At 50.1% G+C, this 71,327-nt stretch overlaps 2 long non-coding RNA genes and 1 pseudogene across 2 annotated transcripts; 1 reads left to right on the plus strand and 2 right to left on the minus strand.

Annotated features, from left to right (window-relative positions):
* Nucleotides 1–12,185: 12,185 nt before the first annotated feature.
* Nucleotides 12,186–18,990, minus strand: LOC132535398 (uncharacterized). Its single transcript, XR_009547175.1, has 3 exons — nucleotides 18,890–18,990; nucleotides 15,497–15,722; nucleotides 12,186–12,298 (listed from the first exon to the last, which is right to left on the minus strand). It is a non-coding gene; the product is annotated as an uncharacterized LOC132535398 (long non-coding RNA).
* A 61-nt stretch (nucleotides 18,991–19,051) lies between these two features.
* On the minus strand, nucleotides 19,052–25,786 carry LOC132535399 (uncharacterized). Its single transcript, XR_009547176.1, has 3 exons — nucleotides 25,685–25,786; nucleotides 22,287–22,516; nucleotides 19,052–19,115 (listed from the first exon to the last, which is right to left on the minus strand). It is a non-coding gene; the product is annotated as an uncharacterized LOC132535399 (long non-coding RNA).
* Nucleotides 25,787–64,213: 38,427 nt separating this feature from the next.
* Nucleotides 64,214–64,332, plus strand: LOC132535467 (5S ribosomal RNA; annotated as a pseudogene).
* Nucleotides 64,333–71,327: the final 6,995 nt, after the last annotated feature.

Here is a 71,327-nt window from a genome sequence, read left to right on the forward strand (position 1 = left end):
TCTGTCTGTCTCCTAGTCCACAGAAAGAGCCACTAGCCCAGCCAGATCTTGTGCTCAGACTGGGGTGTTTCTGCCAGTCATATGCCTGCCCATCCCACAAGGGATTGGGCGGCCTGACACCCAAATGTTACATTGTAGATGGATTGTTTGCAGTCCTTGCTCCCCAGGACATTGGACAGTCTCAACTCCCCTAGAGCAAGAAAAAAAAAGACTCTTGACAACCTTTGAGCAAATGGAGTGGCGGGGAGGGGAGAGTGTGGCATGTGTGGGCTGCTCATGCCCACGTATGTGTGGGGGGCCGTGGCAGAGGCTGTAAGGGGGCAAGGGGGCAGAGGGAGACTGTTTGAGAGGCAGGCTACAGGCAGGGGAGCCCCTGAGTGTTTGCAGGGCTGTGTGTGGGTGTGGTGGCAGGGGGTTAGGGCAGGTCCCCCTGCTGGATGGTGACATGGGGGCTGGGCTGGCCCAGGGCCCCCAGGGCAGAAGGGCAGCAGCAGGGTGGCAGGAAAGTAGCACAGGGAGGCACAGAGTAGATGTTAGTTGGGGAGCTGGGGGACAGGGGGCAAGGCGAAAGAGGGCATCCTTGAGGAGGTGTCTGGACTAGAGAGTGGGGGGACCTGGAGGCATGGAAGGTCCCAGGAATAAGGAACTGACAGGACCAGATACCCGCACCCACCCACTGGATAGAAGCTGCAGTAGCCAGAGCAGCAGCCCTGGCTTGCCTAGGCCAAGGGCCCTGAGTGAGTCCCTTTGTGGATGAGGAAGAGGAGGAACAGGTGGAAGAGCACAAGGAGGAGGAGGAGGAGGAGGACGAGGACGAGGAGGAGGAGGAGGAGGAGGAGGAGGAGATGAGGGCAGTTGTCAGTTGGCAATGGGATTAACAGAGGCCTCCACAATGAAGGCATGTGTCCATGCAGGCACCCACCAAATCTCACGGGCAGTACAGGGTACCCAGGGACCTGGTGTGGGTATCTCTGGGGCAGAGACGGTCATTCAATCAGCAAGACTGTGTGTCAGTGCACATGGTGGGACAGGGGCCTGGCGGTCCTTGGCCCCCAGCCCTGGGCTGTCAGATGCCAGTCCCGTGCCCAGACACACCCCACTCTGCCCATAGCCCCTTGGCCCGGCCCACCTGCACCAGCTTTGGCCTGGGGCTCTGGCTCCCGTGGCTGGCCACCACCACTCAGGTCAAGTTCAGGGTGGGGGTCATGGCTGCTGGTCAACTGGATGGGCGGTGTCCCCGTCGCCTAGCAACCGCAGGAACCCTCTGTGATGTCCTAGCCCCCGGCATTGTGTGCTGGCCACACTGGCACTGGGCAGCCCCACTGCCCTGCCACTAGGTCAGCCAGCAGCGCCCATATGCCAGAGCCTGGCACAGAGGGACGGAAGGATGGGAAGACAGTGCTGACCGACTTGGGACCTCAGGGCTGGCAGCCAAGAGAAGAAAGGAGGAGGTGCGCCCGGGATCCAGGGAGTCCAGCCCAGAGCTGCCTGCATGTCTGCCTGCCTTCCTGGATGTCTGTATGCTGCCTTTGTCCAGGTAGGTTTCTCAGGTCCCCACCACTTCTGTCCTCTCCTGTCCTCTCCTGTCCTCTCCTGTCCTGTCCTCTCCTCTCCTCTCCTCTCCTCTCCTCTCTTCTCTATCGTCTCCCCTCTCCTCTCCTCAGCACCTTGCTTCTCTCCTCTTGTCTGTCCTCTCTTCAGGATGCCCTGCTCACCAGCTCCAGCACTTGTGATGGTTCTCCAGTGACAGCTGCTTGCAACCCCTTCCACAGTCTGCCTTCCCCTGAAATGACCCTGCTCACAGGGTCACAGGCTCACCCCACCCTCACCTACACCCCCCAAGAAATTCCTTGGTTCAGCCCCTCTGCCTATTCCGCCGAACTGGCCCCTTTGCAACCTACCTGTGCAGTGTTGATTGTCTTCATCATTGAAGGAGAGATCTCCTTTTGTACTTAGATTGGTTGACTGGTGGATGGATGGATGGATGGATGCATGGATGATGGATGGATGGATGGATGGATGGATGGACAGGTCAATGGATTGGTTTTGTAGAGGCAGAGCACCATCTAGGGGTAGTTGAGACCGCTGGCGTAAGAGATCTAGTCTGCTGTCAAATGTAAAACATTAATTCATCAATAACAAAATTGAATAAGTACATAAATAATTAAATAAATAAATATAAAAACTGGGTTAAAACATACATGGTGTCTTTGCCTTTCTGACTATGGTATGCTGTGAATATCTTAACAAGGAAAGCATTGTCCTGAGTAGCCCCTTGAAATAGTGGAATGTTTCATTTTCCTTTCTTTTTCTTTTTCTTTTTTTTATTTTCTATTTTCTTTATTATTTATGGGAATAAATAGTCAGGAGTGCAGAGGGAAGGGAGGGATAGAGAGTTTGAGACACAAAGAGACACCTGGAGCACTTCTGCACCACTTGTAAAGATTTCCCCCTGCAGGTGGGGACCAGGGTCTTGAACCCCAGTCCTCCTGCACTGTCACCTCAGTGCTTAACTGGGTGTGGCACCTCCTGGTACCCTTGATGGGACACTTTTTCTAGCAATGAAAAGAAATCCTCGTGGCAAGGTAATAAATAAATGAAGAAATAAATAAAAGTGCATTCACATGAACTCAGTGGAAAGACACAGGGACATATATATGTCTGTTACCGGTATTACTAATTCATTTATTGATTGATTGCCTCAAGGGCTGATTGCCACAGCTCAGGGCCTGCGCCACAAATAATCCACAGCTCCTGCACTCCATATGTTCCCCTTTCGCTGCCCTTGATGCTTGGTCACTGTGGTCGTTATTTTGTTGTTGTTGTTGTTGTTACTGACCTTGCATCGGACAGAGAGAAAAGGAGAGAGGAGGGGAAATACAGAGTGGGGGAGAAAGATAGAGTCCCTAAAGACCTGCTTCACCCCCTGTAAAGCGACTTCCCTAAAGGTGGCAGTCTGGGGGCCAGACCCCAGATCTGTCCCCTCTTTTCGCGAGCGCCACAAGCCCTTAACCCTCTGACATACCGCCAAACATCCCTGGATTGACTTTTTAAAGCAATATGACCTGCCGAGTTTTGAATCCTCATTATCCTGAGGATCAGTCCTGGAGACAGTGTCATGACAGGACACGGGGAGATCTCGGGTATCAGAGAGCACCTGGAACAGCAGCTGGGAACTCTAGTGTCAGGGCAGGAGCAACTTCACATCCACCCTCCATGGAGTCCACCTGCCTGCATTTTGGTCCTTTTCTCTCCGAAAAAGATTTTCCCCGTTTTTCACTGACAAACAGGCAGCAGACAGGTTACCCAGGCAAGGAAGAGGAAAAAAAAATAAACAAAAGCCTTTTTTTTTTTTTTTTACCCTAGTGAATGACCATCTTCTGGAAAGTACAGGTTTTGAACCTGAAAACTCTCTCTGTCTGTCTCCTAGTCCACAGAAAGAGCCACTAGCCCAGCCAGATCTTGTGCTCAGACTGGGGTGTTTCTGCCAGTCATATGCCTGCCCATCCCACAAGGGATTGGGCGGCCTGACACCCAAATGTTACATTGTAGATGGATTGTTTGCAGTCCTTGCTCCCCAGGACATTGGACAGTCTCAACTCCCCTAGAGCAAGAAAAAAAAAGACTCTTGACAACCTTTGAGCAAATGGAGTGGCGGGGAGGGGAGAGTGTGGCATGTGTGGGCTGCTCATGCCCACGTATGTGTGGGGGGCCGTGGCAGAGGCTGTAAGGGGGCAAGGGGGCAGAGGGAGACTGTTTGAGAGGCAGGCTACAGGCAGGGGAGCCCCTGAGTGTTTGCAGGGCTGTGTGTGGGTGTGGTGGCAGGGGGTTAGGGCAGGTCCCCCTGCTGGATGGTGACATGGGGGCTGGGCTGGCCCAGGGCCCCCAGGGCAGAAGGGCAGCAGCAGGGTGGCAGGAAAGTAGCACAGGGAGGCACAGAGTAGATGTTAGTTGGGGAGCTGGGGGACAGGGGGCAAGGCGAAAGAGGGCATCCTTGAGGAGGTGTCTGGACTAGAGAGTGGGGGGACCTGGAGGCATGGAAGGTCCCAGGAATAAGGAACTGACAGGACCAGATACCCGCACCCACCCACTGGATAGAAGCTGCAGTAGCCAGAGCAGCAGCCCTGGCTTGCCTAGGCCAAGGGCCCTGAGTGAGTCCCTTTGTGGATGAGGAAGAGGAGGAACAGGTGGAAGAGCACAAGGAGGAGGAGGAGGAGGAGGACGAGGACGAGGAGGAGGAGGAGGAGGAGGAGGAGGAGGAGATGAGGGCAGTTGTCAGTCGCCAATGGGATAAACAGAGGCCTACACAATGGAGGCATGTGTCCATGCAGGCACCCACCAAATCTCACGGGCAGTACAGGGCACCCAGGGACCTGGTGTGGGTATCTCTGGGGCAGGGACGGTCATTCAATCAGCAAGACTGTGTGTCAGTGCACATGGTGGGACAGGGGCCTGGCGGTCCTTGGCCCCCAGCCCTGGGCTGTCAGATGCCAGCCCCGTGCCCAGACACACCCCACTCTGCCCATAGCCCCTTGGCCCGGCCCACCTGCACCAGCTTTGGCCTGGGGCTCTGGCTCCCGTGGCTGGCCACCACCACTCAGGTCAAGTTCAGGGTGGGGGTCATGGCTGCTGGTCAACTGGATGGGCGGTGTCCCTGTCGCCTAGCAACCGCAGGAACCCTCTGTGATGTCCTAGCCCCCGGCATTGTGTGCTGGCCACACTGGCACTGGGCAGCCCCACTGCCCTGCCACTAGGTCAGCCAGCAGCGCCCAGATGCCAGGGCCTGGCACAGAGTGACGGAAGGATGGGAAGACAGTGCTGACCGACTTGGGACCTCAGGGCTGGCAGCCAAGAGAAGAAAGGAGGAGGTGCGCCCGGGATCCAGGGAGTCCAGCCCAGAGCTGCCTGCATGTCTGCCTGCCTTCCTGGATGTCTGTATGCTGCCTTTGTCCAGGTAGGTTTCTCAGGTCCCCACCACTTCTGTCCTCTCCTGTCCTCTCCTGTCCTTTCCTCTACTCTCCTCTCCTCTCTTCTCTATCGTCTCCCCTCTCCTCTCCTCTCCTCTCCTCAGCACCTTGCTTCTCTCCTCTTGTCTGTCCTCTCTTCAGGATGCCCTGCTCACCAGCTCCAGCACTTGTGATGGTTCTCCAGTGACAGCTGCTTGCAACCCCTTCCACAGTCTCCCTTCCCCTGAAATGACCCTGCTCACAGGGTCACAGGCTCACCCCACCCTCGCCTACACCCCCCAAGAAATTCCTTGGTTCAGCCCCTCTGCCTATTCCGCCGAACTGGCCCCTTTGCAACCTACCTGTGCAGTGTTGATTGTCTTCATCATTCAAGGAGAGATCTCCTTTTGTACTTAGATTGGTTGACTGGTGGATGGATGGATGGATGGATGATGGATGGATGGATGGATGGATGGATGGATGGATGGATGGATGGATGGACAGGTCAGTGGATTGGTTTTGTAGAGGCAGAGCACCATCTAGGGGTAGTTGAGACCACTGGCGTCAGAGATCTAGTCTGCTGTCAAATGTAAAACATTAATTCATCAATAACAAAATTGAATAAGTACATAAATAAATAAATAAATATAAAAACTGGGTTAAAACATACATGGTGTCTTTGCCTTTCTGCCTATGGTATGCTGTGAATATCTTAACAAGGAAAGCATTTTCCTGAGTAGCCCCTTGAAATAGTGGAATTTTTCATTTTCCTTTCTTTTTCTTTTTCTTTTTTTTATTTTCTATTTTCTTAATTATTTATTGGAATAAATAGTCAGGAGTGCAGAGGGAAGGGAGGGATAGAGAGTTTGAGACACAGAGAGGCACCTGGAGCACTTCTGCACCACTTGTAAAGATTTCCCCCGGCAGGTGGGGACCAGGGTCTTGAACCCCAGTCCTCCTGCACTGTCACCTGAGTGCTTAACTGGGTGTGGCACCTCCTGGTACCCTTGATGGGACACTTTTTCTAGCAATGAAAAGAAATCCTCGTGGCAAGGTAATAAATAAATGAAGAAATAAATAAAAGTGCATTCACATGAACTCAGTGGAAAGACACAGGGACATATATATGTCTGTTACCGGTATTACTAATTCATTTATTGATTGATTGCCTCAAGGGCTGATTGCCACAGCTCAGGGCCTGCGCCAGGAATAATCCACAGCTCCTGCACTCCATATGTTCCCCTTTCGCTGCCATTGTTGCCTGGTCACTGTGGTGGTTATTGTTGTTGTTGTTGTTGTTGATGTTACTGACCTTGCATCGGACAGAGAGAAAAGGAGAGAGGAGGGGAAATACAGAGTGGGGGAGAAAGATAGAGCCCCTAAAGACCTGCTTCACCCCCTGTAAAGCGACTCCGCTAAAGGTGGCAGTCTGGGGGCCAGACCCCAGATCCTTCCACCTGTCCCCGCTTTTCGCAAGCGCCACAAGCCCTTAACCCTCTGACATACTGCCAAACATCCCTGGATTGACTTTTTAAAGCAATATGACCTGCCGAGTTTTGAATCCTCATTATCCTGAGGATCAGTCCTGGAGACAGTGTCATGACAGGACACGGGGAGATCTCGGGTATCAGAGAGCACCTGGAACAGCAGCTGGGAACTCTAGTGTCAGGGCAGGAGCAACTTCACATCCACCCTCCATGGAGTCCACCTGCCTGCATTTTGGTCCTTTTCTCTCCGAAAAAGATTTTCCCCTTTTTTCACTGACAAACAGGCAGCAGACAGGTTACCCAGGCAAGGAAGAGGAAAAAAAATAAATAAAAAGCCTTTTTTTTTTTTTTTTTACCCTAGTGAATGACCATCTTCTGGAAAGTACATGTTTTGAACCTGAAAACTCTCTCTGTCTGTCTCCTAGTCCACAGAAAGAGCCACTAGCCCAGCCAGATCTTGTGCTCAGACTGGGGTGTTTCTGCCAGTCATATGCCTGCCCATCCCACTAGGGATTGGGCGGCCTGACACCCAAATGTTATATTGTAGATGGATTGTTTGCAGTCCTTGCTCCCCAGGACATTGGGCAGTCTCAACTCCCCTACAGCAAGAAAAAAAAAAGACTCTTGACAACCTTAGAGCAAATGGAGTGGCGGGGAGGGGAGAGTGTGGCATGTGTGGGCTGCTCATGCCCACGTATGTGTGGGGGGCCGTGGCAGAGGCTGTAAGGGGTCAAGGGGGCAGAGGGAGACTGTTTGAGAGGCAGGCTACAGGCAGGGGAGCCCCTGAGTGTTTGCAGGGCTGTGTGTGGGTGTGGTGGCAGGGGGTTAGGGCAGGTCCCCCTGCTGGATGGTGACATGGGGGCTGGGCTGGCCCAGGGCCCCCAGGGCAGAAGGGCAGCAGCAGGGTGGCAGGAAAGTAGCACAGGGAGGCACAGAGTAGATGTTAGTTGGGGAGCTGGGGGACAGGGGGCAAGGCGAAAGAGGGCATCCTTGAGGAGGTGTCTGGACTAGAGAGTGGGGGGACCTGGAGGCATGGAAGGTCCCAGGAATCAGGAACTGACAGGACCAGATACCTGCACCCACCCACTGGATAGAAGCTGCAGTAGCCAGAGCAGCAGCCCTGGCTTGCCTAGGCCAAGGGCCCTGAGTGAGTCCCTTTGTGGATGAGGAAGAGGAGGAACAGGTGGAAGAGCACAAGGAGGAGGAGGAGGAGGAGGAGGAGGAGGAGGAGGAGGAGGAGGAGGAGATGAGGGCAGTTGTCAGTCGGCAATGGGATTAACAGAGGCCTACACAATGGAGGCATGTGTCCATGCAGGCACCCACCAAATCTCACGGGCAGTACAGGGCACCCAGGGACCTGGTGTGGGTATCTCTGGGGCAGGGACGGTCATTCAATCAGCAAGACTGTGTGTCAGTGCACATGGTGGGACAGGGGCCTGGCGGTCCTTGGCCCCCAGCCCTGGGCTGTCAGATGCCAGCCCCGTGCCCAGACACACCCCACTCTGCCCATAGCCCCTTGGCCCGGCCCACCTGCACCAGCTTTGGCCTGGGGCTCTGGCTCCCGTGGCTGGCCACCACCACTCAGGTCAAGTTCAGGGTGGGGGTCATGGCTGCTGGTCAACTGGATGGGCGGTGTCCCCGTCGCCTAGCAACCGCAGGAACCCTCTGTGATGTCCTAGCCCCCGGCATTGTGTGCTGGCCACACTGGCACTGGGCAGCCCCACTGCCCTGCCACTAGGTCAGCCAGCAGCGCCCAGATGCCAGGGCCTGGCACAGAGGGACGGAAGGATGGGAAGACAGTGCTGACCGACTTGGGACCTCAGGACTGGCAGCCAAGAGAAGAAAGGAGGAGGTGCGCCCGGGATCCAGGGAGTCCAGCCCAGAGCTGCCTGCATGTCTGCCTGCCTTCCTGGATGTCTGTATGCTGCCTTTGTCCAGGTAGGTTTCTCAGGTCCCCACCACTTCTGTCCTCTCCTGTCCTCTCCTGTCCTTTCCTCTCCTCCCCTCTCCTCTCCTCTCCTCAGCACCTTGCTTCTCTCCTCTTGTCTGTCCTCTCTTCAGGATGCCCTGCTCACCAGCTCCAGCACTTGTGATGGTTCTCCAGTGACAGCTGCTTGCAACCCCTTCCACAGTCTCCCTTCCCCTGAAATGACCCTGCTCACAGGGTCACAGGCTCACCCCACCCTCACCTACACCCCCCAAGAAATTCCTTGGTTCAGCCCCTCTGCCTATTCCGCCGAACTGGCCCCTTTGCAACCTACCTGTGCAGTGTTGATTGTCTTCATCATTCAAGGAGAGATCTCCTTTTGTACTTAGATTGGTTGACTGGTGGATGGATGGATGGATGGATGGATGGATGGATGGATGGATGGATGATGGATGGATGGATGGATGGATGGATGGATGGACAGGTCAGTGGATTGGTTTTGTAGAGGCAGAGCACCATCTAGGGGTAGTTGAGACCACTGGCGTCAGAGATCTAGTCTGCTGTCAAATGTAAAACATTAATTCATCAATAACAAAATTGAATAAGTACATAAATAATTAAATAAATAAATATAAAAACTGGGTTAAAACATACATGGTGTCTTTGCCTTTCTGCCTATGGTATGCTGTGAATATCTTAACAAGGAAAGCATTGTCCTGAGTAGCCCCTTGAAATAGTGGAATTTTTCATTTTCCTTTCTTTTTCTTTTTCTTTTTTTTATTTTCTATTTTCTTAACTATTTATTGGAATAAATAGTCAGGAGTGGAGAGGGAAGGGAGGGATAGAGAGTTTGAGACACAGAGAGACACCTGGAGCACTTCTGCACCACTTGTAAAGATTTCCCCCGGCAGGTGGGGACCAGGGTCTTGAACCCCAGTCCTCCTGCACTGTCACCGGAGTGCTTAACTGGGTGTGGCACCTCCTGGTACCCTTGATGGGACACTTTTTCTAGCAATGAAAAGAAATCCTCGTGGCAAGCTAATAAATAAATGAAGAAATAAATAAAAGTGCATTCACATGAACTCAGTGGAAAGACACAGGGACATATATATGTCTGTTACCGGTATTACTAATTCATTTATTGATTGATTGCCTCAAGGGCTGATTGCCACAGCTCAGGGCCTGCGCCACGAATAATCCACAGCTCCTGCACTCCATATGTTCCCCTTTCGCTGCCCTTGTTGCCTGGTCACTGTGGTGGTTATTGTTGTTGTTGTTGTTACTGACCTTGCATCGGACAGAGAGAAAAGGAGAGAGGAGGGGAAATACAGAGTGGGGGAGAAAGATAGAGCCCCTAAAGACCTGCTTCACCCCCTGTAAAGCGACTCCGCTAAAGGTGGCAGTCTGGGGGCCAGACCCCAGATCCTTCCACCTGTCCCCGCTTTTCGCAAGCGCCACAAGCCCTTAACCCTCTGACATACCGCCAAACATCCCTGGATTGACTTTTTAAAGCAATATGACCTGCCGAGTTTTGAATCCTCATTATCCTGAGGATCAGTCCTGGAGACAGTGTCATGACAGGACACGGGGAGATCTCGGGTATCAGAGAGCACCTGGAACAGCAGCTGGGAACTCTAGTGTCAGGGCAGGAGCAACTTCACATCCACCCTCCATGGAGTCCACCTGCCTGCATTTTGGTCCTTTTCTCTCCGAAAAAGATTTTCCCCTTTTTTCACTGACAAACAGGCAGCAGACAGGTTACCCAGGCAAGGAAGAGGAAAAAAAATAAATAAAAAGCCTTTTTTTTTTTTTTTTACCCTAGTGAATGACCATCTTCTGGAAAGTACATGTTTTGAACCTGAAAACTCTCTCTGTCTGTCTCCTAGTCCACAGAAAGAGCCACTAGCCCAGCCAGATCTTGTGCTCAGACTGGGGTGTTTCTGCCAGTCATATGCCTGCCCATCCCACTAGGGATTGGGCGGCCTGACACCCAAATGTTACATTGTAGATGGATTGTTTGCAGTCCTTGCTCCCCAGGACATTGGGCAGTCTCAACTCCCCTACAGCAAGAAAAAAAAAAGACTCTTGACAACCTTAGAGCAAATGGAGTGGCGGGGAGGGGAGAGTGTGGCATGTGTGGGCTGCTCATGCCCACGTATGTGTGGGGGGCCGTGGCAGAGGCTGTAAGGGGGCAAGGGGGCAGAGGGAGACTGTTTGAGAGGCAGGCTACAGGCAGGGGAGCCCCTGAGTGTTTGCAGGGCTGTGTGTGGGTGTGGTGGCAGGGGGTTAGGGCAGGTCCCCCTGCTGGATGGTGACATGGGGGCTGGGCTGGCCCAGGGCCCCCAGGGCAGAAGGGCAGCAGCAGGGTGGCAGGAAAGTAGCACAGGGAGGCACAGAGTAGATGTTAGTTGGGGAGCTGGGGGACAGGGGGCAAGGCGAAAGAGGGCATCCTTGAGGAGGTGTCTGGACTAGAGAGTGGGGGGACCTGGAGGCATGGAAGGTCCCAGGAATCAGGAACTGACAGGACCAGATACCTGCACCCACCCACTGGATAGAAGCTGCAGTAGCCAGAGCAGCAGCCCTGGCTTGCCTAGGCCAAGGGCCCTGAGTGAGTCCCTTTGTGGATGAGGAAGAGGAGGAACAGGTGGAAGAGCACAAGGAGGAGGAGGAGGAGGAGGAGGAGGAGGAGGAGGAGGAGGAGATGAGGGCAGTTGTCAGTCGGCAATGGGATTAACAGAGGCCTACACAATGGAGGCATGTGTCCATGCAGGCACCCACCAAATCTCACGGGCAGTACAGGGCACCCAGGGACCTGGTGTGGGTATCTCTGGGGCAGGGACGGTCATTCAATCAGCAAGACTGTGTGTCAGTGCACATGGTGGGACAGGGGCCTGGCGGTCCTTGGCCCCCTGCCCTGAGCTGTCAGATGCCAGCCCCGTGCCCAGACACACCCCACTCTGCCCATAGCCCCTTGGCCCGGCCCACCTGCACCAGCTTTGGCCTGGGGCTCTGGCTCCCGTGGCTGGCCACCACCCCTCAGGTCAAGTTCAGGTTGGGGGTCATGGCTGCTGGTCAACTGGATGGGCGGTGTCCCCGTCGCCTAGCAACCGCAGGAACCCTCTGTGATGTCCTAGCCCCCGGCATTGTGTGCTGGCCACACTGGCACTGGGCAGCCCCACTGCCCTGCCACTAGGTCAGCCAGCAGCGCCCAGATGCCAGGGCCTGGCACAGAGGGACGGAAGGATGGGAAGACAGTGCTGACCGACTTGGGACCTCAGGACTGGCAGCCAAGAGAAGAAAGGAGGAGGTGCGCCCGGGATCCAGGGAGTCCAGCCCAGAGCTGCCTGCATGTCTGCCTGCCTTCCTGGATGTCTGTATGCTGCCTTTGTCCAGGTAGGTTTCTCAGGTCCCCACCACTTCTGTCCTCTCCTGTCCTCTCCTGTCCTTTCCTCTCCTCCCCTCTCCTCTCCTCTCCTCAGCACCTTGCTTCTCTCCTCTTGTCTGTCCTCTCTTCAGGATGCCCTGCTCACCAGCTCCAGCACTTGTGATGGTTCTCCAGTGACAGCTGCTTGCAACCCCTTCCACAGTCTCCCTTCCCCTGAAATGACCCTGCTCACAGGGTCACAGGCTCACCCCACCCTCACCTACACCCCCCAAGAAATTCCTTGGTTCAGCCCCTCTGCCTATTCCGCCGAACTGGCCCCTTTGCAACCTACCTGTGCAGTGTTGATTGTCTTCATCATTCAAGGAGAGATCTCCTTTTGTACTTAGATTGGTTGACTGGTGGATGGATGGATGGATGGATGGATGGATGGATGGATGGATGATGGATGGATGGATGGATGGATGGATGGATGGACAGGTCAGTGGATTGGTTTTGTAGAGGCAGAGCACCATCTAGGGGTAGTTGAGACCACTGGCGTCAGAGATCTAGTCTGCTGTCAAATGTAAAACATTAATTCATCAATAACAAAATTGAATAAGTACATAAATAATTAAATAAATAAATATAAAAACTGGGTTAAAACATACATGGTGTCTTTGCCTTTCTGCCTATGGTATGCTGTGAATATCTTAACAAGGAAAGCATTGTCCTGAGTAGCCCCTTGAAATAGTGGAATTTTTCATTTTCCTTTCTTTTTCTTTTTCTTTTTTTTATTTTCTATTTTCTTAACTATTTATTGGAATAAATAGTCAGGAGTGGAGAGGGAAGGGAGGGATAGAGAGTTTGAGACACAGAGAGACACCTGCAGCACTTCTGCACCACTTGTAAAGATTTCCCCCGGCAGGTGGGGACCAGGGTCTTGAACCCCAGTCCTCCTGCACTGTCACCGGAGTGCTTAACTGGGTGTGGCACCTCCTGGTACCCTTGATGGGACACTTTTTCTAGCAATGAAAAGAAATCCTCGTGGCAAGGTAATAAATAAATGAAGAAATAAATAAAAGTGCATTCACATGAACTCAGTGGAAAGACACAGGGACATATATATGTCTGTTACCGGTATTACTAATTCATTTATTGATTGATTGCCTCAAGGGCTGATTGCCACAGCTCAGGGCCTGCGCCACGAATAATCCACAGCTCCTGCACTCCATATGTTCCCCTTTCGCTGCCCTTGTTGCCTGGTCACTGTGGTGGTTATTGTTGTTGTTGTTGTTACTGACCTTGCATCGGACAGAGAGAAAAGGAGAGAGGAGGGGAAATACAGAGTGGGGGAGAAAGATAGAGCCCCTAAAGACCTGCTTCACCCCCTGTAAAGCGACTCCGCTAAAGGTGGCAGTCTGGGGGCCAGACCCCAGATCCTTCCACCTGTCCCCGCTTTTCGCAAGCGCCACAAGCCCTTAACCCTCTGACATACCGCCAAACATCCCTGGATTGACTTTTTAAAGCAATATGACCTGCCGAGTTTTGAATCCTCATTATCCTGAGGATCAGTCCTGGAGACAGTGTCATGACAGGACACGGGGAGATCTCGGGTATCAGAGAGCACCTGGAACAGCAGCTGGGAACTCTAGTGTCAGGGCAGGAGCAACTTCACATCCACCCTCCATGGAGTCCACCTGCCTGCATTTTGGTCCTTTTCTCTCCGAAAAAGATTTTCCCCTTTTTTCACTGACAAACAGGCAGCAGACAGGTTACCCAGGCAAGGAAGAGGAAAAAAAATAAATAAAAAGCCTTTTTTTTTTTTTTTTACCCTAGTGAATGACCATCTTCTGGAAAGTACATGTTTTGAACCTGAAAACTCTCTCTGTCTGTCTCCTAGTCCACAGAAAGAGCCACTAGCCCAGCCAGATCTTGTGCTCAGACTGGGGTGTTTCTGCCAGTCATATGCCTGCCCATCCCACTAGGGATTGGGCGGCCTGACACCCAAATGTTACATTGTAGATGGATTGTTTGCAGTCCTTGCTCCCCAGGACATTGGGCAGTCTCAACTCCCCTACAGCAAGAAAAAAAAAAGACTCTTGACAACCTTAGAGCAAATGGAGTGGCGGGGAGGGGAGAGTGTGGCATGTGTGGGCTGCTCATGCCCACGTATGTGTGGGGGGCCGTGGCAGAGGCTGTAAGGGGGCAAGGGGGCAGAGGGAGACTGTTTGAGAGGCAGGCTACAGGCAGGGGAGCCCCTGAGTGTTTGCAGGGCTGTGTGTGGGTGTGGTGGCAGGGGGTTAGGGCAGGTCCCCCTGCTGGATGGTGACATGGGGGCTGGGCTGGCCCAGGGCCCCCAGGGCAGAAGGGCAGCAGCAGGGTGGCAGGAAAGTAGCACAGGGAGGCACAGAGTAGATGTTAGTTGGGGAGCTGGGGGACAGGGGGCAAGGCGAAAGAGGGCATCCTTGAGGAGGTGTCTGGACTAGAGAGTGGGGGGACCTGGAGGCATGGAAGGTCCCAGGAATCAGGAACTGACAGGACCAGATACCTGCACCCACCCACTGGATAGAAGCTGCAGTAGCCAGAGCAGCAGCCCTGGCTTGCCTAGGCCAAGGGCCCTGAGTGAGTCCCTTTGTGGATGAGGAAGAGGAGGAACAGGTGGAAGAGCACAAGGAGGAGGAGGAGGAGGAGGACGAGGAGGAGGAGGAGGAGAAGGAGGAGGAGGAGGAGGAGGAGGAGGAGGAGGAGGAGGAGGAGATGAGGGCAGTTGTCAGTCGGCAATGGGATTAACAGAGGCCTACACAATGGAGGCATGTGTCCATGCAGGCACCCACCAAATCTCACGGGCAGTACAGGGCACCCAGGGACCTGGTGTGGGTATCTCTGGGGCAGGGACGGTCATTCAATCAGCAAGACTGTGTGTCAGTGCACATGGTGGGACAGGGGCCTGGCGGTCCTTGGCCCCCAGCCCTGGGCTGTCAGATGCCAGCCCCGTGCCCAGACACACCCCACTCTGCCCATAGCCCCTTGGCCCGGCCCACCTGCACCAGCTTTGGCCTGGGGCTCTGGCTCCCGTGGCTGGCCACCACCACTCAGGTCAAGTTCAGGGTGGGGGTCATGGCTGCTGGTCAACTGGATGTGCGGTGTCCCCGTCGCCTAGCAACCGCAGGAACCCTCTGTGATGTCCTAGCCCCCGGCATTGTGTGCTGGCCACACTGGCACTGGGCAGCCCCACTGCCCTGCCACTAGGTCAGCCAGCAGCGCCCAGATGCCAGGGCCTGGCACAGAGGGACGGAAGGATGGGAAGACAGTGCTGACCGACTTGGGACCTCAGGACTGGCAGCCAAGAGAAGAAAGGAGGAGGTGCGCCCGGGATCCAGGGAGTCCAGCCCAGAGCTGCCTGCATGTCTGCCTGCCTTCCTGGATGTCTGTATGCTGCCTTTGTCCAGGTAGGTTTCTCAGGTCCCCACCACTTCTGTCCTCTCCTGTCCTCTCCTGTCCTTTCCTCTCCTCCCCTCTCCTCTCCTCACCTCAGCACCTTGCTTCTCTCCTCTTGTCTGTCCTCTCTTCAGGATGCCCTGCTCACCAGCTCCAGCACTTGTGATGGTTCTCCAGTGACAGCTGCTTGCAACCCCTTCCACAGTCTCCCTTCCCCTGAAATGACCCTGCTCACAGGGTCACAGGCTCACCCCACCCTCACCTACACCCCCCAAGAAATTCCTTGGTTCAGCCCCTCTGCCTATTCCGCCGAACTGGCCCCTTTGCAACCTACCTGTGCAGTGTTGATTGTCTTCATCATTCAAGGAGAGATCTCCTTTTGTACTTAGATTGGTTGACTGGTGGATGGATGGATGGATGGATGGATGGATGGATGGATGGATGGATGGATGATGGATGGATGGATGGATGGATGGATGGACAGGTCAGTGGATTGGTTTTGTAGAGGCAGAGCACCATCTAGGGGTAGTTGAGACCACTGGCGTCAGAGATCTAGTCTGCTGTCAAATGTAAAACATTAATTCATCAATAACAAAATTGAATAAGTACATAAATAAATAAATAAATATAAAAACTGGGTTAAAACATACATGGTGTCTTTGCCTTTCTGCCTATGGTATGCTGTGAATATCTTAACAAGGAAAGCATTGTCCTGAGTAGCCCCTTGAAATAGTGGAATTTTTCATTTTCCTTTCTTTTTCTTTTTCTTTTTTTTGTTTTCTATTTTCTTAACTATTTATTGGAATAAATAGTCAGGAGTGGAGAGGGAAGGGAGGGATAGAGAGTTTGAGACACAGAGAGACACCTGGAGCACTTCTGCACCACTTGTAAAGATTTCCCCCGGCAGGTGGGGACCAGGGTCTTGAACCCCAGTCCTCCTGCACTGTCACCGGAGTGCTTAACTGGGTGTGGCACCTCCTGGTACCCTTGATGGGACACTTTTTCTAGCAATGAAAAGAAATCCTCGTGGCAAGGTAATAAATAAATGAAGAAATAAATAAAAGTGCATTCACATGAACTCAGTGGAAAGACACAGGGACATATATATGTCTGTTACCGGTATTACTAATTCATTTATTGATTGATTGCCTCAAGGGCTGATTGCCACAGCTCAGGGCCTGCGCCACGAATAATCCACAGCTCCTGCACTCCATATGTTCCCCTTTCGCTGCCCTTGTTGCCTGGTCACTGTGGTGGTTATTGTTGTTGTTGTTGTTACTGACCTTGCATCGGACAGAGAGAAAAGGAGAGAGGAGGGGAAATACAGAGTGGGGGAGAAAGATAGAGCCCCTAAAGACCTGCTTCACCCCCTGTAAAGCGACTCCGCTAAAGGTGGCAGTCTGGGGGCCAGACCCCAGATCCTTCCACCTGTCCCCGCTTTTCGCAAGCGCCACAAGCCCTTAACCCTCTGACATACCGCCAAACATCCCTGGATTGACTTTTTAAAGCAATATGACCTGCCGAGTTTTGAATCCTCATTATCCTGAGGATCAGTCCTGGAGACAGTGTCATGACAGGACACGGGGAGATCTCGGGTATCAGAGAGCACCTGGAACAGCAGCTGGGAACTCTAGTGTCAGGGCAGGAGCAACTTCACATCCACCCTCCATGGAGTCCACCTGCCTGCATTTTGGTCCTTTTCTCTCCGAAAAAGATTTTCCCCTTTTTTCACTGACAAACAGGCAGCAGACAGGTTACCCAGGCAAGGAAGAGGAAAAAAAATAAATAAAAAGCCTTTTTTTTTTTTTTTACCCTAGTGAATGACCATCTTCTGGAAAGTACAGGTTTTGAACCTGAAAACTCTCTCTGTCTGTCTCCTAGTCCACAGAAAGAGCCACTAGCCCAGCCAGATCTTGTGCTCAGACTGGGGTGTTTCTGCCAGTCATATGCCTGCCCATCCCACTAGGGATTGGGTGGCCTGACACCCAAATGTTACATTGTAGATGGATTGTTTGCAGTCCTTGCTCCCCAGGACATTGGGCAGTCTCAACTCCCCTACAGCAAGAAAAAAAAAAGACTCTTGACAACCTTAGAGCAAATGGAGTGGCGGGGAGGGGAGAGTGTGGCATGTGTGGGCTGCTCATGCCCACGTATGTGTGGGGGGCCGTGGCAGAGGCTGTCAGGGTGCAAGGGGGCAGAGGGAGACTGTTTGAGAGGCAGGCTACAGGCAGGGGAGCCCCTGAGTGTTTGCAGGGCTGTGTGTGGGTGTGGTGGCAGGGGGTTAGGGCAGGTCCCCCTGCTGGATGGTGACATGGGGGCTGGGCTGGCCCAGGGCCCCCAGGGCAGAAGGGCAGCAGCAGGGTGGCAGGAAAGTAGCACAGGGAGGCACAGAGTAGATGTTAGTTGGGGAGCTGGGGGACAGGGGGCAAGGCGAAAGAGGGCATCCTTGAGGAGGTGTCTGGACTAGAGAGTGGGGGGACCTGGAGGCATGGAAGGTCCCAGGAATCAGGAACTGACAGGACCAGATACCTGCACCCACCCACTGGATAGAAGCTGCAGTAGCCAGAGCAGCAGCCCTGGCTTGCCTAGGCCAAGGGCCCTGAGTGAGTCCCTTTGTGGATGAGGAAGAGGAGGAACAGGTGGAAGAGCACAAGGAGGAGGAGGAGGAGGAGGAGGAGGAGGAGGAGGAGGAGGAGGAGGAGATGAGGGCAGTTGTCAGTCGGCAATGGGATTAACAGAGGCCTACACAATGGAGGCATGTGTCCATGCAGGCACCCACCAAATCTCACGGGCAGTACAGGGCACCCAGGGACCTGGTGTGGGTATCTCTGGGGCAGGGACGGTCATTCAATCAGCAAGACTGTGTGTCAGTGCACATGGTGGGACAGGGGCCTGGCGGTCCTTGGCCCCCAGCCCTGGGCTGTCAGATGCCAGCCCCGTGCCCAGACACACCCCACTCTGCCCATAGCCCCTTGGCCCGGCCCACCTGCACCAGCTTTGGCCTGGGGCTCTGGCTCCCGTGGCTGGCCACCACCACTCAGGTCAAGTTCAGGGTGGGGGTCATGGCTGCTGGTCAACTGGATGTGCGGTGTCCCCGTCGCCTAGCAACCGCAGGAACCCTCTGTGATGTCCTAGCCCCCGGCATTGTGTGCTGGCCACACTGGCACTGGGCAGCCCCACTGCCCTGCCACTAGGTCAGCCAGCAGCGCCCAGATGCCAGGGCCTGGCACAGAGGGACGGAAGGATGGGAAGACAGTGCTTACCGACTTGGGACCTCAGGACTGGCAGCCAAGAGAAGAAAGGAGGAGGTGCGCCCGGGATCCAGGGAGTCCAGCCCAGAGCTGCCTGCATGTCTGCCTGCCTTCCTGGATGTCTGTATGCTGCCTTTGTCCAGGTAGGTTTCTCAGGTCCCCACCACTTCTGTCCTCTCCTGTCCTCTCCTGTCCTCTCCTGTCCTTTCCTCTCCTCCCCTCTCCTCTCCTCTCCTCAGCACCTTGCTTCTCTCCTCTTGTCTGTCCTCTCTTCAGGATGCCCTGCTCACCAGCTCCAGCACTTGTGATGGTTCTCCAGTGACAGCTGCTTGCAACCCCTTCCACAGTCTCCCTTCCCCTGAAATGACCCTGCTCACAGGGTCACAGGCTCACCCCACCCTCACCTACACCCCCCAAGAAATTCCTTGGTTCAGCCCCTCTGCCTATTCCGCCGAACTGGCCCCTTTGCAACCTACCTGTGCAGTGTTGATTGTCTTCATCATTCAAGGAGAGATCTCCTTTTGTACTTAGATTGGTTGACTGGTGGATGGATGGATGGATGGATGGATGGATGGATGGATGGATGGATGATGGATGGATGGATGGATGGATGGATGGATGGACAGGTCAGTATATTGGTTTTGTAGAGGCAGAGCACCATCTAGGGGTAGTTGAGACCACTGGCGTCAGAGATCTAGTCTGCTGTCAAATGTAAAACATTAATTCATCAATAACAAAATTGAATAAGTACATAAATAAATAAATAAATATAAAAACTGGGTTAAAACATACATGGTGTCTTTGCCTTTCTGCCTATGGTATGCTGTGAATATCTTAACAAGGAAAGCATTGTCCTGAGTAGCCCCTTGAAATAGTGGAATTTTTCATTTTCCTTTCTTTTTCTTTTTCTTTTTTTTGTTTTCTATTTTCTTAACTATTTATTGGAATAAATAGTCAGGAGTGGAGAGGGAAGGGAGGGATAGAGAGTTTGAGACACAGAGAGACACCTGGAGCACTTCTGCACCACTTGTAAAGATTTCCCCCGGCAGGTGGGGACCAGGGTCTTGAACCCCAGTCCTCCTGCACTGTCACCGGAGTGCTTAACTGGGTGTGGCACCTCCTGGTACCCTTGATGGGACACTTTTTCTAGCAATGAAAAGAAATCCTCGTGGCAAGGTAATAAATAAATGAAGAAATAAATAAAAGTGCATTCACATGAACTCAGTGGAAAGACACAGGGACATATATATGTCTGTTACCGGTATTACTAATTCATTTATTGATTGATTGCCTCAAGGGCTGATTGCCACAGCTCAGGGCCTGCGCCAGGAATAATCCACAGCTCCTGCACTCCATATGTTCCCCTTTCGCTGCCCTTGTTGCCTGGTCACTGTGGTGGTTATTGTTGTTGTTGTTGTTACTGACCTTGCATCGGACAGAGAGAAAAGGAGAGAGGAGGGGAAATACAGAGTGGGGGAGAAAGATAGAGCCCCTAAAGACCTGCTTCACCCCCTGTAAAGCGACTCCGCTAAAGGTGGCAGTCTGGGGGCCAGACCCCAGATCCTTCCACCTGTCCCCGCTTTTCGCAAGCGCCACAAGCCCTTAACCCTCTGACATACCGCCAAACATCCCTGGATTGACTTTTTAAAGCAATATGACCTGCCGAGTTTTGAATCCTCATTATCCTGAGGATCAGTCCTGGAGACAGTGTCATGACAGGACACGGGGAGATCTCGGGTATCAGAGAGCACCTGGAACAGCAGCTGGGAACTCTAGTGTCAGGGCAGGAGCAACTTCACATCCACCCTCCATGGAGTCCACCTGCCTGCATTTTGGTCCTTTTCTCTCCGAAAAAGATTTTCCCCTTTTTTCACTGACAAACAGGCAGCAGACAGGTTACCCAGGCAAGGAAGAGGAAAAAAAATAAATAAAAAGCCTTTTTTTTTTTTTTTTACCCTAGTGAATGACCATCTTCTGGAAAGTACATGTTTTGAACCTGAAAACTCTCTCTGTCTGTCTCCTAGTCCACAGAAAGAGCCACTAGCCCAGCCAGATCTTGTGCTCAGACTGGGGTGTTTCTGCCAGTCATATGCCTGCCCATCCCACTAGGGATTGGGCGGCCTGACACCCAAATGTTACATTGTAGATGGATTGTTTGCAGTCCTTGCTCCCCAGGACATTGGGCAGTCTCAACTCCCCTACAGCAAGAAAAAAAAAAGACTCTTGACAACCTTAGAGCAAATGGAGTGGCGGGGAGGGGAGAGTGTGGCATGTGTGGGCTGCTCATGCCCACGTATGTGTGGGGGGCCGTGGCAGAGGCTGTAAGGGGGCAAGGGGGCAGAGGGAGACTGTTTGAGAGGCAGGCTACAGGCAGGGGAGCCCCTGAGTGTTTGCAGGGCTGTGTGTGGGTGTGGTGGCAGGGGGTTAGGGCAGGTCCCCCTGCTGGATGGTGACATGGGGGCTGGGCTGGCCCAGGGCCCCCAGGGCAGAAGGGCAGCAGCAGGGTGGCAGGAAAGTAGCACAGGGAGGCACAGAGTAGATGTTAGTTGGGGAGCTGGGGGACAGGGGGCAAGGCGAAAGAGGGCATCCTTGAGGAGGTGTCTGGACTAGAGAGTGGGGGGACCTGGAGGCATGGAAGGTCCCAGGAATCAGGAACTGACAGGACCAGATACCTGCACCCACCCACTGGATAGAAGCTGCAGTAGCCAGAGCAGCAGCCCTGGCTTGCCTAGGCCAAGGGCCCTGAGTGAGTCCCTTTGTGGATGAGGAAGAGGAGGAACAGGTGGAAGAGCACAAGGAGGAGGAGGAGGAGGAGGAGGAGGAGGAGGAGGAGGAGGAGGAGGAGGAGATGAGGGCAGTTGTCAGTCGGCAATGGGATTAACAGAGGCCTACACAATGGAGGCATGTGTCCATGCAGGCACCCACCAAATCTCACGGGCAGTACAGGGCACCCAGGGACCTGGTGTGGGTATCTCTGGGGCAGGGACGGTCATTCAATCAGCAAGACTGTGTGTCAGTGCACATGGTGGGACAGGGGCCTGGCGGTCCTTGGCCCCCAGCCCTGGGCTGTCAGATGCCAGCCCCGTGCCCAGACACACCCCACTCTGCCCATAGCCCCTTGGCCCGGCCCACCTGCACCAGCTTTGGCCTGGGGCTCTGGCTCCCGTGGCTGGCCACCACCACTCAGGTCAAGTTCAGGGTGGGGGTCATGGCTGCTGGTCAACTGGATGGGCGGTGTCCCCGTCGCCTAGCAACCGCAGGAACCCTCTGTGATGTCCTAGCCCCCGGCATTGTGTGCTGGCCACACTGGCACTGGGCAGCCCCACTGCCCTGCCACTAGGTCAGCCAGCAGCGCCCAGATGCCAGGGCCTGGCACAGAGGGACGGAAGGATGGGAAGACAGTGCTGACCGACTTGGGACCTCAGGACTGGCAGCCAAGAGAAGAAAGGAGGAGGTGCGCCCGGGATCCAGGGAGTCCAGCCCAGAGCTGCCTGCATGTCTGCCTGCCTTCCTGGATGTCTGTATGCTGCCTTTGTCCAGGTAGGTTTCTCAGGTCCCCACCACTTCTGTCCTCTCCTGTCCTCTCCTGTCCTCTCCTGTCCTTTCCTCTCCTCCCCTCTCCTCTCCTCTCCTCAGCACCTTGCTTCTCTCCTCTTGTCTGTCCTCTCTTCAGGATGCCCTGCTCACCAGCTCCAGCACTTGTGATGGTTCTCCAGTGACAGCTGCTTGCAACCCCTTCCACAGTCTCCCTTCCCCTGAAATGACCCTGCTCACAGGGTCACAGGCTCACCCCACCCTCACCTACACCCCCCAAGAAATTCCTTGGTTCAGCCCCTCTGCCTATTCCGCCGAACTGGCCCCTTTGCAACCTACCTGTGCAGTGTTGATTGTCTTCATCATTCAAGGAGAGATCTCCTTTTGTACTTAGATTGGTTGACTGGTGGATGGATGGATGGATGGATGGATGGATGGATGGATGGATGGATGGATGATGGATGGATGGATGGATGGATGGATGGATGGACAGGTCAGTGGATTGGTTTTGTAGAGGCAGAGCACCATCTAGGGGTAGTTGAGACCACTGGCGTCAGAGATCTAGTCTGCTGTCAAATGTAAAACATTAATTCATCAATAACAAAATTGAATAAGTACATAAATAATTAAATAAATAAATATAAAAACTGGGTTAAAACATACATGGTGTCTTTGCCTTTCTGCCTATGGTATGCTGTGAATATCTTAACAAGGAAAGCATTGTCCTGAGTAGCCCCTTGAAATAGTGGAATTTTTCATTTTCCTTTCTTTTTCTTTTTCTTTTTTTTATTTTCTATTTTCTTAACTATTTATTGGAATAAATAGTCAGGAGTGGAGAGGGAAGGGAGGGATAGAGAGTTTGAGACACAGAGAGACACCTGGAGCACTTCTGCACCACTTGTAAAGATTTCCCCCGGCAGGTGGGGACCAGGGTCTTGAACCCCAGTCCTCCTGCACTGTCACCGGAGTGCTTAACTGGGTGTGGCACCTCCTGGTACCCTTGATGGGACACTTTTTCTAGTAATGAAAAGAAATCCTCGTGGCAAGCTAATAAATAAATGAAGAAATAAATAAAAGTGCATTCACATGAACTCAGTGGAAAGACACAGGGACATATATATGTCTGTTACCGGTATTACTAATTCATTTATTGATTGATTGCCTCAAGGGCTGATTGCCACAGCTCAGGGCCTGCGCCAGGAATAATCCACAGCTCCTGCACTCCATATGTTCCCCTTTCGCTGCCCTTGTTGCCTGGTCACTGTGGTGGTTATTGTTGTTGTTGTTGTTACTGACCTTGCATCGGACAGAGAGAAAAGGAGAGAGGAGGGGAAATACAGAGTGGGGGAGAAAGATAGAGCCCCTAAAGACCTGCTTCACCCCCTGTAAAGCGACTCCGCTAAAGGTGGCAGTCTGGGGGCCAGACCCCAGATCCTTCCACCTGTCCCCGCTTTTCGCAAGCGCCACAAGCCCTTAACCCTCTGACATACCGCCAAACATCCCTGGATTGACTTTTTAAAGCAATATGACCTGCCGAGTTTTGAATCCTCATTATCCTGAGGATCAGTCCTGGAGACAGTGTCATGACAGGACACGGGGAGATCTCGGGTATCAGAGAGCACCTGGAACAGCAGCTGGGAACTCTAGTGTCAGGGCAGGAGCAACTTCACATCCACCCTCCATGGAGTCCACCTGCCTGCATTTTGGTCCTTTTCTCTCCGAAAAAGATTTTCCCCTTTTTTCACTGACAAACAGGCAGCAGACAGGTTACCCAGGCAAGGAAGAGGAAAAAAAATAAATAAAAAGCCTTTTTTTTTTTTTTTTACCCTAGTGAATGACCATCTTCTGGAAAGTACAGGTTTTGAACCTGAAAACTCTCTCTGTCTGTCTCCTAGTCCACAGAAAGAGCCACTAGCCCAGCCAGATCTTGTGCTCAGACTGGGGTGTTTCTGCCAGTCATATGCCTGCCCATCCCACTAGGGATTGGGCGGCCTGACACCCAAATGTTACATTGTAGATGGATTGTTTGCAGTCCTTGCTCCCCAGGACATTGGGCAGTCTCAACTCCCCTACAGCAAGAAAAAAAAAAGACTCTTGACAACCTTAGAGCAAATGGAGTGGCGGGGAGGGGAGAGTGTGGCATGTGTGGGCTGCTCATGCCCACGTATGTGTGGGGGGCCGTGGCAGAGGCTGTAAGGGGGCAAGGGGGCAGAGGGAGACTGTTTGAGAGGCAGGCTACAGGCAGGGGAGCCCCTGAGTGTTTGCAGGGCTGTGTGTGGGTGTGGTGGCAGGGGGTTAGGGCAGGTCCCCCTGCTGGATGGTGACATGGGGGCTGGGCTGGCCCAGGGCCCCCAGGGCAGAAGGGCAGCAGCAGGGTGGCAGGAAAGTAGCACAGGGAGGCACAGAGTAGATGTTAGTTGGGGAGCTGGGGGACAGGGGGCAAGGCGAAAGAGGGCATCCTTGAGGAGGTGTCTGGACTAGAGAGTGGGGGGACCTGGAGGCATGGAAGGTCCCAGGAATCAGGAACTGACAGGACCAGATACCTGCACCCACCCACTGGATAGAAGCTGCAGTAGCCAGAGCAGCAGCCCTGGCTTGCCTAGGCCAAGGGCCCTGAGTGAGTCCCTTTGTGGATGAGGAAGAGGAGGAACAGGTGGAAGAGCACAAGGAGGAGGAGGAGGAGGAGGACGAGGAGGAGGAGGAGGAGGAGGAGGAGGAGGAGATGAGGGCAGTTGTCAGTCGGCAATGGGATTAACAGAGGCCTACACAATGGAGGCATGTGTCCATGCAGGCACCCACCAAATCTCACGGGCAGTACAGGGCACCCAGGGACCTGGTGTGGGTATCTCTGGGGCAGGGACGGTCATTCAATCAGCAAGACTGTGTGTCAGTGCACATGGTGGGACAGGGGCCTGGCGGTCCTTGGCCCCCAGCCCTGGGCTGTCAGATGCCAGCCCCGTGCCCAGACACACCCCACTCTGCCCATAGCCCCTTGGCCCGGCCCACCTGCACCAGCTTTGGCCTGGGGCTCTGGCTCCCGTGGCTGGCCACCACCACTCAGGTCAAGTTCAGGGTGGGGGTCATGGCTGCTGGTCAACTGGATGGGCGGTGTCCCCGTCGCCTAGCAACCGCAGGAACCCTCTGTGATGTCCTAGCCCCCGGCATTGTGTGCTGGCCACACTGGCACTGGGCAGCCCCACTGCCCTGCCACTAGGTCAGCCAGCAGCGCCCAGATGCCAGGGCCTGGCACAGAGGGACGGAAGGATGGGAAGACAGTGCTGACCGACTTGGGACCTCAGGACTGGCAGCCAAGAGAAGAAAGGAGGAGGTGCGCCCGGGATCCAGGGAGTCCAGCCCAGAGCTGCCTGCATGTCTGCCTGCCTTCCTGGATGTCTGTATGCTGCCTTTGTCCAGGTAGGTTTCTCAGGTCCCCACCACTTCTGTCCTCTCCTGTCCTCTCCTGTCCTTTCCTCTCCTCCCCTCTCCTCTCCTCTCCTCAGCACCTTGCTTCTCTCCTCTTGTCTGTCCTCTCTTCAGGATGCCCTGCTCACCAGCTCCAGCACTTGTGATGGTTCTCCAGTGACAGCTGCTTGCAACCCCTTCCACAGTCTCCCTTCCCCTGAAATGACCCTGCTCACAGGGTCACAGGCTCACCCCACCCTCACCTACACCCCCCAAGAAATTCCTTGGTTCAGCCCCTCTGCCTATTCCGCCGAACTGGCCCCTTTGCAACCTACCTGTGCAGTGTTGATTGTCTTCATCATTCAAGGAGAGATCTCCTTTTGTACTTAGATTGGTTGACTGGTGGATGGATGGATGGATGGATGGATGGATGGATGGATGGATGGATGATGGATGGATGGATGGATGGATGGATGGATGGATGGACAGGTCAGTGGATTGGTTTTGTAGAGGCAGAGCACCATCTAGGGGTAGTTGAGACCACTGGCGTCAGAGATCTAGTCTGCTGTCAAATGTAAAACATTAATTCATCAATAACAAAATTGAATAAGTACATAAATAATTAAATAAATAAATATAAAAACTGGGTTAAAACATACATGGTGTCTTTGCCTTTCTGCCTATGGTATGCTGTGAATATCTTAACAAGGAAAGCATTGTCCTGAGTAGCCCCTTGAAATAGTGGAATTTTTCATTTTCCTTTCTTTTTCTTTTTCTTTTTTTTATTTTCTATTTTCTTAACTATTTATTGGAATAAATAGTCAGGAGTGGAGAGGGAAGGGAGGGATAGAGAGTTTGAGACACAGAGAGACACCTGGAGCACTTCTGCACCACTTGTAAAGATTTCCCCCGGCAGGTGGGGACCAGGGTCTTGAGCCCCAGTCCTCCTGCACTGTCACCTCAGTGCTTAACTGGGTGTGGCACCTCCTGGTACCCTTGATGGGACACTTTTTCTAGCAATGAAAAGAAATCCTCGTGGCAAGGTAATAAATAAATGAAGAAATAAATAAAAGTGCATTCACATGAACTCAGTGGAAAGACACAGGGACATATATATGTCTGTTACCGGTATTACTAATTCATTTATTGATTGATTGCCTCAAGGGCTGATTGCCACAGCTCAGGGCCTGCGCCAGGAATAATCCACAGCTCCTGCACTCCATATGTTCCCCTTTCGCTGCCCTTGTTGCCTGGTCACTGTGGTGGTTATTGTTGTTGTTGTTGTTACTGACCTTGCATCGGACAGAGAGAAAAGGAGAGAGGAGGGGAAATACAGAGTGGGGGAGAAAGATAGAGCCCCTAAAGACCTGCTTCACCCCCTGTAAAGCGACTCCGCTAAAGGTGGCAGTCTGGGGGCCAGACCCCAGATCCTTCCACCTGTCCCCGCTTTTCGCAAGCGCCACAAGCCCTTAACCCTCTGACATACCGCCAAACATCCCTGGATTGACTTTTTAAAGCAATATGACCTGCCGAGTTTTGAATCCTCATTATCCTGAGGATCAGTCCTGGAGACAGTGTCATGACAGGACACGGGGAGATCTCGGGTATCAGAGAGCACCTGGAACAGCAGCTGGGAACTCTAGTGTCAGGGCAGGAGCAACTTCACATCCACCCTCCATGGAGTCCACCTGCCTGCATTTTGGTCCTTTTCTCTCCGAAAAAGATTTTCCCCTTTTTTCACTGACAAACAGGCAGCAGACAGGTTACCCAGGCAAGGAAGAGGAAAAAAAATAAATAAAAAGCCTTTTTTTTTTTTTTTTACCCTAGTGAATGACCATCTTCTGGAAAGTACAGGTTTTGAACCTGAAAACTCTCTCTGTCTGTCTCCTAGTCCACAGAAAGAGCCACTAGCCCAGCCAGATCTTGTGCTCAGACTGGGGTGTTTCTGCCAGTCATATGCCTGCCCATCCCACTAGGGATTGGGCGGCCTGACACCCAAATGTTACATTGTAGATGGATTGTTTGCAGTCCTTGCTCCCCAGGACATTGGGCAGTCTCAACTCCCCTACAGCAAGAAAAAAAAAAGACTCTTGACAACCTTAGAGCAAATGGAGTGGCGGGGAGGGGAGAGTGTGGCATGTGTGGGCTGCTCATGCCCACGTATGTGTGGGGGGCCGTGGCAGAGGCTGTAAGGGGGCAAGGGGGCAGAGGGAGACTGTTTGAGAGGCAGGCTACAGGCAGGGGAGCCCCTGAGTGTTTGCAGGGCTGTGTGTGGGTGTGGTGGCAGGGGGTTAGGGCAGGTCCCCCTGCTGGATGGTGACATGGGGGCTGGGCTGGCCCAGGGCCCCCAGGGCAGAAGGGCAGCAGCAGGGTGGCAGGAAAGTAGCACAGGGAGGCACAGAGTAGATGTTAGTTGGGGAGCTGGGGGACAGGGGGCAAGGCGAAAGAGGGCATCCTTGAGGAGGTGTCTGGACTAGAGAGTGGGGGGACCTGGAGGCATGGAAGGTCCCAGGAATCAGGAACTGACAGGACCAGATACCTGCACCCACCCACTGGATAGAAGCTGCAGTAGCCAGAGCAGCAGCCCTGGCTTGCCTAGGCCAAGGGCCCTGAGTGAGTCCCTTTGTGGATGAGGAAGAGGAGGAACAGGTGGAAGAGCACAAGGAGGAGGAGGAGGAGGAGGAGGAGGAGGAGGAGGAGGAGGAGGAGGAGGAGGAGATGAGGGCAGTTGTCAGTCGGCAATGGGATTAACAGAGGCCTACACAATGGAGGCATGTGTCCATGCAGGCACCCACCAAATCTCACGGGCAGTACAGGGCACCCAGGGACCTGGTGTGGGTATCTCTGGGGCAGGGACGGTCATTCAATCAGCAAGACTGTGTGTCAGTGCACATGGTGGGACAGGGGCCTGGCGGTCCTTGGCCCCCAGCCCTGGGCTGTCAGATGCCAGCCCCGTGCCCAGACACACCCCACTCTGCCCATAGCCCCTTGGCCCGGCCCACCTGCACCAGCTTTGGCCTGGGGCTCTGGCTCCCGTGGCTGGCCACCACCACTCAGGTCAAGTTCAGGGTGGGGGTCATGGCTGCTGGTCAACTGGATGGGCGGTGTCCCCGTCGCCTAGCAACCGCAGGAACCCTCTGTGATGTCCTAGCCCCCGGCATTGTGTGCTGGCCACACTGGCACTGGGCAGCCCCACTGCCCTGCCACTAGGTCAGCCAGCAGCGCCCAGATGCCAGGGCCTGGCACAGAGGGACGGAAGGATGGGAAGACAGTGCTGACCGACTTGGGACCTCAGGACTGGCAGCCAAGAGAAGAAAGGAGGAGGTGCGCCCGGGATCCAGGGAGTCCAGCCCAGAGCTGCCTGCATGTCTGCCTGCCTTCCTGGATGTCTGTATGCTGCCTTTGTCCAGGTAGGTTTCTCAGGTCCCCACCACTTCTGTCCTCTCCTGTCCTCTCCTGTCCTTTCCTCTCCTCCCCTCTCCTCTCCTCTCCTCAGCACCTTGCTTCTCTCCTCTTGTCTGTCCTCTCTTCAGGATGCCCTGCTCACCAGCTCCAGCACTTGTGATGGTTCTCCAGTGACAGCTGCTTGCAACCCCTTCCACAGTCTCCCTTCCCCTGAAATGACCCTGCTCACAGGGTCACAGGCTCACCCCACCCTCACCTACACCCCCCAAGAAATTCCTTGGTTCAGCCCCTCTGCCTATTCCGCCGAACTGGCCCCTTTGCAACCTACCTGTGCAGTGTTGATTGTCTTCATCATTCAAGGAGAGATCTCCTTTTGTACTTAGATTGGTTGACTGGTGGATGGATGGATGGATGGATGGATGGATGGATGGATGGATGGATGGATGATGGATGGATGGATGGATGGATGGATGGATGGATGGATGGACAGGTCAGTGGATTGGTTTTGTAGAGGCAGAGCACCATCTAGGGGTAGTTGAGACCACTGGCGTCAGAGATCTAGTCTGCTGTCAAATGTAAAACATTAATTCATCAATAACAAAATTGAATAAGTACATAAATAATTAAATAAATAAATATAAAAACTGGGTTAAAACATACATGGTGTCTTTGCCTTTCTGCCTATGGTATGCTGTGAATATCTTAACAAGGAAAGCATTGTCCTGAGTAGCCCCTTGAAATAGTGGAATTTTTCATTTTCCTTTCTTTTTCTTTTTCTTTTTTTTATTTTCTATTTTCTTAACTATTTATTGGAATAAATAGTCAGGAGTGGAGAGGGAAGGGAGGGATAGAGAGTTTGAGACACAGAGAGACACCTGGAGCACTTCTGCACCACTTGTAAAGATTTCCCCCGGCAGGTGGGGACCAGGGTCTTGAACCCCAGTCCTCCTGCACTGTCACCGGAGTGCTTAACTGGGTGTGGCACCTCCTGGTACCCTTGATGGGACACTTTTTCTAGCAATGAAAAGAAATCCTCGTGGCAAGGTAATAAATAAATGAAGAAATAAATAAAAGTGCATTCACATGAACTCAGTGGAAAGACACAGGGACATATATATGTCTGTTACCGGTATTACTAATTCATTTATTGATTGATTGCCTCAAGGGCTGATTGCCACAGCTCAGGGCCTGCGCCACGAATAATCCACAGCTCCTGCACTCCATATTTTCCCCTTTCGCTGCCCTTGTTGCCTGGTCACTGTGGTGGTTATTGTTGTTGTTGTTGTTACTGACCTTGCATCGGACAGAGAGAAAAGGAGAGAGGAGGGGAAATACAGAGTGGGGGAGAAAGATAGAGCCCCTAAAGACCTGCTTCACCCCCTGTAAAGCGACTCCGCTAAAGGTGGCAGTCTGGGGGCCAGACCCCAGATCCTTCCACCTGTCCCCGCTTTTCGCAAGCGCCACAAGCCCTTAACCCTCTGACATACCGCCAAACATCCCTGGATTGACTTTTTAAAGCAATATGACCTGCCGAGTTTTGAATCCTCATTATCCTGAGGATCAGTCCTGGAGACAGTGTCATGACAGGACACGGGGAGATCTCGGGTATCAGAGAGCACCTGGAACAGCAGCTGGGAACTCTAGTGTCAGGGCAGGAGCAACTTCACATCCACCCTCCATGGAGTCCACCTGCCTGCATTTTGGTCCTTTTCTCTCCGAAAAAGATTTTCCCCGTTTTTCACTGACAAACAGGCAGCAGACAGGTTACCCAGGCAGGGAAGGGGAAAAAAAAAATAAAAATGAATGACTATCATCTGGGAAGTACAGGTTTTGAACCTGAAAACTCTCTCTGTCTGTCTCCTAGTCCACAGAAAGAGCCACTAGCCCAGCCAGATCTTGTGCTCAGACTGGGGTGTTTCTCCCAGTCATATGCCTGCCCATCCCACTAGGGATTGGGTGGCCTGACACCCAAATGTTACATTGTAGATGGATTGTTTGCAGTCCTTGCTCCCCAGGACATTGGACAGTCTCAACTCCCCTACAGCAAGAAAAAAAAAAAAAAGACTCTTGACAACCTTAGAGCAAATGGAGTGGCCGGGAGGGGAGAGTGTGGCATGTGTGGGCTCCTCATGCCCACGTGTGTGGGGGCGCCGTGGCAGAGGCTGTAAGGGGGCAAGGGGGCAGAGGGAGACTGTTTGAGAGGCAGGCTACAGGCAGGGGAGCCCCTGAGTGTTTTCAGGGCTGTGTGTGGGTGTGGTGGCAGGGGGTTAGGTCAGGTCCCCCTTCTGGATGGTGAGATGGCAGCTGGGCTGGCCCAGGGCCCCCAGGGCAGAAGGGCAGCAGCAGCGTGGCAGGAAAGTAGCACAGGGAGGCACAGAGTAGATGTTAGTTGGGGAGCTGGGGGACAGGGGGCAAGGGGAAATAGGGCATCCTTGAGGTGTTGTCTGGACTAGAGAGTGGGGCGACCTGGAGGCAGGGAAGGTCCCAGAAACCAGGGACTGACATGACCAGATACCTGCACCCACCAACTGGATAGAAGCTTCAATAGCCAGAGCAGCAGCCCTGGCTTGCCTAGGCCAAGGGCCCTGAGTGAGTACCTTTGAGGATGAGGAAGAGGAGGAACAGGTGGAAGAGCACAAGGAGGAGGAGGAGTAGGAGGAGGAGGAGGAGGAGGAGGAGAGGGCAGTTGTCAGTCGGCAATGGGATTAATAGAGGCCTCCACTATGGAGGCATGTGTCCAGGCAGTCACCCACCAAACCTCAGGGGCAGCACAGGGCACCCAGGGACCTGGTGTGGGTATCTCTGGGGCAGAGACTATCATTCAGTCAGGAAGACTGTGTCAGTGCACATGGTGGGACAGAAGCCTGGCAGCACTTGGCCCCCATCCCTGGGCTGTCAGATGCCAGCCCCGTGCCCAGACACACACCACTCTGCCCATAGCCCATTGGCCCGGCCCACCTACACCTGCTTTGGCCTGGGGCTCTGGATCTGGTGGCTGGCCACCACCCCTAAAGTCTAGTTCAGGGTGGGGGTCATGGCTGCTGGTCAACTGGATGGGCGGGGTCCCCATCGCCTAGCAACCGCAGGAGCCCTCTGTGATGTCCTAGTCCCCAGCATTGTGTGCTGGCCACACTGGCACTGGGCAGCCCCACTGCCCTGCCACTCACTAGGTCAGCCAGCAGCGCCCAGATGCCAGGGCCTGGCACAGAGGGACGGAAGGATGGGAAGACAGTGCTTACCGACGTGGGACCTCAGGGCTGGCAGCCTATAGAAGAAAGGAGGAGGTGCGCCCGGGATCCAGGGAGCCCAGGCCAGAGCTGCCTGCATGCATGCCTGCCTTCCTGGATGTCTGTATGCTGCCTTTGTCCAGGTAGGTTTCTCAGGTCCCCACCACTTCTGTCCTCTCCTTACCTCTCCACTCCTCTCCTCTCCTCTCCTCTCCTCTCCTCTCCTCTCCTCTCCTCTCCTCTCCTCTCCTCTGCTCTCCTCTCCTCTCCTCTCCATCCTCTCCCCTCTCCTCTCCTCAGCACCTTGCTTCTCTCCTCTTGTCTGTCCTCCCTTCCGGGTTCCCTGCTCACCAGCTCCAGCAATTGTGATGGTTCTCCAGTGACAGCTGCTCGCAACTCCTTCCACAGTCTCCCTTCCCCTGAAATGACCCTGCTCACAGGGTCACAGGCTCACCGCACCCACACCCACATCCCACAACACATTCCTTGGTTCAGCCCCTCTGCCTATTCCGCCGAACTGGCCCCTTTGCAACCTACCTGTGCAGTGTTGATTGTCTTCACCATTCAAGGAGAGATCTGCTTTTGTACTTAGATTGGTTGACTGGTGAATGGATGGATGGATGGATGGATGGATGGATGGATGGATGGATGGATGGACAGGTCTATGGATTGGTTTTGTAGAGGCAGAGCACCATCTAGGAGTAGTTGAGACCGCTGGCTTCAGAGCTCTAGTCTGCTGTCAAATGTAAAACATTAATTCATCAATAACAAAATTGAATAAGTACATAAATAAATAAATATAAAAACTGGCTTAAAACATACATGGCGTCTTTGCCTTTCTGCATATGGTATGCTGTGAATATCTTAATAAGGAAAGTATTGTCCTGAGTAGCCCCTTGAAATAGTGAAATATTTCATTTTCCTTTCTTTTTCTTTTTTTTTTACTTTCTATTTTCTTGATTATTTATTGGAATAAATAGTCAGGAGTGGAGAGGGAAGGGAGGGATAGAGAGTTTGAGACACAGAGAGACACCTGCAGCACTTCTGCACCACTTGTAAAGATTTCCCCCGGCAGGTGGGAACCAGGGTCTTGAGCCCCAGTCCTCCTGCACTGTCACCTGAGTGCTTAACTGGGTGTGGCACCACCTGGTACCCTTGATGGGACACTTTTTCTAGCAATGAAAAGAAATCCTCGTGGCAAGGTAATAAATAAATGAAGAAATAAATAAAAGTGCATTCACATGAACTCAGTGGAAAGACACAGGGACATATATATGTCTGTTACTGGTATTACTAATTCATTTATTGATTGATTGCCTCAAGGGCTGATTGCCACAGCTCAGTGCCTGCGCCACGAATAATCCACAGCTCCTGCACTCCATATGTTCCCCTTTCGCTGCCCTTGTTGCTTGGTCACTGTGGTGGTTATTTTTGTTGTCGTTGTTGTTACTGACCTTGCATCGGACAGAGAGGAAAGGAGAGAGTAGGGGAAATACAGAATGGGGCAGAAAGATAGAGCCCCTAGAGACCTGCTTCACCCCCTGTAAAGTGAATCCCCTGTAGGTTGCATGTGGTGGCCAGACCCCAGATCCTTCCACCTGTCCCCTCTTTTCGCCAGCGCCACAAGCCCTTAACCCTCTGACCTACCGCCAAACATCCCTGGATTTCCTTTTTAAAGCAATATGACCTGCCTAGTTTTGAATCCTCATTATCCTGAGGATCAGTCCTGGAGACAGTGTCATTACAGGACACACGGAGATCTCTGGTATCAGAGAGCACCTGGAACAGCAGCTGGGGCTCTAGTGTCAGGGCAGCAGTACCTTCCCATCCACCCTCCATGGAGTCCGCCTTCCTGCATTTTGGTCCTTTTCCCTCCAAAAACGTTTTTCCCCTTTTTTCACTGAGAAACAGGCAGCAGACAGGTTACCCAGGCAGACAAGGGGGAAAAAAAATAAAAAGCCTTTTTACTTATTTTTTTTTTAATCATAGTGAATGACCATCTTTTGGGAAGTACAGGTTTTGAACCTGAAACTCTGTCTGTCTGTCTCCTAGTCCACAGAAAGTGTCACTAGCCCAGCCAGATCTTGTGCTCACACTGGGGTGTTTTTGCAAGTCATAGGCCTGCAAAACGCACTAGGTTTTGGGTGGCCTGAGACCCAAATGTTACATTGTAGATGGATTGTTTGCTGTTCTTGCTCTCCAGGACATTGGACAGTCTCAACTCCCCTACCGCAAGAAAAAAAGACTCTTGACAACCTTTTAGCAAATGGAGTGGCACGAAGGGGAGAGTGTTGCATGTGTGGGCTGCTCATGCCCAGGTGTCTGTGGGGGGCCGTGGCAGAGGCTGTAAGGGGGCAAGGGGGCAGAGGGAGACTGTTTGAGAAGCAGGCTGCAGGCAGGGGAGCCCCTGAGTGTTTGCAGGGCTGTGTGTGGGTGTGGTAGCAGGGGGTTTATGCAGGTCCCCCTGTTGTATGGTTACTATATGGGGAGATGATGCCATGGCTGGAAAAGGAACAGAAATCTGGATCAGGGAAGAGAGTACCTCCCTAAATTGCGAAATGTGTATAAATATTGTTGACTGTGGACCCCATTGATTTGATTTGGTCTGGGGCCTATATTCAGCTTAGGTGCCAATGTGACCTCTGCATCCCTGTAGATATGAGCTCACATTCTGTTGTCATTCCGTGGTTCCCCAGTATTGACCCATCTTCCTCAGGTGTAGCATAGATTATGTTGTCCATCCTTCATTTTGAGGTTGGAGCATTCTGTATCATTGTTGATACAATTTGAGGGCAAGATCCTATGGGTGCCCCAAAAGGGGTCTATTTTGTTGTTTCTAATAGAAATGACTGATTATCATTGGAGAGAGGGATTTATTCAAGTTCTAAGCCCATCAGGTCTGTTTGGGAATCTCAGGATTCCCCGATTAGGGCCCCAGCTGGTGGAATGGCCTGATAGTGACTTTAATTGTCATTGTTAAAGTATGCCAGTCTCTTGCCCCTATTCAGCTTTTGCAGTCCTTGCTTTGCTAAGGTTAACTTTGGAGTGAATGAGAGAACTGTAATAGGAAGTAAGTGAGGAGGGTATCTATGTCTAGGTGGGTGCTATTTCATTAGGAACTTGATGCTGACTGACTCCAGACTATTGTGTATTTTTGCTTTCAGCTATATATTTTCCCTAATTTATGGATGCATGTGAATATATGCTCTATGTTAAGGGACCCAACCTATATCTAGGTTTTGGGACTTTGTTAGGAAGTGAACCTCTACTAATTTTTGCCTGAGCCTGATAGCTAACATGCAGGTGGACCAAAAGTATTATCTGGAGTGATGGTGTCAGAGTAGGAAATACTAGAAAGCTGGAACAGGGAAGACAGTAACTTCCAAATATGGGGAAAGTATATAAGTATAATTTTACAGTGTCTTTTTCTTTAGGTCTTTTTATTTGCTTGCTGTTTTAGGTCATTGTATACTATTGTGAGCTTTTGCTTTAAGGTGTATATTTTCCCTTAACTTATGGATACATGTGGTTTTCGCTGGGCTGGCTTCATGGGCGGGTAAGAGATGACCAGGGACTCATGGTTGAGCTGTAGGCAGTATCTCTTTATTCATGCAGGACGCAGCACAATCTAAGCCGAGCTAAGCTAAACTTAAAACTACAAACAATCTTGTCCTTATAAATATACTAGCCCAGTAGGGTGGGAACAGGATGTGACGCAGAGAGGGTGGAGAGAAAAGTGACTGGTGAAAATCAGGGTATGACAAGGAGAGGGGGCGGAGCAGGTGAGAATTCTACCACTAATCACCAATGCCCTGGAGGGAGTGTGGTGCTTTATGTAAATGTAAAAGTGATTTAAATAGACTGCTTTGAATGGGATCAAACCAATCCCTATATAGGCATACCAGTGCTTGGTTAAGCAGAAGCCAGGGGGAGCTGGCATACTACCCAACATCTCCCCCTTTCTTTTTAACTAGTGGCCATAGTATCAGGATAGGGGGGTGAACAGAAACCTGTATTGTAGAGGCTTTTTCAAAAGAACTGGCATAAGACATGGAAAACAAAATAGGCGAGCAGCAATAACCAGTGTGATGCCAAGGGGAGCTTTTCTTGCCTCAAAGGGTAAGGCCTAGCAGGTGAAAGGCATTTCTTGCCTCTGGGAACGCTTCATGCCTCTGGGGGCATCTCTTGCCTCAAAGGGCATTTCCTGCCTCTGTGGGCATAACCTAATAAGGAGGGGGAGTTTTCTGAATCAGGAGACAGAGCCTGCAGGAGAGGGGACATGGTCTATAAAGTCTCAAGGCAATTGGCTGAAGTTAGTCTTTGAGAAACACAGCAGCGTGTACCAGTATGTCCGATGGAAGTGTCAGTCCAAAGTAGATGACCACGGAAGAAAATGCCAAGGGATGAAATGCTGCACGTCTGTCTAAATGGGGAATGTCGGCCACCGGAATTCAGCTCTTCTGTAGAAAGTGAGCTTTGGAGTCTGTGAATCTGTTTCTTCAGGTCGTGCCAGGTCACATAATTGGTTTCCGGGGGTGTGTTGTAGTCATTCCATCTTGTGGGCGATGTCAGAGAACAGGGGTCCAAATGGATTTCCAGGAATTCCATTTGAGTAGATGCTTTTTCATGTGAAGAATTGACAGCTGAAATTCACTTACTTGTCAAACAAAACTTGTAGCAGAATAGAAGTTTACTATAACTGATAACTCCATTATAATTGGAAGTCCTTTCTAGTATGATTTTAAGGTTGTTTAAACAGTTTAAACTCAATAAAATGTGGAAAGGTAAACAGAAGAACCACAGTAGAAGCCTCAGGTATGAGAATAATTAACATAATCATTGCACTATCTGCCCCACCCATAACTCATACCATTTCAGGATTAAACTTTTCAGATTTATGACAAGATGTAAAAAAGAAATCAAAGGAGGGAAAAAAACAATTTTTTGGATTGTTTCTGGATGTCTCTAGAAATCATGGCTGCTTCCAGCATTTTTTTTAAGTCAATGTCATACAAAAATTCAGTCATTTAAATCACTCTCTTACGAAACAGATCGCACCATGTAGCATCAACAGTCCCCGGAGGGCGTCCTAGTCCAAAAAGCTCCTCGAAAATCCATTTAGGGTGCTTCTGACTGTTCCTGCTGGATTGCTTCAGGCACCCATTTTTAAAAGTGCCTTCCCATCAAAGAAAGAATCCAATCAGGAGAGTAGAACTAACCACGTGTCTCCATTCTTGGGGACTGCCAGGGTACTGGAGAATACTCCTCAAATTAAAGTAGTCTTTCTCCATGGGAAACATTCAAGAATAAGTCCAGAAAATCCCAGGGAAAATCCCCATGCATATCCCAAGGTCTACGATCACGGTCATAAAGAACCAAACTGTGGCCCGGAGCAAAATGTAGTCCTTTTCCTCAGGAAACATGGGAGAGGTAATCCAGAAAGTCCAAGGAGAAATCTCCATGCATCTCCCAAGCTCTATGATTAGGGTCACAAAAAACCAAAGTTCCCGGTCAGGGAAACAAAGTGTGGCCCAGAGCAAAATGTTCCAGAGACAGAGTAACTGTCTCATGATGTAACAGTAGAGGCTTTGGCAAACCTCTTCGTAAGCAGAAGAGAAGACCATAGTGCATAGGTAGGCAAAGTCTTCACTTATCTGGGAGTTGCGCAGGTCCGGTCCCATGTTGTAGGCACCATATGTTGTTTTCGCCGGGCTGGCTTCACGGGTGGGTAACAGACGACCAGGGACTCATGGTTGAGCTGTACGCAGTATCTCTTTATTCATGCAGAATGCAGTGCAATCTATACCAAGCTAAGCTAAAACTAACACAACTACCAACTAACTAAAACAAACAATGTTGTCCTTACATACTTTCCAAGTAGAGTGTAAACAAGATGTGATGTAGAGAGGGTGGAGAGAAAAGTGACTGGTGAAAATCAGGATGTGGCAAGGAGAGGGGACAGAGCAGGATAGAATTCTATCACTGAACCACTAATGCCCTGGAGGGAGTGTGGTGCTTTATGTAAATGTAAAAGTGATTTATGTAAATAGACCGCTTTGAATGGGATCAAACCAATCCCTATACAGGCACACCGGTGCTTGGTTAAGCAGAAGCCAGGGGGAGATGGCATATTACCCAACATCTCCCACTTTCTTTTTAACTATTTGCCATAGTATCAGGAGTGTGGGGCACTTTGTGAGGCAGGGAGACTGATAAGAGGCACACCTTTTGGGGTTTTAATGTCCCTCCTTGCTCAACCTCTCCGTAGAGAGAAAGACTAACAGGATTGACACACCCCTCAAGCTCAAGCCCTTCCAAGCTCAACCACATCCTCACAATTCCCCAACAGGTACATGTGCACATGTGTTCTGTGTGACTTTATTAGGAGGTGCACTCATATGTGTGTGGATTCACCGTTTTTTGGTGGGGGCTACTTTTTCAGATAGTTAGATAGGCAGCCAGAAAAAGGCACCTAGACTTGGAGCTTTCTCTGATACCATGGAACATTCCATGTGGTACAGAGGCTCAATCCTGGGTCATATGATTGGCAAGGCACATGTCCCACCCAGTGATATCTTTCTCCAGCCAATCTTACAACATTTTTCAAAGTTCTCTTCTTGTATTTACAGAAGGGTTCAGTATCACTTCCCTCTTGGTAGGGCTTTCCATTCTGGGAGATCAAAAGAGAAAATTGGCTTTCACCTCTGAAGTTTCCTATTTTATTTTGATTTGCTTTATATATCCAGAAGATATGCTTTGGACTGTTTCCATACAGTGGCTATTTGAAACAGCTGATTAGGTTCTATTTTCTCTGTACTCCATATACTAGAGCTGCATCATCTCACACCAAGCATTTATTAATCCTTCCTGTGATTAGTAACCATTCCCTTGGTGGCCTCCTCCTACCACTTTAGGATAGAAATAGAATTCAAACATTTTACAACTATAGATTTCATTTTCTAGAAGGTAGATTATATCACCAAGTTAAAATCTTCTCCATTTATAGCAAAGTGTGTTTAATCATTTTATTTACCTATAAGGCACCTAGAAAACCAAATAAGTAGGCCCCTGAGGGTTTTCTTCCTATGAATACAACTTTTTAAAAATGTGTTATTAATAGTATGTTACAAGATTCTACAATTAGTGTGTAGTTCTTCACCATGCCTACCACCAAAGTTTTATATGCCCACACTCTCACCTCCCAAAGAGATCCACTACAGTTTTCACAAATCTTAGAAATGGTTTCCTTGATTCATCTTCTTATCCTTCTTCACCTTCTCCCCCTTCTCCATATTATTTTCCAAGTTCATGTGCATCTAACCTCTAAATCCCACATTAGTGAAACCATCAGTAATTGTCTTTTGTCTTTTACATATTTTGTGATGTGTAGTTAATCATCTCCAGTTCCGTTCATTTTGTCCCAAAGGACACAATATTATATTTTTTTGATTGTAGAGTAGTAATGAATACAACTTATTGTCTGAAGCCCAGTCAGGAGGAGATATGCTGAGGGGCTGTGCATCTCAGGGTAACCTTTCACATTTTACTATGCTGAGTATTTCTTTACCTACCCTCTTTCACTCAGACACACAATCACATATTTTGTTCCTCTTTTTTTTTAAAAAAAATGTATTTCATCTATTACACATAAGAGAGGAGGATAAAGAGATTGTCACAGGAGACAAAGGGAGAGACCAGTGAAAACACCAGTTCAGTTCATGTGGCATCAGGGATTAAACCTGCAACTTGTTTATGCAAGCCAAAAATGCTACCAGCTGAGTTATTTTCTTCTTGGCCCAGGCATCTTCTTTTCTTTCTCTTACTCCTTTTTTTCTATATTTATTTATTGGATAGAGACAGAAATTGAGAGGGGATAAGGGAGATAGAGAGAAAGACAGACACCTGCAGCCCTACTTTAATACTCATGAAGCTTTTTCCCTGCAGGTAGGGACTGGGTATTGCAAGAACACGTGGACCCGTTTAAACTAATAAGGGATTTATTTAGAAAGTCACAATAATCATGAAGAAATGGTTCTAGTTAAGAGAACAGGCAAAGTCTAAAGTCTGCAATCAGACCACCAAAGACCACCATGTGTGAGGACTAATCCAAAATCCAAACCAAAAGAAGCGTGCTGTGGTGAAGGTGACCTGGCCAAGGGAGTGTGCTACTCTGAACCCCTCCTTTTATGCATTCCCCTCTATTTATCCTCCTCAGATTTATGTCATCACTTGTATGCTAATAGTCCCAAACTCCTGTTGGGGTTACAACAATTCCCCACTTCTGATTATAGACATGGACAAGATGTACAGTCTGTATAAGCATATGAGAAATAAGCAAATCTTCAGTGACTCTAGAGTTACCCCTGAAAGCTCTGCCTTCACCCAACAGACTGTGGACACAATACCTGAGGGTCAGATAAGGCCCTGTGAGCCCGAAGACCTATGTTCTAGTATCTGTTTAAGTCCACCACTCAAGAAAGCTCAGGACATAGACTTACAGAGGTGTCCCCAACATAGACTTACAGAGGCTCCTGGGTGGCAATCCTGGCATATCCAGGGTGTTGGGCTGCTGCAACCCATGCTTCCACTTGTTATGTTCTTGTGAGGAGTTTGCGGAAGAATTGTCAAACTATTTTTAAAAAGCAGAAAGAGTAGTAGACCTGTCCCGAACAACACTTGGGGATTGAGTCCAGTAAACCAGTTTTTGGAGTTTAACCAATATGCCAGATCACCTAAACTGCTGAGTGTCATGTCCCTGGCTTCAGACTTGAGTCTGTCCAGTTGTGATTTTAGCTGTTTATTTAGATCATTTATATCTCATCCAAGATGTTGCTTGAAGGCCCCATAAAAGAGCCTCTGAACATCTTCCCAAGACTGTGAGTAATTGAAAGGTTCTTCGGTAATTTACATAGACTGATATTCTGTGTCACATATTAATTTATTGTGAATTCACAATGCATTCTGGTGTCCTCAAAGACAGGAAACTGCAGCCTCAGGGGCATCAAGAGTCTCCAGAATTTCCTGATCAATTGTCATTTGAGCTAAAATCTTGGAGGTCATGTTGTGAAAGTATTTGTTCATCTGATGTGCTGTTTGAACAGAATGAGACAATGCTACAATAGCAGTTGAAGCCATAGCAGCATTTGTTGTAATGACAATTATAGATGCTATCAATAATCCTAAAAATCCCTTACTCCTATGAATGTGTTCGAAACCTGTGACAACAGTCAGAAATCCAGAGGGCATGGAGGGATAGAGAGGTTGAGAGAGAGAGACACCTGCAGCGCTACTGCACTACTTGTAAAGCTTTCGCCAAGCAGGTGGGGACCAGGGTCTTGAAGCCAGGTCCTCAGCACTGTAACCTGAGTGCTTAAACAGGTGCAGCACCAGTTGAGTCCCTCTGAGGATGAGGAAGAGGAAGAGGAGGAGGAGGAGGGGAGCTGTCACCAGGCAATGGGGTCCACAGGGGCCTCCACTATGGAGGCCTGAGTCCAGGCGGCCTCCCACCAAAAGCGGAGCAGCTAAGGGCGCCCAGGGACCTGGGGGGTGTCTCTGGGGAGGAGGCTGTCAGTCAGTCAGTCAGTCTGTCCGTCAGTGAACATGGTTGGACAGGGGCCTGGAGGCCCTTGGCCCCCAACCCTGGACTGTCAGACACCAGACCTGCCCCCGGACATGCCCCCACTCTGCCAATAGACCCTGGCCCCTGCCCACCTGCACTGGCTTTGGCCTGGGGCTCTGGCTCTGGTGGCTGTCCACCACCCCTCAGGTCAGGTTCAGGGTGGGGGTCATGACCGTGGCCACCACCACCACAGCCTCCCTAGGGGTCAACTAGAAGGGTGGGGTCCCTATGGCCTAGCAACTGGTGGAGCCCTCTGTGATGTTCCTCCCCTCAGGATTCTGTGCTGGCCACACTGGCACTGGGCAGCCCAACTACCCTGCCACTAGGTCAGGCTGCAGCGCCCAAACCCAAGGGCCCTGGCACAGAGGGACGGAAGGATGGGAGGAAAGCACTGACTGAATACGGACCTCAGGGCTGGCAGCCAAGAGAGGAAAGGAGGGCCTGTGCCCGGGAGCCAGGGAGTCCAGCCCAGAGCTGCCTGCATGCCTGCCTGCCTTCATGGACGCCTGTATGGTGCCTCTGTCCAGGTGGGTTTCTCAGTTCCTCTCCTCTCCTCTCCTCTCCTCTCCTCTCCTCTCCTCTCCTCTCCTCTCCTCTCCTCTCCTCTCCTCTCCTCTCTTCTCCTCTTTGCTTCTCTCCTCTTGTCTATAATCTCTTCCAGGTGCCCTGATCACCAGCTCCAGCTCTTGTGACAGTTCTCCAGTGACAGCCACCCGCATCCCCTTCCCCCCCTGTGCTTAAGTGACCCAGTTCACAGGCTCACAGACTCACAGGCTCACCCCACCCACACCCACACCCCCACCACATTCCCTGGATCAGATCCTCTGCCCTATTCAGCCGAACTGGCCACTTTTCAACCTACCTGTGCAGAGCTGATAGTCTAAATCATTGAAGGAGAGATCTCCTTTTGTACTTAGCTTGGTTGACTGGCGGATGGATGGATGGATGCATGGGTCAATGGATTTGTTTTGTAGAGGCAGAGAGCCATCTAGGGGTACTTGAGACCGCTGGTGTCAGAGCCCTAGTCTGCTGTCGAATATAAAACATTAATTCCTCAATAAATAAATAAATAAATAAATATTAAAAACTGGGTTAAAAAACACGGTGCCTTTACCCTTTCTGGATATTGTATGCTGTGAGGATCTTAAGAGGGAAAGCATTGTCCTGAGCAGCCCATAGAAATGTTGGGTTATTTCATTTTCTTTTTTTTTCTTTACTTTCTATTATCTTGTTTTATTTATTGTAATAAATAGTCAGGAACTAAGAGGGATAGGAGGGATAGAGTGTTAGAGAAACAGAGAGACACCTGCAGCACTTCTGCACCACTTGTAAAGATTTCCCCCTGCAGGTGGGGACCAGGGTCTTGAACCCAGTTCCTTGTGCACTGTAACATGAGTGCTTAACCAGGTGCAGCACCACCTGGTACCCTTAATGTGACATTTTTTTTAGCAATGAAAAGGAATTCTCTTGGCTAAGTAAAACACTTTCCCACCTACACCTCAAGGACATCTTTGATAAATCAAATCCAATTGCAAGGAAGACTAAAGCAGAAACAAACCAATGGGACTACATCAAATTGAAAAGCTTCTGCACATCCAAAGAAACTATTAAACAAAGATACCCCTCACAGAATAGGAGAAGATCTTCACATGCCATACATCAGACAAGAAACTAATCACCAAAATATATAAAGAGCTCAGCAAACTTAGCACCAAAAAAAGCAAATGACCCCATCCAAAAATGGGAAGAGAATATGAACAAAACATTCACTACAGAGGAGATCCAAAAGGCGAACAAACATATGAAAAACTGCTCTAGGTCACTGATTGTCAGAGAAATGCAAATTAAGACAACACTAAGATACCACCTCACTCCTGTAAGAATGCCATACATCAAAAAGGACAGCAGCAACAAATGCTGGAGAGGCTGTGGGGACAGAGGAACCCTTTTGCATTGCTGGTGGGAATGTAAATTGGTCCAGCCTCTGTGGAAACTCTCACAAGGCTAGACATGGACCTTCCATATGATCCAGTAATTCCACTCCTAGGCTTATACCCCAAGGACTCCATAACACCCAACCAAGAAGAGGTGTGTACTCCTATGTTCATAGCAGCACAATTCATAATAGCTAAAACTTGGAAGCAACCCAGGTGCCCAACAACAAATGAATGGCTGAGAAAGCTGTGGTATATATACACAATGGAATACTATGCAGCTATCAAGAACAATGAACCCACCTTCTCTGAACCATCTTGGACAGAGCTAGAAGGAATTATGTTAAGTGAGCTAAGTCAGAAAGATAAAGATGAGTATGGGATGATCCCACTCATCAACAGAAGTTGAGTAAGAAAATCTGAAAGTGAGGGAGTCAGGTGGTAGCACAGTGGGTTAAGCACAGGTGGTGCAAAGCACAAGGACCAACATAAGGATCCCGGTTTAAGCCCCTGACTCCCCACCTGTAGTGGAGTCACTTCACAGGCAGTGAAGCAGGTCTGCAGGTGTCTGTCTTTCTCTCCCCCTCTCTGTCTTCCCCTACTCTCTTCATTTATCTGTGTCCTATCCAATGACAACGACATCAATAATAACTACAACAGTAAAACAACAAGGGCAACAAAAGGGAATTAACAAATAAATAAAATAAAATAAAAATCTTTAAAAATAAAAGAAGATCTGAAAGGGAAACTAAAAGCAGGACCTGACTAAATTGTAAGTAGGGCACCAAAGTAAAAACCCTGTGGTGAGGGGTAGACATGCAGCTTCCTGGGCCAGTCGGAGGTGGGAGTGGGTGGGAGGGATGGGTCACAGTCTTTGGGTGGTGGGAATGGTGTTTATGTACACTCCTAGTAAAGTATAGTCATATAAATCACTAGTTAATTAGTATGAGAGGGGGAAACTTAATTGTATGTCTTGAAGTTTTTAAAAGACAGACTGAGTCTTTTGAATATATAGGCTGTGTATTTGATATGCAGACTCTCTCAAAAGCCTAGACCAAGTAGATCAGAAGCAACCAATAGCACAGCTATATACAAGATACTGGGTACTGTACAGCAAACCATAACAAAAGGACTTTTCCAAGTTAACCCAATTACCAAATAATGTGATGATAACATTAACTATCAGTTGTCTTTTGGTTCCCTAAGACAGCAGGAACCTCACATCTCCACTATAGAGCCTCTACTTACCCCAGTCCTGGAACCCTTGGATAGGGCCCACTTTCCCGTATGCCTCTCCCAATCCATATCAAATAATATTGCATCTGCCGATCGCAACCTAACCAACACAACGATTGCCACCTCAACATGCTTCACCTCAGACTGTGTCCAGAGACTTCACGTGTGTAATGACAACCGTTCAGCTTTATTACTTGGGTGAGACCTTTCCTTTCATAGTATTCTCTAATTCCATCCCAGGTGGTTCACTTTCTAATAAAGTCCCAAAACCTAGATATACACCAGTTTCTGTGAGAGAGAGCTTATGTTCACACGTATCCATAACTACTGCAAAATATATACCTTAGAGCATAAGTACACTAGAGTTTGCTGTGAATACCCCCCTAACACTTCCTCTCCACTATTCCAAGCCTTGGGTCCATGATTGCTTAACAATTTGTTTGGCTTTGTATGTTAACTCTCTTTTCAGTCACAAGGTTCCAGATGCCATCAGGATGCCAGCCAGGCTTCCCTGGACTGAAGACCCCACCAATATGTCCTGGAGCTCCGCATCCCCAGAGACCCATCCTACTAGGGAAAGAGAGAGGCAGACTGGGAGTATGGACCAACCAGTCAACGCCCATGTTCAGCGGGGAAGCAATTACAGAAGCCAGACCTTCCACCTTCTGCAACCCACAATGACCCTGGGTCCGTGCTCCCAGAGGGATAGAGAATGGGAAAGCTATCAGGGGAGGGGGTGGGATATGGAGATTGGGTGTAGGGAATTGTGTGGAGTTGTACCCCTCCTACCTTATAGTTTTGTTAATTTATCCTTTCTTAAATTAAATCAATAAATGAATAAATAAAAGTGCATTTACATTTATTCAGTGGAAACACACAGGGACATATACAGGTATATTACCTGTTTTATTTATTCACTTATTTATTTATTGCCTCAAGGGGTTATTGCCACAGCTCAGTGCCTGCACTCTGAATTCATTGCTCCAAAACCATTTTTTCCCATTTTGCTGCCCTTCTTGCTTGAATATTGTGGTTATTATTATTGTTATTATTATAGTTGCTTTTGTTGTGAATGTTACTGTCCTTGTGGAGGACAGAGAAGAATGGAGACAGCAGGGGAAAGAGAGAAGGGGGAGAGAAAGATAGGCCCCTGAAAGTCTGCTTCATTAGTTGCTGTGCAACTCAGGCATCCAAGTTCGACATCCTTGAGGAAACACTCACGAAAGACATGTCTCTGATATCTGATTACTGTAAAAAATGGCGACTAATCCCTAGCACTGCAAAAACGGTATCATCTGTTTTCCATCTACACCATGCCTCGGCCTCACGTGAGCTTAATGTGCGGCTTGGCGATACGAGAATCCGGCATGAAGCCCAGCCAGTCTATCTTGGCGTTACTCTCGATCGCACCCTGTCATTTCACGAACATCTCATAAAAACTGCAGCAAAGGTGGGCGCGAGGAATAACATCATTGCAAGACTGGCCAGCTCCTCATGGGGCGCGAGCGCTTCCACACTACGATCATCCTCTCTGGCATTATGCTATTCCACTGCAGAATACTGTGCCCCAGGATGGTTCCGTAGCCCCCATGTCCACTTGGTTGATTCCAAATTATATTCCTCCATGAGGATCATTTCTGGAACCATCCGTTCCACCCCGGTTCCATGGCTGCCAGTTCTTAGCCACATCACCCCGCCAGATATTCGTCGGGATGCGGCATCATCTAAGTTCATTTCCCACATCTACGCTTGCCCGGACCTGCCCATATACGCGGATATCTTCGCCCACCCTGTCCAACGCTTGACGTCTCGTCACCCAATCTGGTCCCATACGCCTACACTGAACTTTTCTGTTCCAGACTCTTGGAAACAGAGCTGGCAGTCAGCTGAGGTCAAGAACAAACACCTCATCACATACCCCTGTAAGCGTCAACCCGGCTTTGACCTAGCATGTTATCATTGGGTCCTCCTCAATCTCTATCGAACAGGCCATGGCCGGTGCGGCGCTATGTTCCATCGCTGGGGAGCCAGAGACGACCCGGACTGCCCCTGTGGCTCCAGACAGACTATGACCCACATAGTCAATGACTGCCACCTCTCCAGATTCAAAGGAGGTCTCGAAACTAGACATCAGGCTCAACCTGATGCTGTTGACTGGCTACGGAAGAAGGGCAAACGCTAGAAGAAGAAGAATTAAATAAATGCAGTGCATTTACATTTTACTCAGTAGAAACACACAGGCATGTATACATGTGTATTACCTGTATTGATTATTTATGTAGTCTCATTTGTTTATTTAATTATATATATATATATCCATGTATTGCCTCCAGGGTTATTGTCAGGCCTAAGTGCCTGCACCACAAATCCACTGCTCCTGCAGACCACCTTTTCCCTATTGCTGCCCAGATTGCCTGAACTTTGTTGTGGTTATTATTATTATTGTTGTTGTTGTTGTTACTGTTGTTGCATAGGAAAGAGAGAAATGGAGACAGGAATGGAAAGATAGAGGGGGTATAAAAAGGTAGACCCCAGCAGATCTACTTCAATAGATAAATAAAATTGCATTTACAATTAGTAAGTGCATTTACATTTACTAAGTGGAAACACCGACACACCTATACATGTATATTACCTGTATTTTTTCTCTATCAATTTATGTATTTCTTTCTTTTCTTCTTTCCTCTCCTCTCCTCTCCATTCCCCTCCTCTCCCCTCTCTCCCTTTCTCTCCTCTCCTCTCCTCTTTGCTTCTCTCCTCTTGTCTATCCTCTGTTGGGTGCCCTGCTCACCAGCTACAGGACTTGTGACAATTATCTATTTTTGTTCTTAGCTTGGTTGACTGGTGGATGGATGGATGGATGGATTCACGGGTCAATGAATTGGTTTTGTAGAGGCAGAGAGCCATCTAGGTGTACTTGAGACCGCTGGCATCAGAGCCCTAGTATGCTGTCGAATACAAAACATTAATTCCTCAATAAATAAATAAATATGTAAATAAATATAAAAACTAGGTTAAAAAAAACACGATATCTTTGCCCTATCTGGATATAGTATGCTGTGAGGATCTTAACAGGGAAAGCACTGTCCTCAGCAACCCTTGAAATGTTAGGATTTTCATTTCCCTTTCTCTTTCTTTTCTTTATTTATTTAGGGTAAAGGGGGGTAGAGAAAGATAGACCCCTGCAGATCTGCTTCACTAGATAAATAAATGTGCATTTACATGTACTAAGTGGAAACACCAACACACATATACATATATATAACCTGTATTTTTTTCTCTATCAGTTTATGTATTTCTTTCTTTCTTTATGTATTGCCTCCAGGATTATAGCCAGTGCTTGGTGCCTACACCAGGAATCTACTGCTCCTGCAGACCATGTGTTCCCTTTTCCTGCCCTTGTTGCATGATCATTGTTGTGGTTATTATTATTATTGTTTTTGTTGTTACTGTCCTTGCATAGGACAAAGAGAAAAGGAGAGAGGAGGGGAAATACAGAGTGGGGGAGAAAGATAGAGCCCCTAAAGATCTGCTTCACCCCCTGTAAAGTGACTCCCCTGCATGTGGGGGTCTGGGGGACAGACCTCTGATTCTTCCACCTGTCCCCTAATTTCGGGCCACAAGAGTTTAACCCTCTGACATACTGCCCAGCATCCCTGGATTTCCTTTTTACAGCCATATGACCTGCCTGCTTTTGAATCCTCATTATCCTGAGAATCAGTCCTGGAAATAGTGTCATGAGACAACACACAGGGATCTCTGGTATCAGAGAGCACCTGGAACAGCAGCTGGGGCTCTAGAGCCAGGGCAGGAGCACCTTCCCATCCACCCTCCACAGAGTCCACCTGCCTGAATTTTGGTCCTGTTCCCTCCAAAAAAGTTTTTTTCCCATTTTTCACTGAGAAACAGGCATCAGACAGGATAGCCAGGCAGGGGGGAAAAGAAAAATAAACAAATAAATAAATAAATATGTAAATTAATAAATAAATATTTAAAACTGGGTTAAAAAAACACACGGTGACCTTTGCCCTTTCTGGATATTGTATGCTGTGAGGATCTGAACATGGAAAGCACTGTCCTCAGCAGCCCCTTGAAATGTTGGGATATTTCATTTTCCTTTCTTTTTCTTCTCTTTCCTTTTTTTTTACTTTCTATTATTTTGATTTACTTATTGAAATAAATAATCAGGAATTGAGAGGAAAGGGAGGGATAGAGACTTCTGCACCACTTGTAAAGATTTCCCCTGCAAATGGGGACCAGGGAATTGAACCCAGGTCCTCGTGCACTGTAACATAAGTGCTTAACCAGGTGCAGCACCACCTGGTACCCTTAATGTGACATTTTTTTAGTAATGAAAATAAATTCTTGGCTAGGTAAGAAATTAATAAATGAATGTGAATGAGTAAATAAAAGAGCATTTACATTTACTCAGTGGAAACACACAGGGACATATACATGTATAGTACCTGTATTATTTATTCATTCATTTATTTATTTATTGCCTCAAGGGGTTATTGCCACAGCTCCTTGCCTGCACCACGAATCCACTGCTCCTGCAGACCATTTTTCCCCTTTTGCTGCCCTTGTTGCTTGATTACTGTGGTTAATATTATTGTTATTATTGTTTTTTTTGTTGTGATTGTTACTGTCCTCCCTGAGGACAGAGAAAAATGGAGAGAGGACGGGAAAGAAAGATGGAGGAGAGAAAAACAGGCCCCTGAAGATCTGCTTCACTAAATAAATAAAGTGCATTTACATTTTACTCAGTAGAAACACGCAGGCACGTAGTGTACATGTATATTACCTGTATTTTTTCTTCATGTAGTCTTTATTTGTTTATTTAATTCTTTCTTTTTTTATCCATTTATTGCCTCCAGGGTTATTGTCAGGGCTAGGTGCCTGTACCATGAATCCCTGCTCCTGCAAACCACTTTTTCCCCTTTTGCTACCTTGTTGCCTGAACATTGTTGTGGTTATTATTATTACTGTTGTTGTTTTTATTGTTGTTGCATAGGACAGAGAGAAAGAGAGAGAGGAGTGGAAAGACAGAGGTGGCAGAGAAAGGTAGAACCCTGAAGATCTGCTTCACTAGATAAATAAATGTTCATTTACATGTACTAAGTGGAAACACCAACACACATATACATGTATATTACCTGTATTTTTTCTCTATCAGTTTATGTATTTCTTTCTTTCTTTATGTATTACCCCCAGGATTATGGCCAGTGCTTGGTGCCTACACCAGGAATCTACTGCTCCTGCAGACCATTTGTTCCCCTTTTGCTGCCCTTGTTGCTTGATCATTGCTGTGGTTATTATTACTATTGTTTTTGTTGTTACGATCCTTACATAGGACAGAGAGAATAGGAGAGAGGAGGGGAAATACAGAGTTGGGGAGAAAGATAGAGCCCCTAAAGATCTGCTTCACCCCCTGTAAAGCAATTCTCCTATATGTGGGGGTCTGGGGGACAGACCTCTGATTCTTCCACCTGTCCCCTAATTTCGGGCCACAAGAGTTCAACACTTTGACATACTGCCCAACCTCCCTGGATTTACTTTTTACAGCCATATAACCTGCCTGCTTTTGAATCCTCATTATCCTGAGAATTAGTCCTGGAAATAGTGTCATGAGATGGCACAGGGGTATCTCTGGTATCACAGAGCGCCTGGAACAGCAGCTGGAACTCTAGAGCCAGCACAGGAGCACCTTCCCATCCACACTCCAGAGGGTCTACCTGTATGCATTTTTGTACTGTTCCTTCTAAAAAAGTTTTTTTTCCCTTTTTTTCACTGATAAACAAACATCAGACAGGATAGCCAGGCAGGAGGAATCTGGTCTCAGAGAGCTCCTGGAACAGCAGCAGGAGCTCTGGAGCCATGGCAGGAGTGCTGACCCATCCACCCTCCATGGAGTCACCTGCTCTCATCTAGGATCTTGCTCCTGCTCCCTCCAAAAAGATTTTTCTCCTTTTTAACTGAGAAAAAAACAATAATCAGACAGGAGATGCCAGGCAGGGGAAAAAAAACTTATTTTTTTTACCCTAGTGAATCACTAAATTCTGGGAAGTCCAAGAGTTAAACCTGAAAACTCGTTTCTGTGTGTCTGTCTCTCTGTCTGTCTGTTTTTGTCTCTGAGTCCACAGGAAGAGCCACAGGTACAGCCAGACCCGAGCTTGGGGTGGGGTGTTTTTGCCACTCATAGGCCTGCACAGCACACTAGGGGGTGGGCAGACTGAAACCCAAATGTTACATTGTAGATAGTTTGTTTGGAGTTCCTCCTCCCCAGAACATTGGAGGGACTCAACACCCTCCCCTACACTAAGAGAAAAACAATCTTCACTACCTTAGTGCAAATGGAGTGGAGGGGCTAGACAGAGGTGCTCCTCATGTCAACTTCGGTGTGGGCATCATGGCCACCCTATCAGCACAGCCCTAAGGGTCAACTGGATGGGCGGGGTCCCCGTGACATAGCAACCCCGTGAGCCCTCTGTGATGCCCCCCCCCAGGACTCTGTGCACAGGCGCACTGGCACAGGGCAGCCCAACTGCCCTGCCACTAGGGAGGGCACAGCGCCATGACCCCTGTGCCCTGGCACAGACGGACAAAAGGACCGGAGGATAGTGCTGACCGACCACGGACCTCAGGACTGGCAGACCAGAGAGGAAAGGAGCTGGTGTGCTAGGGAGCCAGGGAGCCATGCCTGCCCACCTTCCTGGCTGCCTGTATGCTGGCCTCCATCAAGGTTTCCCAGTTCCTCTCTTCTCTCCTCTCCTCTCCTCTCCTCTCCTCTCCTCTCCTCTCCTCTCCTCTCCTCTCCTCAGCTCTGTCCTCTCTTCAGGATGCCTGCTCACCAGCTCTACTGCTCCTGACACTGGTCCCGTGACAGCCACCGGAACCAGCTTTCCCTCCTCCTTGCCCTTGACATGATCATGCTCACAGGCTCACCTCTTCACCCCACCAAACCCACACCCCTCAAGCCACCCCATGGATCAGTGCTGCTGCCCTCCTCAGCTCACCTGGCAACATGCAACCTACCTGTACAGGGTTGATTGTCTTCATCCTTCAAGGAGTTATCTCCTTTTCTACCTAGATTGGTTGACTGGTGGATGGATGGATATATGAGTGGATGGATGGGTGTGTAGTTGGATGGATCGATGGATGGTGTGTGGATTCCTTGGGTAGAGGCAGAGAGCCATCCAGAGGTAAAGGAGACCTCTGACGTCACAGCCCTTGAAGGTTGGTCAAACCTCGCCTCTGCATTGTTGGTGGTGTTTGGGGGGTGGTGATGAGTTCAAGGACCAGGCCTGGGCTGTTGAGACTCCACCACCTTAGGTGGGTGGGAGCCTGCTGGAGCCAGTGCCCCCCAGCCTGGACAAAGCACCTTCTTTAGTCCTGTGGTGGACATGCAAACCAAGGAGCCTGTGAACCAGCAGTGAGCAAAGGGCACCTGGTTGACCTGACTGGACCCAGGGTGTGTGTGTGGGGCAGGCGGGCAGGTGTAGATGGTGGGGAGGCTGAGCTCTTGTGGCATAGGGCAGCAGCCTCTAGGATCCTTCAGGCTCAGGAGTCCAGGGCCGCCTGCCCTTGGGTCCATTGCTCAAGCCCTGCCAGGTTGACACTGGCCTCCTGATTCCTTCAACCTGTTTTATTTTTTTTTATTTGCATACCCATCCAGGTCTACAGGGAGGGTCTACAGGAAGGGGGCTCCCTGGCCAATGCTGCTGTTGTGTTCCTTCAAGAAAGAAGGGCATCTTCAGCAACAACAGTATCTCCCCTGCCCGGCCCCCAAACAGCTGAGGATACATCCCTCCTGGAGGACATGGACACTGACCTCCACGTGAGAAAGAGGGAGACATGCCTGGAAGACTGGCCTTGTAAGTGAATTCCTCAGAATAGACTCAATAGTTGTCTTTTCCTTGGATGGGGGTGGGTGGTGGGAGGTGGAGGAGAATACAGTTCCAAAAGGAATGACAGCAGACCTAGAGGGAAATGTTAAGCATGTACACACCTTTGTATTTACTGTTGAATGTAAAACATTAATGACCCAATAAAGAAGTAAATAAATATAATAAACTTGTTTGAAAAGAAAAAAGAAAAAAACAAAGTGTCATTGCCCTTCCTGAATATGGGATCCTGTGAAGATCTGAACAGGGACAGCGGTGTCCTGAGCAGGACCTTGAAATGCTGGGATATTTCACTTTCTCTTTTTAAATTTTTTTATCTTTATTAATTTATTGGATGGAGACTGTCTGAAATCAAGAGTGAAGGGAGGGGTAAAGAGGGTGAGAGACAGAGAGACATTTGCAGCACTGCTGCACCACTTGTAAAGTTTGCCCCGGCTGCTGGGGACAAGAGACTTGAGCCCAGTTCCTTGTGCACTGTCCCCTGAATGTGACGTTTCTTTAACAATGAGAAGAAATTCTCTTGGCTAGGTAAGAAAGGAAAAAAAAAATAAATAAAAGTGCATTTACTTGTACTCAGTGGACACACACACACACGCACACGCACGTATACATGTATATCACCTGTACTTTTTCATACATTTATTTATTTATTGCCTCCAGTGTTATTGCCAGGGTTCGGTGCCTGCACCACGAATCCACTGCTCCTGCAGACCATTTTTTCCCCATTTGCTGTCCATGTTGTTTGATCATTGTGGTGATTCTTATGATTATAGTTGTTGTTGTTGTTACTGTCATTGCGTAGGACAGAGAAATTAAGAGAGGAGGGGAAAGAGAGATGGGGGAGAGAAAGATGGACCCCTGCAGATCTGCTTCACTAAGTAAATAATAGTGCATTTACATTTACTCAGTGGAAACACACATGCACGAATAAAGGTATATTACCTCTATAGTTGTATGTATTTATGTATGTATTGTCTCTAGGGTTATTTCCAGGGCTCGGTGCCTGCACCATGAATCCGCTGCTCCTGCAGACCATGTTTTCCACTTTTGCTGCCCTTGTTGCTGGTTCATCCTTGTGGTGATTATTGCTGTTGTTGTTGTTACTGTCGTTGCCTAGGACAGCGAGAAAGGGAGAGGGGAGGGGAATGACAGAGGGGGGAGAGAAAGATAGACCTGCTGCAGATCTGCTTCACCCCCTGTACAGGAAGTGACTCCTCTGCAGGTGGGGATCCCGGGGCTCGAACCCAGAGTTTTCTGCCTGTCCCCTCATTTTGCACCACCAAAGCTGAACCCTCTGAGATACCTCCTGACGCCCTGTATTTACTTTTTCCAGTAAGATGACCTGCCTGTTTCTGAATCCTCATTATCCTGGGGATCAGTCCTGGAAATAGTGTCATGAGTGGATACAGGGGGATCTCTGGTCTTAGAGAGCTCCTGGAACAGCAGCAGGGGCTCTGGAGCCATGGCAGGTGTACTGTCCCATCCACCCTCTATGGAGTCACCTGCCCTCCTCTTGGATCTTGCTCCTGCTTCCTCCCAAAAAGATTTTTCTCCTTTTTAACTGAGAAAAAACAATCATCACACAGGAGATGCCAGAAAAAACAATCATCAGACAGGAGATTCCAGGATAAAAAAAATACTTATTTTTTTTACCCTAGTGAATCACTAGATTTTGGGAAGTCCAAGAGTTAAACCTGAAAACTGTTGTCTGTGTGTCTGTCTCTCTGTCTGACTGTTTTTATCTCTGAGTCCACAGGAAGAGCCACTAGTCCAGCCAGACTGGAGCTTGGGGTGGGGTGTTTTTGCCAGTCATAGGCCTGCACAGCACACTAGGGGGTGGGCTGACTGAGACCCAAATGTTACATTGTAGATAATTTGTTTGGAGTTCCTGCTCCCCAGAACATTGGAGGGACTCCACACCCTCCCCTACACTAGGAGAAAAAGAATCTTCACTACCTTAGTGCAAATGGAGTGGAGGGGCTAGACAGAGGTGCTCCAATGGGCTTGCTCCAATGCGCTACTCAGGCCCAGGTGTGTGTGTGGGGGGCATGTCAGGGTTTGGAAGGTGGGGTGAGGGACAGAGGGAGACTAACAGGGGTAGGCTGCAGGCAGGTGTGTCCCTGAGTGTGTGCAGGGCTGTGTGTATGTGTGTGTGTGTGTGTGTTTTGGGGGGGGTTAGGGCAGGTCCCCCTTGTGGATGGTGAGATGGCAGCTGGGCTGGGCCAGGGACCCCAGGGCTGGAGGGCAGCCGCAGAAGAGTGGCAGGCAAGTCACATTGGGAGGCACACAGTAGATGACATTTGGGGAGCTGAGAAATAGGGGTCAAGGGGAAAGGGGGCAGCCTTGGGAGCGAGAGGACTGAAGAGTGGGTGGAGCTGGAGGCAGGCAGGTGCCTAGGATCAGGGATTGACTGACAGGTGCTGATCTCTGCAATCACCCACGGCACAGCAGCTGCAGCAGCTGGATTAGCAGCCCTGGCCTGTGTAGGCCAATGGCCCCATGTGAGCCCCCTCTGAGGAGAAGGAAGGGGAGGAGGAAGAGGGGCAGGAGGTCAGCTGTCAGCAGTCCATGGGACAAACAGGGACCTTTACTACAGAGGCCTGCGTCCAGGCAGCCGCCAACGAAATCCAGGGCAATCAGGGTGCCCAGGGACATGGATGTGTCTCTAGGGCAGGGCCTGTCTGTCTGTCGGTGCATGTGATTCCACAGGGGCCCTGCAGCCCTTGGTCCTGGGCCCTGGGCTGTCAGGCGCCAGCCACGCCCCTGCCCCCGGCCCCGCCCCCGCCCCCAGCTCGCCCCTAGCCCCTGGGCCCTGCCCACCAGCACCAGCTTTGGCCTGGGGCTCTGGGTCTGGTTGCTGGCCACCACCTCCTCAGGTCAACTTAGGTGTGGGCATCATGGCCACCCTACCAGCACAGCCCTAAGGGTCAACTGGATGGGCGGGGGCCCGTGGCCTAGCAACCCCGCGAGCCCTCTGTGATGCCCCCCCCCCAGGACTCTGTGCTCAGGCGCACTGGCACAGGGCAGCCCAACTGCCCTGCCACTAGGGAGGAGGGCACAGCGCCATGACCCCTGTGCCCTGGCACAGACAGAAGGACTGGAGGATAGCGCTGACCTACGAAGGACTTCAGGACTGGCACAGCAGAGAGGAAAGGAGCTGGTGTGCTAGGGAGCCAGGGAGCCCTGCAACAGCTGCCCACATGCCTGCCCGCCTTCCTGGCTGCCTGTCTGCTGACCTCCATCAAGGTGGGTTTCCCAGTTCCCTTCCCTTCCCCTCCCCTCCCCTCCCCTCCCCTCCCCTCCCCTCCCCTCCCCTCCCCTTCTCTTCTCTTCTGGTCTGTTGTCTCTTCTGGACCCTGCTCACCAGCTCCAGCGATCCTGACAGTGCTCCCCTGACATGCACTCGAACCCCGCTTTCCCCCCTCCCTGCCCCTGAACTGACCCAGTGCACAGGCTCACCTGCTCACCCCACCCACGCTCACACACTCAACCCACCCCCTGGATCAGCGCTGCTGCCCTCCTCAGCTCACCTGGTCACATTGCAACCTGCTTGTACAGGTTTGATTGTCTTCATCATTCATGGAGATACCTCATTTTCGACTTAGCTTGGTTCACTGGTGAATGGATGGATATATGAATGGATGGATGGGTGGATGGATGGATGGATGCATGGATGGTTGGTGGATTGGTTGTGTAGAGGAAGAGAGCCATCAAGAGGTACTTGATACTGCTGTCGTCACAGCCCTTGACAGCTGGTCAAACCTTGCCCCTGCATTTTTGGTGGTGTGAGCGGGATGGGGTGGTGGGTTCAAGAGCCAGGCCTGGGCTGCTGAGACTACACCTTAAGTGGGTGGGAGTCTTCTGGAGCCAGTGCCCCCCAGATGGTCAAAGGCCCTTACTTGGTCCTGGGTGTGGACCCGCAAACCAAGGAGCCTGTGAGCTGGCAGTGAGCAAATGGCATGTGGGTAACCTGACCAGACACGGGGTGTGGGGGGGCAGGTTGGCAGGTGTAGTTGGGGTGGGGGCAGATCACTTGCTCTAGAGGGCAGCAGCCTCTAGGATCCTTCAGTCTCAGGAGTCCAGGGTCACCTGCCCTTGGGTCCATCGCTCCAGCCCTGCCAGGTTGACACTTGGCTCCTGGTTGCCATGCCTTCAACCTGTTTTATTTTTTTTTATTTCCATACCCAGGTCTACAGGGAGGGTCTACAGGGGCTCCGTGGCCAATGCTGCTCTTGTGTTCCTTCATCAGGAAAGAAGGTCATCTTCAGCAACAACAGTATCTCCCCTGCCCGGCCCCCAAACAGCCGAGGATACATCCCTCCTGGAGGACATGGACACTGACTGCACGTGAGAAAGAGGGGTACTTGCCAGGGAGCCTGGCCAAGTTAGTGTATTACTCAGACACTCAAAAGATGTCTTTTGCTTGAATGGGGGTGGGTGGTGGGAGGTGGAGGACAATACAGTTCCAAAAGGAATGAAGGCAGACCTAGTGGGAAATGTTATGTATGTACACACCTCTGTATTTACTGTTGAATGTAAAACATTAATGACCCAGGGAGTCGGGCTGTAGTACAGCAGGCTAAGCACAGGTGGCGCAAAGCACAAAGACCGGCATAAGGATCCCGGTTCGAACCCCGGCTCCTCACCTGCAGGGTAGTCGCTTCACAGGCGGTGAAGCAGGTCTGCAGGTGTCTGTCTTTCTCTCCTCCTCTCTGTCTTCCCCTCCCTCTCTCCATTTCTCTCTGTCCTATCCAACAACAACAATAACAATAATAACTACAACAATAAAACAACAAGGGCAACAAAAGAGAAAAGATAAAATAAATATAAAAAAATATAAAAAAACATTAATGACCCAATAAATAAATAAGTAAATAAATATAATAAACATGTTTGAAAAGCAAAAGAAAAAAACAAGGTGTCATTGCCCTTCCTGGATCTGGGGTGCTGTGAGGATCTGAACAGGGACAGCGGTGTCCTGAGCAGGACCTTGAAGTGCTGGGATATTTCCTTTCTTTCCTTTTTTATTTTATTATCTTTATTTATTTTTTGGATGGACACAGTCTGAAATCGAGAGTGAAGGGAGGGGTAGAGAGGGTGAGAGACAGAGAGACATTTGCAGCACTGCTGCACCACTTGTAACGTTTTCCCCGGCTGCTGGGGACCAGGGTCTTGAGCCCAGTTCCTTGTGCACTGTCACTTGAGTGCTTAACTAGGTGTGGCACCGCCTGGTCCCCTGAATGTGACGTTTCTTTAACAATGAAAAGAAATTCTCTTGGCTAGGTAAGAAAGGAAAATATATAAATAAATAAAAGTGCATTTACATGTACTCAGTGGACACACACACATGCACGTATACATGTATATTACCTGTACTTTTTCATTTATGTATTTATATAATTATTTATTTATTGCCTGCAGGGTTATTGCCAGGGCACCATGACTGCACCACGAATCCACTGCTCCTGCAGACCATTTTTTCCCCTCTGCTGCCCTTGTTGCTTGATCATTGTTGTGGTGATTATTATTATTGTCATTGTTGTTACTGTCATTGCCTAGGACAGAGAGAAAGGGAGAGTGGAGGGGAAAGACAGATGGGGGAGAGAAAGATAGACCCCCTGCAGATCTGCTTCACCCCCTGTACAGGAAGTGACTCCCCTGCAGGTGGGGATCCTGGGGCTTGAACCCGGATCCTTCCACTTGTCCCTCTTATCGCACCACCAAAGCTGAACCCTCTGAGATGCCTCCTGACGCCTGTATTTACTTTTTCCAGCAAGATGACCTGCCTGTTTTGAATCCTCATTATCCTGTGGATCAGTCCTGGAAATAGTGTCATGAGAGGACACAGGGGATCTCTGGTCTCACAGAGCTCCTGGAACAGCAGCAGGGGCTCTGGAGCCATGGCAGGAGTGCTGACCCATCCACCCTCCATGGAGTCACCTGCCCTCATCTTGGATCTTGCTCCTGCTCCCTCACAAAAAGATTTTTCCCTTTTTTTGACTGAGCAAAAACAATATCAGACAGGAGATGCCCTCGTGAATCACCAGCTTCTGGAAAGTCCAAGAGTGGAACAGAAAACTGTCTGTGTCCGAGTCCACAGGCATAGCTGCTAGGCTAGCCAGACCTTGCGCTAGGAGTGGGGTGTTTTTGCCAGTCATAGGCCTGCACAGCACACTAGGGGGTGCGCAGACTGAGACGCAAATGTTACATTGTAGATAGTTTGTTTGGAGTTCCTGCTCCCCAGAACATTGGAGGGACTCAACACCCTCCCCTACACTAAGAGAAAAAGAATCTTCACTACCTTAGTGCAAATGGAGTGGAGGGGCTAGACAGAGGTGAACCAATGGGCTTGCTCCAGTGGGATGCTCAGGCCCAGGTGTGTGTGGGGGGCGTGGCAGGGGGTTTGAAGGGGGGGTGAGGGCCAGAGCAAGACTGTATGGGGGGCATCCTGCAGGCAGGGGAGTCCCTGAGTCTGTGCAGGGCTGTGTGTATGTATGTGTGTTTGGTGTGAGTGGGTTAGGGTATGTCCCCATTCTGGATGGTGAGATGGCATCAGGGCTGGTCCAGGGACCCCAGGGCTGGAGGGCAACTGCAGTAGGGTGGCAGGCAAGTCACACAGGGAGGCACACAGTAGATGACAATTGGGGCCCTGGGGAACAGGGGGCAAGGGGAAGGGGCATCCTTGTGGAGGGGGCTGGACTGAAGAGTGTGTGGATTGGAGGCAGGCAGGTGCCAAGAATCAGGGACAGACTGACAGGTGCAGATACCTGCACCCAGCCTCCAGATAGCAGCTGCAGCAGCTTGATCAGCAGCCCTGGCTTGTGTTCGCCAATGGCCAGTGTGAGTCCCCTCTGAAGAGTAAGAGGAGGGGGAGGAGGGGGAGGAGGGCAGCTGTCAGTGGTCCATAGGGCCGAAAGGGGCCTCCACTACAGAGGCCTGTGTCCAGATGGCTGCGTGCCAAATCTGGGGCAGCTTTGGGTTCCCAGGGACCTGGGGGTGTCTTTAGTTGGCGGCTTTCAGTCAGTCAGTCAGTCAGTCAGTCTGTCTGTCTGTCAGTGCACATGGTTGGACAGAGGCCTGGTGGTCCTTGGCCTCCTGCCCTGGGCTGTCAGATGCTGACCTCGCCCCCACCCCACCCCTTACCCCTGGGCCCGGCCCACCAGCGCTGGCTTTGGCCTGGGGCTCTGGCTCTGGTGGCTGGCCACCACCCCTCAGGTCAAGTTCGGGGTGTGGGTCATGGCCTCCGCCACCACCACCACCACCACCTCCCTAGGGGTCAACTGGATGAACAGGGTCCCCGTGGCCTAGCAACCGTGCTAGCCCTCTTTGATGTCCCCCCAGGATTCTGTGCTTAGGCGAACTGGCACTGGGCAACCCAAATGCCTTGCCACTAGGTCACTTGGCAGCGCCCAGACCCCAGGGCCCTGGCACAGAGGGACGGAAGGACAGGAGGTCAGCGCTGACCAGTGATGGACCTTAGGCCTGGCTGCTAAGAGAGGAATGGAGCTGGTGCGCTAAAGATCCAGGGAGCCCTGCAACAGCTGCCTGCATGCCTGACCGCTTTCTTGGCTGCTTGTATGCCGGCCTCCATCAAGGTGGGTTTCCCAGTTCCTCTCCTGTCCTCTCCTCTCCTTTCCTCTTGTCTCCTCTGATCTGTCCTCTCTTCTGGATGCCCTGCTCACCAGCTCCAGCGCTCCTGACAGTTCTCCCATGACAGCCACCCAAAGTACCCTTTCCCCTCTCCCCGCCTCTGACCTGACCCAGCTCACAAGCTCACCTGCTCACCCCACCCACACCCACACCCCCCTACCTACTCCTGGATCAGTGCTGGTGCCCTCAGCTGATCTGGCCAGCTGGCAACCTACTTGTAAGTGTTGAATGTCTTCATCATTCAAGGAGATCTTTTCTACTTAGCTTGGTTGACTGGTGGATGGATGGATATATGGATGGATGGATGGATGGGTGGATGGGTGGATGGGTGGATGGGTGGATGGATGGATGGATGGATGGATGGATGGATGGATGGATGGTCGGTGTATTGGTTGGGTAGAGGCAGATAGCCATGCAGACGTACTTTAGACTGCTGTCATCACAGCCCTTGACGGCTGGTCAAACCTCGCCCCTGCATTGTTGGTGGTGTGGGCGGACGGTGTGGTGGGCTCTATTTCATTGGTGTTAATGCAGAAATCTGCTGTGAGCTTGCTAGAGGGATTACAAAATCAGAGTGACACTCTGGGGGTACAGTTTCAGAGGAAATGATGGCATCAAAAGCTTCCAACAAATCCCTTCCTAGCAGGTTGGTACTGACCTCTGCCACTAGGGGATGGAGGCATCCTTTAACACCATCAGAATTTTTCCAGACATAAGATTCTCTTGTTACAAAAGCCTGGGAGTGCCCTCTCATGCCAGCAAGGTATGGGCCAGGGAGGAGGGGCCAGGGAGGCGATACTACAAATCTTTTCAAAATGTTCCTATCAAATCCTGTTTCAATCAAGAATTTAAAAGAGACACTGCCAATTTTAATAATAATCACAGGATGGCTCTTTTCCAAGACAGGAGTGGTCCATAAAGCACTAAGTGCTGTGTTGGGTTCCTTTTGGACATGTGGCTAAGGGCTTTTACACTTCTGGTAAAAGCAGCAGGCAGGTACCATTTCTATGAAACGAAGCCTAACAATTTTTCCTCCAATGAAAACCTTTCTGGCATCTAGGACAAAGTGTTTGGGGCTTCCAGGAATCCGACTGGGGGCTGAAGTTACGCCTAGGATTGAGGCACTAACTCTGCCAGAGGCCAGAACTGGCACAAGCAGTCCCATTCTCACTTCTCAAAAGTGATAGCAAAGGCTTGTGCCATGGCTAAAGCTTGGTGGGTTTTAGAATCTGTCTCTTGAGGTTCCACAATCCATCAGTCAGGGTGCTTGTCTTTAAGACTGAGGCATGCCTGATGAAAATCAGGAAGCATCCCATCCCAGACTATAGAATGCAGGAGAAGGAAATGGGAGTCAGGATCAGAAATCTTTTCTCCAAACCTGATTGAACCCTGGTAATGAATTTAGCTAGGGATTTGTCAGGTTATTGGAGAAGGGAGAGAATGGGGGCTGAGGCTGCTCCTGTGGGGGGTGTTAACCGCTCCCATGCTTGTAATGCACAGAGGTGTACCTGATCAAAATAGCGGGGGGGAGGGGCAGCAATCTCACCTGTGCCTACTGGAGACCTGTCTCCCAACGTCCTACTCCAAAAAGGGCCTCAAAATCCCAGTTAGGCTGGTTCTGACTGTTCCTGCTGGATTGCTGCAGGCATTCATCTCTAAAAAAGGCTTCCCATTGAAGGAAGAGTGTACCCTGGAGGGTAGAGTGAACTATGTCCCTCCAGTCTTGGGGAATATTAAGTTTCCAGAGAAGGCCTTGTAAAATAGATCTGCTCCATGGAGTGTGAATTTCGTCCTCTTTAACTGTCTGACGAAGTTCCTTAAGATCTGTGGAGGTATATGGATACCACACCTGAGATCTCTGTCTATTGGGGCTAACATTTACTGGGAATGTGTGAACTTGCTCCACAGAAAAAGCTCCATCATGAAGCCAGCAAAGGTATTCTGTGTAAGGTAGCAGTGCTGCAGCAGGGGGAGGAGCTGCAGTAGGAAGAGCCACAGAAGTGGCGTGTACTTAACTGGGGCTGGGGCACCTTCATACATCTGCCACTTGTGTGAAGCCGATGGGGATAGGCCCCACGTTAGGGCTCCAGATGCTGGCCTAACATGGGGGTGCCTCTTCCTGGGTGCGTACTCTGGGTTAGAGAGAACATGAATGGAGCCAGCTTGGCTGCTACTCACTCAGCGACACGATGGATATGACTCATGAACAGAGCTCAAGGCGGCGAGGCAACAAAATTCTTTATTGATCAGGGATCCCAGACTTTAAAAGGTTGGACACAGAAGTGGCAAGTAGGAAATGGAAATGGTTTGACATGGTTTAGAAAGGGGCGGAGAAAGGCAAAAGGGAGCTGGAAAAGGTAACTTCCTTAGCAACCGTTGTGAGGGTTTTAACTGGAAGGGTAAATAATAATATCCTGGAAGCAGGGAGGGCCTTGAGGGTAGAATGATAGATCAAAGAAATGGAATGAGTGGGGATCTCTCAGGCAAAACAATGATTATATAGATAATAAGGGAGCGGGCCATAGTATAGGGAATGCAGGGTGCTTTGTGAGGCAGGGAGTCTGATAAGATAGGGAAAACCATTGGGGTTACTCTTGTCCCTCCTTGCTCATTCTCTCTGTAGAGAGAGAGAGACTAACAGGATAGACACACTCCTCAGGTTAAGGCCTGCCAGGCTCTACCACATCCTCACAATTCCTCGACAGATAGATAGATAGGCAGGAAGATACTTGCAGCCCTGTTGCAACACTCCCCGGCAGTTTCACCCTGCAGGTAGGGACCAAGGACTTGAACCTGTGTCCTTGCATATGGTAACATGTGCATTCTACCAGGTGCACCACCATCCAACCCCGTCTCTCTCTCAATTGAGACAGAGAGGCAGAGAAAGAGAGCTAAAGAGACTACAGCATGGAAGCTTCCTTCATTATTGGGGGGGGTCAGACTTGAACCCAGGTCTCCAAAAAGCAGTGCACTCTCCAGGTACGCTGTCTCACTGGCCCTATAACCACTCTTCCCCAAAGTTGTGCTCTGAGGGGGTCTCAGAAAAGGACGTAGTGCTGGAGGAAGTCTGCAGTGAGGATGTACCCAGGAGAGAGAGGGAAGGAGGGAGGGATAGAGACAGTGGCTTGTGATGAAGCAGGAAGTCCAGCTGGAGGAAACTCCTGACTGGGACCCAGACTCAGCCCAGTCTCCAGCAGGAAGACCTGGCCACTGTCCCCTGGTCCCCGGGGAGATACTTCCACTTTGAGTGGTCCTGGCACAGAGCTCACCTGCTGGCCTCAGCTTCCTCATGGGGAAAGGGCAGGGCCCTGTGACCACAGCTCAGCACCCAGCACAGTACCCTGCCACTCCAAGAATGGGGTCCCACCCTCCCCACTCCTGTTGCCTGGCTGGAGATGCCCACGGCTGGTCTGGACACACACCTGCCGTATCAGACCCACTGACCCGAGCTGGCACGGCCCCACCTGCCTCCTTCCGGCTGGTGACCTCACCTGATGCCTAGGGACAGTGGCAGAGGGCTGGGTCCAGCTGCTGGTGGCACCTGGGTCAACATGTGCCCACATAATTGCCATGGACTGTTTTCAATTCATTATTCATTTATTAACTTACTTACTTTGGAGAAAGAGAGAAATTGAGAAGGGAGGGAGGCAGAGAGAGAGAGAGAGAGAGAGAGAGAACAGGGTGTGTTAGGGATTGACACTTTAGGCTGGGAAGCTAATGGCGGTGCACCCAGTAGAGCGCACACATTCCCTAGCACAAGGACCCAGTTACCACCTGCAGGGAGGAAACTTCATGGGCAGTGGAACAAGACTACAGGCCTCTAATTCTCTCTCTCTCTCTGTCTCTCTCTCACCATCCATAAAAAAGAAAGGAAAGGAAAATGGCAGTCTGCTACAACCATACCACCCTGAACACAGCTGATCTCGTCTGATCTCAGAAGCTAAGCAAGGTCAGGCCTGGTTAGTACTTGGATGTGAAACCACCTGGGAATACTGGGTACTGTAAAAAAAAGAAAAAGAAAAAGAAAAAAAACAGAAAAGAAAAGAAAAGAAAATGGCAGCCAGGTGTGGTGAAGCTGTGCAGACACCCAGCCCCAGTGGCAAAACAGTTAGAAATAGAAAAGAGCGCATGTCCTTTGGGGTCTTTGGTCTGCAAGCTGGTGTTGCCACAGGTGACCCCCTTCCTCTCTGTGTCCTGAGCCCCCCTGAGAAGCCCAGGAGGGGCTGCTGCTTGGTTTCCACCTCCCATCACCCTCTTTCTCCCTGTCTTGCCCGTCTCCCCCTCTCCCCCTCTTCACACCAGGGCCTCATTTGAGCTGTCAGGCTTCATTCTGGATCCAAGCTCTGGAAAGAACTTCCTAGAAGCTCTCAAGCCATCTCTGCCAGCTGGGGTCTTTTTTTTATTTATTTTTATTTTGTTATATTTTATATATATTATATTTCTTTTTATTTTTTTACATTTCTGTATTGGGGGATTAATGGTTTACAGTCAACAGTAAATACAGTAGTTTGTACATGTATAACATTTCCCAGTTTCCCACATAACAATTCAACCCCCACTAGGTCCTCTGCCATCATGTTCCAAGACCTGAACCCTCCCCCCAACCCACCCCAGAGTCTTTTACTTTGGTGCAATCCATCAACTCCAGTCCAAGTTCTGCTTAGTGTTTTTCCTTCTGATCTTGTTTTTCAACTTCTGCCTGTGAGTGAGATCATCCCATATTCATCCTTCTCTTTCTGACTGATCTCACTTAACATTTTTTTTCAAGCTCCTTCCAAGATGGGGTGAAGAAGGTGAAGTCACCGTTTTTAATAGCTGAGTAGTATTCCCTTCTGTCTATAGACCACAACTTGCTCAGCCACTCATCTGTTGGACACCTCCACTAGCTTTTTCAGCAAAGCTCATTCCAGCCTCACCAACTCTGGTCTCCTCGCTCAGCCAGGACACAGAGGAGACAGGCAGGGAGGGAGTTCCGGGCTCCAGAGAAGCCTCCACACAAACTCTGGGACTCCTTTCCTTTTCTTAAATTTTAAGATTTTTTATTAGTGATTTGATAATGATTAACAAGACTGTAAAATAACATGGGTAGAATTTCATACAATTCCCACTACCAGCATTCAATATACCATCTTCTCCATTGGAAACTTCCCTGTTCTTTATCCCTCTGGGGGTATGGACCCAGGGTCATTATGGGGAGCAGAAAGTGGGAGTTCTGGCTTCTGTAATTGCTTCTCTGTTGGACATGGGCGTTGGCAGGTCGATCCAAACCCCCAGCCTGTCTCTGTCTTTCCCTAGTGGGGCAGGGCTCTGGAGAGGTGGGGTTCCAGGACACACTGGTAATGCTGTCTGCTCAGGGAAGTCAGATTGGAATCACAGTAGCATCTGCAACTTGGTGGCTGAAAAGCCTTAAGATATAAAGCAGGACAAATTGTTTAGTAAACAGGCCCCCAAAGGTAGGAATAGAGCACATGGAATTATGGGACTTCAGATGGGATTAGCTGAGAAGTCTTTTAGTTATGTTCCAAGGGGCTCTTTTCTTAAAGATTTATTTGTTTGAAAGAGGAAGAGAAGGAGAACCTCCCTCTGGCACATGTGACGCTGGGACTCCAACTTGGGACCTTAACTTGGAGAATACAGAGCTCCATCAACTCTGCCCTCTCAGTGGTTTCCTAAACTAACATCAGGGCAATACAAAGAAAGGGAAGATAGGAGGGAGGGGAGAGGAAGAAAGAAAGAAAGAAAGGAAGAAAGAGAGAAAGAAAGAAAGAAAGAAAGAAAGAAAGGAGGGAGGAAGAAAGAAAGAGAAAAAGAAAGAAAGAATGAATGAAAGAAAGAGAAAGAAGGGAGGGAGGAAGAAAGGGAGGAAGAAAGAGGGAGGAACAGACAGAGGTAGGAAAGAAGAAAGAAAGAGAGAGAGGGAGGGAGGGAGGGAGCTTGAGCAAGATATAGTTGTCACTTGGGGACTTAGTGACCCCAAGTGACCTGACCGCTGTCCCCACTCCAGACAGAGGTCAGTGAACACCTTGTCCCGTCCCGTCCCTATCAGATCACGAGGTGCTGTCACGGCCCTTCTGCTTGCCTCAGTGCTGGTGTGTGTGTGTGTGGGGGGTTCAGGCCCTCTGTCTTGCCATCTCCTGGGGGTGCCATGCCTGCCCATAGCAGCTGTGCAGGGAATGATGGAGGGCCTCCGCAGCCCCTCCCCGCAAAGCCGTCCTGCAGCTCAGACCCCTCTGAGATCTCTCTCTCTCCCACTGCTGGCCTGCAGAAGTCCCCCATGGCTCCCAGCTGTCTGAGGAATAAAGTCCTCACTCCCCTGCCTGCCCTCCCATGGCGCCCCTACTCGGCCTTCCTATCTGGTCTGATTACTGGCTACACCCCTGCACCCCAGCACACACTGGTCCCACAGCTCCGTGATCTCTCTCCCTCCGGGTCAGAGTCCACCGTCTTGGCATCACCAGGGAAGTCTCGGGGGCCGCCTCCTCTGCCCCCACGTCTCGGCAACCTGTCACCTGTTTCAAGGAAACTTCCATCACTTGCTGGCCTTTTCCTCCTCATGCTTGCAAGCTGGGCACCCTGCCTTCTGCACACTCACCCCCTGCCCCCTCTTCCCCTTCTTCCCCTTCTCCCCCCTCCCTCCTCTTCCCCCTCCCCCCCCTTCCCAACACACTGCTTCACACACAGCAGCATGTCAGCAGCAGGGGGAATTGTCTGCTCTACCCTCCCAGGCTCCTCCCTTTTCTTTTTCAGACACCATGGTATCAACCCCCCCACACACACACCATAGTGCTCCCATGTGGTGTGCGGGGGCTCGAACTCAGCTCCCTCCACATGAGAAGGCAGGTGTCCTCACAGGAAAGCTATCTTACAGGCCTGTGTCTCTTTCTTTCTCAATTATTTGATTTTTTAAAATTATTTGATTTTCCTCTTTATTATTTTTTTTAAATATATTAACAGTAAGAGAGAGGGAGATCCACACCAAACTTTGCTCCACTGCGGGGGGGCGGGGTAGACTTGAACCCAGGTTCTGTGCAAGAGAAGTAGTTCACTGTCCAAATGAGGGGTTTTTGCCAGTCCACTCTCAATTATTTCATTTTTATTTTAGTTATTTATTTTATTTTAATGAGAGAGATATAAAAGGGGGAGAGAGGGAGAGAGAGAGATCCTAGATCCTGTTCAGCTGTGTCTGACTGTGGTGCTGGGGACTGAACCCAGGACCTCGGAGGCTCAGGCAGGAGAGTCTTTTGCAGAACCACTGTGCTGTCTCCTCTGCCCCTGTAAATGTTGAAGCATATCTCAAGCCCTGTAAGGCAAGCATCTCCGGGGGTGTCTTGCTTCTTGTCACTTCCCACGTGTCCCTGAGCTGAGTGTCTGACCTTCAGGATGGTGTCTCACTCAGGAGAGAAGTGTCGCTCATCCTTTCATAATTCACAGATTCGGTTAAATAGATTCTAGAGCAGCCACTGTGTGACCTGAACCTGTTAGCTTTCGGGGTGGATTCTGACACAAGAGCATAGGATGTGAATGAATGAATGAATGAATGAATGAATGAATGAATGAATGAATGAATGAATGAAACAAAGAAATTACCCCCACAAGGTGAGTACATAGGACACCATAATAGCAGGTGGTTCCATGGGCAGATGGATAGTTAACAGGCAATTAGGTGACCTTAAGTCCAAATCCTGGAAGTCCCCAGCACCCCAGAGCAGAGATTCCAGAGGCAGGAACCTCAGGATTGGCGTGACGGAGGTGTTAGGGTGGGGTGGAGCAGGGAACCAATGCAGAGAGCAGGCCACCACCCCAGCCCTTCTTGCCTGCCTAGACCTGAAACTGGGCTTAGCTCGAGGCTCCCAGGAGGTCCCTGTGATCTGTCCAGACACTTGTTCTCCTGGTGGCAGGCATCTTGTTTGAAGCAGGAGAGTGAGAAAAGCAAATTTTCTGTTAGAAACTTCTTTCTAGACGGTTTACAAAATATGGCTTTCAAAATGGAGGCCTTCAGGGAGCTGGGTGGTGGCGCACATGGTTGAGTGCACGCTTCAATGAAAATGGACCCAAGTTCAAGTCCCCAGTCCTCACCTGCAAGGGGAAAGCTTTGTGAGTGGTGAAGCAGTGCTTCGCCCCCTTCCTTCTTGATTTATGATAGTCTCTATCTGATAAATAAATAAAGCTTAAAGATGTTTCAAAAAATGGAGGCCTGACTGGAGGGAGGGAGTAATCTAGATGAAAATTAATAAATAAATGAGAACTAATAATTTTAATAAGAGATATGGAGCAAGTGAGAGAAAAGTCTATCAAACTGGGGCTTCTGATTTGGGGGGGGGTAGTTTGAGGGAGGATGTCTTCCAAAGCAACTAGAAACCAGAGGTATCAATGAGAAACACAATTTCACCCCAATATGGAGTGGAAATCATAAGAATGTGAATAAAACTAGGCATGAAGATGATGCTACCAGAGAAACATGTCAGATGGGAGGACCAGGTCACCCTTGAACACATCAGCTTTTTTTCCCCATTGGGGGGATTAATGGTGTACAGTCAACAATAAAATGCAGTAACAAAAAATACAGTAGTTTGTCCATGTCTAACAGTTCTCAGTTTCCCACATTTAATTCCCTCTAGGTCCTCTGGCACCATGTTCCAGGACCTGAACCCCCACCCCAGAGGCCTTTACTTTGCTGCAATATACAAAACCCACTGCAAGCTCTGCTTTGTGTTTTCTTATTTTTCAACTTCTTCTTTTTATTTATTATTGATGATTTAATAATGATCAACAAGATTGTGGGATAAGAGGGGTACAAGTCACGCAGTTCTCACCACCAGCATGCCATATCCTATCCACTCCACTGGAAGCTTCCCTATTTTTATCCCTCAAGGAGTATGGGCCAAAGATCTCTGATGGGTACAGAAGATGAGAGGTCTGGCTTCTGTAATAGCTTCTCTGCTGGACATGGATGTTGGCAGGTCGATCCATAACCCCCAAGGCTTTTTCTGTGTTTCCCTAGTAGGGCAGAGCTCTGGAGAGTTGGGGTTCCAGGACACATTGGTGAGGTCATCTGCCCAGGAAAAGCAGGCTGGTGTCATAAACAACAGACTTTGATGTCTTAATAAAGAAGGCATAGAGAAATATTCATGAGTATTTCCAAGGTTTCATAACAGAAAGTACAAAGGTGAGAGGAAGATGTAAATAGAGCCTGTTCAACAAAATAAGTCACCTAGGTGCCCACTGGACTTCTGACTGTGGGGATAATGCTGAACTAACCTACAAGAAGGATTTCAGCAAAAGGTGAAAGTAGATATGGGGGTTATGGGAAGTGAGCAGAAATAGTCATTCAAGTGAATCTTTCATGAAATTTGACTGAGCAGGAAAGAAGACTGACAAACTGGAAGGCCCGTGAAACTGAACATGGTCATTTGTTGGAATCACAAAGGGGTGTTGGAGTATGAGGATGGAAACGGCCCTGAGTTGGAGGGTCTGCAGACTCCTGCCATGGGGACAAGAGATACTGTACCCAGGGGTCAACACTCTGCTCTACACCCTAATAGAGAAAGAACGTGAACAAATGATAGTTATCAGCAGTATGGAATACTGGGAGGAAGGAGGGAAAGAGAAGGGGATGGAAAAGAGATAAAATAAAAGATCATTTCATTAAGGTTGGTTTCCTGGGAGAGTTTACTTTCTGTTTGTGTCTTGGAATTGAACAGAAAACTTCAACCATGAGATTTGTCTCAGGGGGGCGGGCTATAGTGCAGCGGGTTAAGCACATGTGGTATGAAGCCCAAGGACAGGAGTAAGCAGGTCAGCAGGTGTCTGTCTTTCTCTTCCTCCCTCTGTCTTCTCCTCATTTCTCGACTTCTCTCTGTCCTATCCAACAACAGCAGCAGCAGCAGCAACAACAATGGAAAAGAGATGGCCTCCAGGTGCAGTGGATTCATAGTGCTGGCACCGAGCCCTGGAGATAGAAAAAAAAGTCTCAAACTCATGCTGCTCCTGGTTTTAAAAAAAATCTAAGAATCATCCTGTCTTAATATAGTCACATATGTTAAACCTTTTCAAAATGTATGAGTGCAAGTGTATATGATTTAGGAGCCACTCAGGTCTTCCAGCCAAAGATTCTGTGTGTTTGTTTGTTTGTTTCATCCACTATATTTGCAATGGGGCTTTTCTTTTCTTTTCTTTTCTTTTCTTTTCTTTTCTTTTCTTTTCTTTTCTTTTCTTTTCTTTTCTAATAAAGTTGTCAGCAGACTTTAAACCAGGGAAAAGATCTTGAGACTTCTCTGTTGTTACTCCAGTCAAGAACCAGTCCCTGCACTGATTAACTGGAGTTCTCCTGAGCCCACTCTTACGCCTACACCAAGGAGTAGCGATATGGTATGCAGTGTGCAGACTGACACAATTACTGAATCTTCCTGTACAAAATGTCGGGGTTCCACTCCTTGCTGAACAGCCTTTACAATGAGAGCAATTAAATCACCCCACCACCAGCGGCAACTCAGGTTCAGAAAATCATTTTTTGTTTGCTTTGTTTTTGATTGTTTACATGTTCTAAGAGTGCAGCAGAGTGGAACTCATTCTGTCCAATCGAGGCTGAGGACTATTTATTCATGAAAATAACAGAGGTTTAGGGTAGAGATTTAAATGAGAGAAATAGGGAAAAAAAGAGTATTAATAGCCCATTGAATGCCATGATCTATCTCACTGATTTGGATTGTGTACCTTTTGCTGAAAAAAATATAGAGTTGAGTGTGTTTATTACCTGAGATATACCATTTGCAGAAGACAAAAAAATGAGAGAGCATATTTTTAATTTTCTTGGATTATCCTTATTTGCTTATTGGATATAAACAGCCATAAATCAAGAGAGAAGGGAGTGGTAGAGAGGGAGAGAGACAGAGAGACACCTGCAGCCCTGCTTCACCATGTGAAAAGCTTTCCCCCTACAAATGGGGACCAGGGGCTCAAACCTGGGTCCTTGAGCAGTGTAACATGTGCAGTCAACCAGATGT

This window comes from Erinaceus europaeus, chromosome 22 (genome assembly GCF_950295315.1).
Source record: "Erinaceus europaeus chromosome 22, mEriEur2.1, whole genome shotgun sequence".
Taxonomy (NCBI): Eukaryota; Metazoa; Chordata; class Mammalia; order Eulipotyphla; family Erinaceidae; genus Erinaceus; species Erinaceus europaeus.